The sequence below is a fragment of the Coenobita brevimanus genome, chromosome 92 (genome assembly GCF_032717465.1).
Source record: "Coenobita brevimanus isolate Jiangsu-jjx chromosome 92, ASM3271746v2, whole genome shotgun sequence".
NCBI classification, from domain to species: domain Eukaryota; kingdom Metazoa; phylum Arthropoda; class Malacostraca; order Decapoda; family Coenobitidae; genus Coenobita; species Coenobita brevimanus.
Genome location: NC_137045.1, coordinates 2,660,297 through 2,732,385, shown reverse-complemented (window position 1 = coordinate 2,732,385; position 72,089 = coordinate 2,660,297). Strand labels below are relative to the sequence as shown.

The 72,089-nt window shown below is 41.4% G+C and overlaps 1 protein-coding gene across 1 annotated transcript; it reads left to right on the top strand.

Moving 5' to 3' along the window:
• The first annotated feature begins 36,871 nt into the window (after window positions 1–36,871).
• On the top strand, window positions 36,872–60,002 carry LOC145412121 (uncharacterized). The gene is made up of 8 exons (XM_080282044.1): window positions 36,872–36,972; window positions 37,586–37,674; window positions 38,936–39,061; window positions 43,762–43,916; window positions 47,753–47,809; window positions 52,784–52,928; window positions 57,665–57,793; window positions 59,796–60,002. Exons 3-8 carry the CDS (start codon window positions 39,004–39,006, stop codon window positions 59,900–59,902), a joined length of 651 nt encoding a protein of 216 aa, XP_080138170.1. The 5' UTR covers window positions 36,872–36,972; window positions 37,586–37,674; window positions 38,936–39,003; the 3' UTR covers window positions 59,903–60,002.
• The last annotated feature ends 12,087 nt before the right edge of the window (window positions 60,003–72,089 follow it).

Below are 72,089 nucleotides of genomic sequence, written 5' to 3'. Positions count from 1 at the left end.
TTGATTGCAGAGAATGAAAGGGAAATGGAGGAAAGATTTAGGAAGTGGAGGGATGGTATGGGGCACAAGGGCTTAAGGGTAACTGCAGATAAAACAAAAGTGTATGATATCTAGGGTTGGTGGCGGTACTGTCAAAGACGAGGGAGAGTGGCCATGTGCAGTTTGCCACGAGGGCGTGGGAAGTAATTCCATCTTGTGTGGTGTTTGTGATAAATGGGGATGCAAGAGATGTAGTGCTGTCAGAGGTATACTGTGAGATACTGCTGATTTTATGTGTACGGCGTGTCGGGGAGAGCAGATGGAGATTGTCAGGCGTGAAGGGATTGATCTTGCTGGTGAATCTCTTGAGTGTGTGGAAGAGTTTTGTTATTTGGGAAACATGTTGTGTGCTGGAGGTGGGGCTGGAGCTAGCTCTGTGGCTCGGGTGAGAAGTGGTTGGAAGAAGTTCAGGGAGCTCCTGCCTCTCATGACATTGAGAGGACTCTCCCTACGTGCTAAGAGGTCTTTGTATGCAGCATGTGTTAGGAGTATCATGCTGTATGGTAGTGAGACCTGAGCAGTAAAGGAGGAGGATATTCGCAGGCTTAGACATACAGAAATGACAATGATTAGGTGGATGTGTAGTGCGTCCCTGTGTGCAAGGTCTAATGGGGCTGGGTTTACGATGGAAGAGTTGAGAGGTAGGATGGGACTGGAATGTATTGGTGTTGTGATGAGCAGAGGTAAATTGAGCTGGTTTGGGCATGTGGAGAGGATGGGGGATGATAATTGGGTGAGGATGGTGAGAAATGTTAATATTGGGGGTGGGGTTATGAGGGGTAGACCGAGAAAGACATGGGACGAGGTCATTAAGTGTGACCTCAGGGTTAAGGGACTGAACAGGGAGGCTGCAATAGATCGTGCAGCATGGAGAGCCACCATTAGGTGACCAAGGCTGACTCATGCAAGCATGTAGGAGCCTTTAAAAATGAAACGATTATTATTATTATTGCTATTATTACTATTTTTATTATTTATTAATATTATTATTACTACAGACTTCGCAAATTCTTACTGCCTTGTAATTAAACCATACTGTTCCCAGGTTATATTGTTCTTGCCGCTAACCAGATACTTTTGTTAATCAAGGTTTGGAAGGAAAGGACTAATGTGTACTATTTTTTCAGGTGTGTTAATTGACCCAGCTGTGGAAACTGCCAACAGAGACGGAGAAAGGGGAGAAGAAAGCCACAACCAGCTGCCAAATTAATACCAACCAGCTGCCCAATCACAGTAATACCAACCATCTGCCTCCACTCTCAGGTAAGCGTCCTATTGTGACTTTTTTGAATTTTGCCAAAGGGACCTGTAGTATGGGGCCTTCTGCTCTTGTCATAATATACTTGCTACCACCAGACTTTTTCATTTATATTAGGAGACGGCCATCATTGTGAAGGAATCTATCTACTACCCAGTTTCCCACTATCTATCTGTTTAAACTGCCATCTGTCCTTATTCAGTGCTGAGTTGTAACAAAAGATTAACACAGGAATAAAGGCAGTCATGAAGAGTTTGGTAAATAATGCAGAGCCGTCGGAATTTCTTGTTCTGCTGGGAATAAGGAAGTACTTGAGGGACTATAACCAAGGAATTGAGCCAGACAGATGATGTAAAATGGATTTGTTCATCTTAGGTCTTGTGTACTAGTAGTAGTTCAACCCCAGGTACAGCAGAACATTATCCCAGTGGACTGCAGGCTGAGTTACCCTTCTGTAGTCCATCTTTCTCCTCTTGCGGGATAGGTGTGGCATTGAGAAGTGTAAATATAATCAGGAACCCCTACCCCCCCATCCAGCAACAATACACTAGGGGTTAATTAAGATCCATGTTGAACTCCTCCACAGACAAAAGGATTAAGTTTGAACACACTTGAGATTATCTCCTAAAACCTTGCCATATTTTCAGGGTCCGTCTGTGTTACTCAGGCTGCTGGTCCTGTGATTGCTGAGTTGGTGCTGCCGTGCTGGCTTTGATCCTGGTGGTGCTGCCGTGCTGGCGTTGATCCTGGTGGTCTTCCGTGCTGGCGTTGATCCTGGTGGTGCTGCTGTGCTGGAGTTGATCCTGGTGGTGCTGCCTGCTGGAGCCGGCGGTGCTGGCTCAATTTTTCTCATCATGCAGTGGCTAAACCCAAGGGTGGTTGGGGCTTATCGTTAACGTAATGCCACTCGGTGATGAGTGTGGCTGGTCACTCTCATCTTGAATGTCGGGACCAACTTGCCCAGTCCTGGGCTCCTTCGCTGCTCATAGGGTGATACAAGATTGTGTGGTGAATGTTGAAAAATACTCAGTGGCCTCAAAACTCAGGAAATACCTGTGATAGATATAGAGGTTCCCAGCGCCGTTGATCCTGAAAACCTGTCTACATCTCAGTTCCTTCTACTACAACTACAACCACCCGTCTGAAATGTGAGTTAGAAGATTTTTGGTTGGTCCACCTTGACTTGGCAGAGAGTTTTGTCCTTGGCAGCCTAATTTCATCGGCCAGAAGCAGAGTAAGACAAGGCTAGCAATACTGTGGCTCTGCATCCTTTCCAGATCACTTTTAAGCCAAGTTGAGATGGACAGAGTATAACAGTTGCTCCCCTACTTATGATATTTTAATAGAGAACTCCTGACCCCATCGTTGGGTGGGAAGAGGAGTCAGGAATGATGATGATAATGCCTAATGATGATTTTAATTATGATCAGTGGCAGTGCTGGGCTGCATAACTAGATCATTCCACCACTAGGGTATACAAGACCAGTTAACTTAGTCTAGGTACTGATTTTACCTTGCCTATTGATGACGATGACGATGATTGATGATAGAATAGTTAGTGCTAGGCTCCATAACTAGATCATTCCACGACTAGGATATAGAAGGCCAGTTAACTTAGTCTAGGTGCTGATTTTACTGGCCAATCAACGACGACGATGATTGATGATAAGCTAGGATGATGCAGTGCCAGGAGTCAATCCCTGGCACTATCAGGCTGGCAACCACACAGCCGAATGAAATCTCAAGCCGGTAAGTGTTTAATCTCAACAGCAATTCTTCTTAGCTCTAGTTCGTAAGTGGGAGAGCAACTGTCTTTATTCCAACTAACACCAGATGGTTTTATTCAACTGAGAGTGATGCATTGGGGGTCTAAGGATAATAATGAGCTTTATTTTTAACTTATTTTCATCTTAAATATCAGGACCAACTTTGCCTAGCCCCGGGTTCCTACGCTCCTCTGTGGGGCGACGTGGGATTGGATGATGGCTGATTGGATGGATTTTTAACTTATTTATATTTGTCTGTGCTCAATTATCATACTTCTTGCACCGTAACATGGCCTGGGATTTGTCCATTCACCTGCTTTTTTCATATATCTCTGTGGTAGAATAACACAGTACTACATGTCTACATCCATCCCACTGCACTTCTTCATGACTAGCATTCTGCTTGATAAACTATTGCTAAGATGCTTATTTTATGCCTGGGTAGAGTAACAAGAGTACATAAGTAAATGCCCCAGGTTTACCAGTAGCAGATAGTTTTGAAACGTTTCCCCTGCACTTCATGATTAGGATGTCTCCTTGCTAAGGTGTTGCCTCAGCTCAGGAATATTTCAAGCTGATAGATAAAGTACACAGATAGGTAAACATTACACAGATACACATAGATAGTAGATATATTGCAGTAAGTGTTAGCTAGATAGATATACTGCAAGAATTTTGTGATGGAAAGGTTCCTCATGCTATTTTTGATGCCTTTGACTGCTAGTAGTGTTTCTCTCAGTTGAACAGTGTCTGGTGTTAGTTCAGTCAGAGTGGCTTGTCTTCTTTGTGGCTGGGGTGATTTCCTAACGTGATTTCTTAGCAAGCCTCCTGAGCCACCTAGAAGACACCCAAGTGAATTATGCATATGATTATTGCTTGATTATTATATTGATGTTTGTATTGTAATTGATGCACAGTGAACAGATTTTTTTATAGCCTATGGTTTGGCCAGTTGTTTGATACTTGTGTATATTGTCACTATGTTGTCCGTTTAAATCACCCACACCAATCGACCCTGCAATTGTGGCGTTACTCATTGTTTACGAACCTCGGCCCGTCGATTCCCCTGTGTGGAAGTTGGAACGCTAAGTACTGGTATGCTTTTAAAAAAAATTAGTGCCAAGTCAGACTGAGGAGATTAAAGTTTTGCGCCGGCAGTAAATGAACAAAAAGTCTGCATCGTAAAGATAAACTTTAAAAATTGTGTGCCGATTAGTTGCCATAATACTGTTGTGTAGCGTGGCCCCAAGTCCCTTTGCTACTAGTGGGGTTTTGGGGGATTGAGGATGCCTGGGGGGTTGGGTCAATACTTTTACAGCACACACAACCCACCATTGTGTGCCATGATATATATCCGTTTTGACATCGGTAATGGGGGCTGTCGGACAGTGAGAAGGAGTCCATCATTGCATATGTTCGAAGGATAAGTGGCACACAGGTGGATGATTATATAGGTAAACATGCACTCAGGCCTTGCTTGCAATAACCACGTTGTGGCCGTACAGTAAGGGAGCGGAATGCTCTATGAGGGGGTTGTGTTTGATGGCCAGTTTTTTTGTTTATTTTTTACGGCCTAGGCAATGCCTCAAGGATTGGGCATACGTTCTTAAGTGGATATTGCAAGCCTGACGTTGCACACTTTGTTCACATCTATCAGATGCTGGACCTCACATTCACAGCCACCCAGTCATTCACCAATGTTTTGTTTCCCCTGTTTTGCAAGAGACCTGGGACTAGCTACTGACTGATGTAATACCGTATAGTGCCACGTCCAGCTGGAGCGCCGTAACTCCTTACGCCACCACGTGACTGTCTAGTTGTATGCTCATTGTTTACAAACCGCGACCCTGTCGAGTCCCCTTTGTATGCAGTTAACCTTATTGTTCCATGAAAGCGTATGTGGCAGGAAAAGCGATTACAATATTCTTAACGTCAGATGGAAATTGGACATACCTGTACTTATAAATGCATGCTACAAGGTTGAGTAAGATAAGTAACGAGTATGGTGTGGGAATAACTACCATAATACATAAGGCAGCAGAGTAATGTATATATTATTAAAGTTTTATGCTGGAAGTTAGAATGCTAAGTACGGATGTAAAAATATGCGCCATGTCAGACCAAGGAGATTAAAGTTTTACGCCGGCAGTAAATGAACGAAAAGTCTGCTTCGTAAAAATAAACTTTAAAAATTTTGTGCTGAATTAGTTGCCATAATACTGTCGTGTAGCGTGGCCCCAAGTCCCTTTGCTACTAGTGGGGTTTTGGGGGATTGGGGATGCCTGGGGGGTTGGGTCAATACTTTTACAGCACACACAACCCACCATTGTGTGCCATGATATATATCTGTTTTGACATCGGTAATGGGGGCTGTCTGAGAGTGAGAAGGAGTCCATCATTGCATATGTTTGAAGGATAAGTGGCACACAGGTGGATGATTATATAGGCAAACATGCGCTCAGGCCTTGCTTGCAATAACCACGTTGTGGCCGTACAGTAAGGGAGCGGAATGCTCTATGAGGGGGTTGTGTTTGATGGCCATTTTTTTTGTTTATTTTTTATGGCCTAGGCAATGCCTCAAGGATTGAGCATACGTTCTTAAGTGGATATTGCAAGCCAGACGTTGCACACTTTGTTCACATCTATCAGATGCTGGACCTCACATTCACAGCCACCCAGTCATTCACCAATTTTTTGTTTCCCCATTTTGTGAAGAGACCTGGGACTAGCTACTGACTAATTTAATACCGGATATTGTCACATCCAGCTGGAGCGCCGTAACTCTTTACACCACCACGTGACTGTCTAGTTGTATATTACCACCAAGTGTAGTAACTTATATCCTGGGTAGCCAGAAGGCACTTGGCTTGTCACTCATGATAGTCACAAGATGTCCACTTTGATTAGTAATCGTATCAAACAACCAGTTTCTTTACCTGCTGCCGTCAGCTCTGAAAGAAGACATCTTCGCCAGATTCGAGTAAAGCCACTAAGGTTATAGACAACTGGCCAGCCGTACACAACCATTGGCTATGAAATGTTTTGCATAAATCCTGTTTTGAGCATGAGCAAAGTATGTAGACACTTCTCTGCCAGCTGTGGGAATGGAAGGTGTTGTTTGAAATATTTTATGTGGTAAGGACTGCACATCAACGTTACTATTCTTTCCTAGTCCACCATTCTCCTGTATGGGGATAGTAAAGGAACTGAAGGCTGTTATTTAATCTGACATTCAATATCTGATCATTGCCATATGAAGGTGTCTGTTCCAGGCATCAGGAAAACAGGCAACAGAAGGAATGTTACCCTCTAGTCATTTGGGGAAGAGTGGTAAATATGAAATACAAGTTAGTGCTGGCAGAGTATTGTTGGCATACTTTTGCACATGCCTGTACATCACAAACAGATGCAGTTAAGTCCTGGTTATGTGCCACAGATGCTAAAAAATACAGGGTGGTTCATACATAACATGTCTGATCCCATGTGTTTTGTTGTTGCATTTTGAACCATACCTTACCCCATCCTTAGGTGGGAAGAAGAGGCTGGGATGATGATGATGACGATGATTGCAGTGATGATTTTAATAATAATGAATGATGATTATTATATTGATTTTGATTATTTGATGATTGATATGGTGGAGGCTCAGTCGGCTTTACCATCACTACCCTGCATCATTTTCTGTTTCCCATAACCCTTTCTTACTTGATAGTGATTGCTTGTTTGCATCCATTGGTTGCATTTTTTTATCAAGTAATGTAATATCTCCTCTTGCATTTGCTTCAGTAATTGCTTAAAGTTCACTCATTTTGGTAAGAAGAGATTTTTACCCTCCACTGACTTTTATCTATTGCCAGACATCTCAATCCCATAAGGGGAGGCCACAAACAAATTAACCCCATGTCATTCTGTTATCTGCTATTTGACTGCCCTCTCTCCAACTCACACTACCCTCCCTTGTATGTCTCCACTCCAGTCTTCCGTCTCTGCCATGGTCTCTCCTCCTCTCCACATCATACACATTCCTTCTAGTCATTCTCTCATTCCCCATCCTCTACATGGCCAAACTATCTCAAAGTATTTCTCCTAATAGCACCACAGCACTTTTCCACTTCCTCATTTGTATATCTGTCTGTCCATAAAACTCCACACATTCCTCAGGTCATTTCCACTGCTCTCACTCTTGTGCCCTTCCAACAGGATCTAAGCCTCATTTCTCAACATCTTATCACAGCTTTCAGTGATCCAGCAACCTTTCTACCCTGCTGAACCCATTCAAGCACATCCTTCCATCCTCACTCATCACTCTAAAGTACTTGGATGCACCTTCATTATCTATTTCCTCACCATCCAGTCTCACTCTGTATGCTGTGATTTCCCTCAAGACCATAACTTTACCCATGCGTATATTCTCTTTAGGATTCTGTTTCTTACATCCTCAGACTCATGCACCAAGCCTTGCAGTTCACATTCATCACAATACAGTATCATCAGCAAGCAACAGCTCAGGAAATTTCCACATCTTCCCCTCCCTCACTAGATACCAATATATTCACATTCCTTCCCATTACCTCTCTTATAGCTCCATCCATATACAAATTGAACAGCCACTGAGACATGACATGCAGAAACACGACACACACAGACATGACACACAAAAGCATGGCACAAGGTATGACATAGACATGACACAAAGAGACAAGGTTTTTGTCCTTATGCAGTTTCATTTCCCTCACGTCACTGGCAGAATAAGATAGCACTGTGGCCCAACATCCTTTCCATTGCACTTCTTCATGACTAGCACCATATTAGTCGTGTTTCAACTAGCATTTATAAAGGAATGATGGTAATTTAATACCCAGTTAAATGGAGTATAATTAAGTTGTCAAAATACGTGCTTCCCCCATACCCGCAGACTGAGCTGACAACACCAGATATATATGGGCAGCCCTGTATTTGGGTTTAGTAAATTGTGGGCTGCTGTTGCTGTGGTCCTGTATTCATGGCTAAGTAGGACAGTGGCAGGTGTTTGGATATGCCTGTGTAATAGTGCTGTAACCAAACCACTTCTCTGAACCAACATAGCATCACTTTCAGCATTTTTGCCAGTACAGTATTTGCTGCCGAAGTAAAACAGTGTCAGTTGGTTGTAGCTTATCTGTGTGTGCTGATCATCTACCTTCTTGAATGAGATGTGGCTAAATGAGCTATGAAACTTTGCTAAGGATATATGCATGTCATTTTCCGGAGTAAACTCCTGAAAGATGCACACACACGTCTGAAGAATATTAGAGATAATCTTGGTTGTAAGAATTTTGGAGCTCGTATTGCCTCTTTTCTTTGATTAAATTCCAGTATTTAGTTTCTCCAGCATTGACTCTGATTCTTAGTAATTAAAGTGAGCCAGGGACCACCACAACAGCAAGTATTATCAGCCCAAAAGATCGTAAATAACTGTGGCAAATAAAAGGACTCTGCAAAAAAGCCATAGTGCTTGTTTACCCAACAATAAAAATGGGTGTTTTGTATATATTATCCCTCCTGAACTGTTGATGTTGGCTATTGTATTTGTATGCCAATTGTTATGCCCATTTTCTTGTTATACAGTATTTGCATTATTATTATTACCATGTCATTGTGATGTACTGCACAGTCAGCCACAGGAAAAAATATGTTGAAAAAAATATGTACTCTTGTCCTTCTTTGGTTGATTGTATTTGGCAACAGGTCAACTTGAATTTATTTTTCTCAATCTCTATTTCCCTCTGCCTGTGACCTCCAGTCTTGTAAATGCAATGTGTGCAGGAATTTCAGATGTAAGAGAGCTTGCATTTGGCTGTCTTGTGTATTATGTCTTGCACTCTTCAGTTTCTGCTTCTCTGCATTAAAAAGAAAAATGTATTGTCCTAAATAGCACTGAGATTTTAAAACTAACAAGCATCCTTAGTTAACGACCATTTATGTCAAAGGTTGATGAGCAACTTGAGTCGTTTCCCTTTATTTATATTCAAGAATAACAATCATTCTGAGTTTATTCCCCTCATTAAACATAGCAGTTGATTCCCTTCATTTAGGTCAGAGATTAACGAAATTTTTCCCTGCATATGTATGAACATTTATCGTTAATACGGTTTATGTATTTTATATTCTTTTTCCTGTGGCTGACTGTTTTATATACTGATGTTTTTTTTTTTTTTTTTTTTTTTTGGTGTCTTTATTTCTGTTGATTTATTCTATAGTCAGTTTGCTTCACCTGACAGAGATTCATAAGCGTTAGCTTTATGGCCAAGTGTAGTCAGACTGGAGAGTTAATTTGAGTAGTAACCAAGGAGACTCATCCGTACCCCATCACTAAGGCATACTGAATTTTATACATCAATAATTTAGTACTGAAGTGATAAAAGTTGCCTTGTTTTGTCCGATGGAAATAAACTGACTATAGCTATACGTTGAATTGGAATATGTTATACTCTTATCGGTTTGTGGGAAAATGTGCCATGAGTTTGAAATTTTATAACTATGTGGATTAGGCCGTCAGGCTATAGATAGGTAGGGAGAGATCCTAGGGTGGCCAAAGACTAAACTATTTTGATATATCTCTTCCTATCACACAGTCACTTACCATATTTTCCTAAGCATGAGCAAGAACCAATTTGCCTGTCAGGTCTCTATCGTCTTTCAACCCAGGGCATCTCAGACATCAGCAGTATTATGTGTTGAGCAGATAATTTTGTGCAGTATGCCTAGCCCTGGCTTCCTACGCTCCTTATGGGGTGACATAGGATTGGATGATGGCAGACGATGTTGTATAAAGTTGCAAGGTCTCCAACATCACAGCCAATGGTTGATACGTTTTTAGAATTACTATTGTTATGCTGATTTTTAGGCTATGCTGTTGATATTTCTCCTTCATTGTTGCGTTTTCTTGGTCTGTGTATCGTTTGGGTGTTTGTGATGGTGTTGATATCTGTTGGGTTGGGTTGTCGTGGTTTATGATTAGAGAGAGCAAGGATGTGTGATGTCCCCATGGTTTTGTGTGTGTGTGTGTGTGTGTGTGTGTGTGTGTGTGTAAGATACTATGATTTGAATGGTAAGTGAATGAGTGTAGGAGCCATTTCATTGGGCTTGCAGTTAGTTTCACTCTCTCTTGGGTTTCCTCTTTGCATTACAGGCCCTATGCATTTTATCCATGTGTAAAAAAAATAAATAAACAGGATAGGAGTGACTGCTTGAAAAAGAAAAAAAAAATGGTTACGATTGAAAAATAATTGGTTACGAAGGTGATGATGATGATGATTAGTCCACTTCACTAGGCATGGTACTGATAGTTCGCCCCTTTAATGCTTGTTTATTCTTTGTTCTTTGCTCCCACGTCAAATATTTCTGTCATGAGAGATAGACCCTGTTGTTGTAGTGCTAAAATCATTACATGCCTCTGACCCTCCTATCACCTGTATTGGCCGTCTTAACCTTCCCTTCCAGCCAATTAATTCTCATGATAAATTGAATTCTTTGTCAGTGGATGATAAACCTATTATATCAAAATTATGCTGTTTTGATGAATATTTGCTATGTATTAATAAATCTTGGCTTGTAATCCCACTTGACTGACTACAGAAACCCTGGCAGCCCCAAAGGTATATGTTGAAGGATTGTCTGTTGTGGTGTGTGGGAGGAGGCATACACTGTGGTACATGTGGTGAGTGTTTGTAGTAGTGTGTTGTGGTGAGGGGGGGAGACCTTACACTGTGGTAAATGTGTGTGTGGTGTGGTGTGGCAGGAAGCATTACACCGTGGGCATAGTGCATTGTGTATGAGTTATGTATTGTGTTGGCATTGAAGTAGAGAAAGATGATGATTGTGTTGAAGTTTGGGTATACTCATTTCACTCTAACTTGGAACAAATTTTCATCATTTTTTTTATTTTTTTTTTATTTTTTTTTATTTTTGGTGTCCCACTGGCAGAAACAAAACATTAGACATGCATTCACTCCATAGCTTTTCATTGTGACGGGCATCATATTTTAATGCCTGTTTACTGTATTCTTACAACTCAGCATTCATGAGAGAGCATAATCCATTTTTAGACCAAGTTAGAGTTGTGTTTCTCTGGGTATGGTCGAGTCTGAAGGGTGGGTGTCTCGTGATGGTTTTTGAAGGTTTCTGTTGTATATCTAGGTAGTAGCTGTGTACCATCTGAAATAGTAGAAGTAAAGTTTAAAAAGAAAGAAAAAAAAAAGTGGATGACGGCCACAGCCACTTGGCAGACTGCACTTGGGCTACTGGACTGCACTTAGGCCACTGGTATTGCAGATGGTCGGAGCTAGTGACTTGTACTGTGGAATTCCATATGCTTTTCACAGCGCAGTTCCTTTGGAATGGGGGCCATTTTAAGGGGGTAGGAAAAAATATGTATCCTGAAAAATAGTGTTGGGTATTGGATGAGAATAGGTTGTAAGTACTCTTTGTAATGTAAGTTTTAATTACATGCTTTCCATAGCTGTTCTTCATAACCAGCATCATATTTTAGTGCTTATATACTGTTTTCTTACACTACAGCATCCATGAGAGAGAGCACAAGGCATTTTTATACCAAGTTAGATTAAAAAGAGAGAGTATAGGTTGTGTTTTTCTGGATGTGGTTGTGTCTGAAGGGTGGGAGTCTCATGATGGTTTTTGAAGGCTTCTGTTTGGCTGTAGTGGCCATGTATATCTAGGTAGTTGCTATGTACCGTCTGATGTAGTACAAATAAAGTTAGAAAAGGAAAAAAAAAAGTGGATGACGGCCACAGCCACTGGCGGATCTGCACTTCGGCTACATGTATTGCAGGTGGACGGAGCCGGTGACCTGTACTGTGAAATTCCATATGTTTTTCACAGTATGGTTCTGTTGGAATGGGGGCCGTTTTAAGGGGATAGGAAAGAAAGTATGTATCTTTGTGAATTTTAGTGTTGGGTATAGGATGAGAATATCTATCTATCTGTCTGCCTACTGCCAGCTGCCAAAATCCCATAAGGGGTGGCCATTTGACTTTTATTTATGGGGAGGGGCACTAACCCTTCACCAACCCACTTGTTGACACATAGGGAGCACATATGGTTTGATTATATGGTTACCACCCAGCATTGTAAACAGTTTCTTGGCTTACAGATTTTTTAAAAGTACTTTTTGTAATGCAAGTTTTTATTACATGCCTTCCATAGCTCTTCTTCATAACCAGCATCATATTTTAGTGTTTATATACTATGCTTACAACCCAGCATCCATGAGAGAGGCGATACATTTGTGGCCATCCTGTATGGGATTAAGGCATCTGGCAATAGATAGATAGATAGATCCATGAGGGAGAGCACAAGGCATTTTTAGACAAAGAGTAAAGAGAGGGTGAGAGAGAGTAGGTGTATTCGTGTTTCTCTGGGTAGGGTTGTTTGTGAAGGGTGGGTGTCTGGTGATGGTTTTTGAAGGGTCCTGTATGACTTCAGATTTGTGGATGTCTGTAGTGGCCTTGTGTGTATAGGTAGGTAGGTACAGTGTGAAATAATAAGAATAAAGTACTGTATATATATATATATATATATATATATATATATATATATATTTATTTATTTATTTAAAAAAAAAAAAAGCTGTGTACACTCTGAAATAATAAAGTACTGGAAAAAAAAAAAAAAAAAAAAAAAAAAAGAGGTTGACGGCCACAGCCATCGGCGGATTGCGACAAGTGCAGGTGGTCGGAGCCGATGACCTGTACTGTGAAATTCCATGTATTTTCACAGCACAGTTCCTTCTGAATGGGGGCCGTTTTAGGGGCGAGAAAGAAAATATTGACTATATCTTGTGAAATGTAGTGCTGGCGTGCAGTGTTATAGGCTTTGAATGGCTGTATTGGCTAGGTAGGCATTATGTACAGGATAAATTATTAACAGAAAAAAAAAAAGGAAATAAGAAAAAAAGGAGGAAAAATAAAAATGGTTGTACATTTTATTTGGATTTAGGTAACTTTCTAATTTGGGGCAGTGGTCAAGTAATAGGTCTAGTACAACTTCCTTGGTGGTTTGAATGGCCGTAATGCTTTTATGTTCCTCTGACAATCAGAGTGGGGCCAGACTGGAGCGTCAGTTGAACTAGTAATCAAGGAGACTCATTCCTGTCTCAGTACTAAAAATTTCACTGTTTCATGGGACTAGTTATTATGAAGAGGTACATAGTGAGGTTGGGGGGAGGAGGCAGCCTTATAACTCTGTGTGGAGGTCTTGTTGGGTTGTGGTGGTGGTTTATGTGTTTGTGTTTTTCTGCATTGAGAGTCCCCTTGTTTTCCTGTGTCTGTGTGTTTAGCCACGAGTGATTTTTGGCACTGAGAACACCAGCTGGTATTGTAGTGGTGTTGGTCTGGAATAGGAAAGTCATGGAGTTGATAATTTTGATGCACTTTCGTAGGGAGAAATATGTGAGGTAGTCAGGATTCCAGGGGCTTATATGGTCAGTGAGTGAGCATCTGGCCCTTTTCACTGGACATGGCCTGGTTATATCAGTGCCACCACCTGAAGGTGTCTGCCCTGCACCGCAATTTTATAACAACTGGGTGCGTAAGGTGAGAAGTATGAATTTCGGGGTAGGGTAGTGAGGCAGACTGGAAATAAAATACGAGACAAGGTCATAGGGTGGCTGCCAGAGATTGGGCAGCATAGACATCCATCATTAGGTGACTGTGGCCAATGAATGGATGTTGGAGCCTACATGAATAGTACGATACAAATGATATAAAAATACTAAACTGTTTCTACAGGCCCATCATGTACACCTCAGTATATATATGCATAGCTTTGAAATACTGTACAGTATATATAAACACATCATCTGAGATCTAATGGCACATTTTCCACACAGTTCAAAACAGAATATGTGTAAATTGTGAGTTTTGTTTGTGTATAATACCAGCAGTAAGTAATTCCTCATTTAATAATTGATATATATTCCCATAAATTGCTGATTGCGTGAAGTTAGGGTCGGGTCCCAGCAAGAGGGACTTTTTCTCCAGCATTGAAGGATCATATGCAAAACAGAACTAACTAGCAAGATTTATTTGTGTTAAATTTTAAAAAATTATATTTTTAGATGAATTAACATTGATCTTTCACAGCACACCTTTGAGATTAATTAAGAAGTTTGTGAAAAGTGTATTTTTGAGTGACATTAAGAGAGAGACTGTGCTTGGTGAAAGTATCGTAAATGAGGAATTACTGATAGGGGTTTGCCAGTAAATTATTATTATTATTATTATTATTATTATTTGACCAACAAGCAGTTTTTGAAGCATAAACTAATGATACCCCTTGCTGGCATTAATATTACAAAGGAAAACAAAGTTGAGTGTTTATTCTCTGTGTGTTTTAGTACTTCATATAGTTAAGTATTGTATTAGGCTTCCTCTTCTCCCCCTCGTTGTTCTCTTCCTTCCTCTTCCTCCCCGTATTGTATTAGGCTTCCTCTTCTCCTCCTCGTTGTTCTTTTCCTCTTCTTCCTTCCTCTTCCCCTCCTCATTCTTCTCCTTCCTTCCTCCTCCTCCTCATTCTTTTCTTCCTTCCTCCTCCTCCTCATTCTTTTCTTCCTTCCTCCTCCTCCTCATTCTTTTCTTCCTTCCTCCTCCTCCTCATTCTTTTCTTCCTTCCTCCTCCTCCTCATTCTTTTCTTCCTTCCTCCTCCTCCTCATTCTTTTCTTCCTTCCTCCTCCTCCTCATTCTTTTCTTCCTTCCTCCTCCTCCTCATTCTTTTCTTCCTTCCTCCTCCTCCTCATTCTTTTCTTCCTTCCTCCTCCTCCTCATTCTTTTCTTCCTTCCTCCTCCTCCTCATTCTTTTCTTCCTTCCTCCTCCTCCTCATTCTTTTCTTCCTTCCTCCTCCTCCTCATTCTTTTCTTCCTTCCTCCTCCTCCTCATTCTTTTCTTCCTTCCTCCTCCTCCTCATTCTTCTCCTTCCTTCCTCCTCCTCCTCATTCTTCTTCTTCCTTCCTCCTCCTCCTCATTCTTTTCTTCCTTCCTCCTCCTCCTCATTCTTTTCTTCCTTCCTCCTCCTCCTCATTCTTTTCTTCCTTCCTCCTCCTCCTCATTCTTTTCTTCCTTCCTCCTCCTCCTCATTCTTTTCTTCCTTCCTCCTCCTCCTCATTCTTTTCTTCCTTCCTCCTCCTCCTCATTCTTTTCTTCCTTCCTCCTCCTCCTCATTCTTTTCTTCCTTCCTCCTCCTCCTCATTCTTTTCTTCCTTCCTCCTCCTCCTCATTCTTTTCTTCCTTCCTCCTCCTCCTCATTCTTTTCTTCCTTCCTCCTCCTCCTCATTCTTTTCTTCCTTCCTCCTCCTCCTCATTCTTCTTCTTCCTTCCTCCTCCTCCTCATTCTTTTCTTCCTTCCTCCTCCTCCTCATTCTTTTCTTCCCTCCTCCTGCTCCCCTTTTTGTATTGGGCTTCCTCTTCTCCTCGTTCTTCTCTCCCTTTTCTTCTTTCCTCTTCCTCCCCTCTTTCTTCCTCTTCCTCCTCCTAACCTTACCATCCTGCAACCCACCTTACCACCCCCACCCTTGCTATGCCCTACCAGGTGTCCCTTGCTATTCCTGTCATCCTTGTCCTGTCCTTCCATCCCTGTTCTGTCAACCATGTCCTGTCCTTCCACCCCTGTCCTGCCTTGCCTTGCCTTGCCACCCCTGTCCTACCCTACACCCATGCACTGTCATCTGCAATCTTGCTGTGCCCTGCCATCTGTCCTCCCCTCCTTGCTATTCTTACCCTGTGTCCTGCTGTTCTTGCCTAGGGTGTCCTGCCTTTCCATATCTGCTATTTTTTCCTGTGTGTGTCCTGCCCTTCCCTCTCTCGCTGTATCCTGCTTGTCTTGCCTTGCTATGTCCTGCCGCGTTGTGTCCTTCCATCATCAATGCTCTGTCCTGCTTTGCCCTGCCCAGTCATCTGTGCTATGTCCTTCCCTGTCATGTGCTATGTCCTGCTGTTCTTGCCCTGTCATCTGTGCTGTGTCCTTCTCTGTCTTCTGTGCTATGTCCTGTTGTTCTTGCCCTGTCATCTGTGCTGTGTCCTTCCCTGTCATTGTGCCCTGTCCTTCCCTGTCTTCTGTGCTATGTCCTGCTGTCCTTCCTCTGTCCTGCTCCATGTGTCTTGTTTTGTTTGTTTTTATATATATATTTTTTTATTCTTTAATGTCTTTATATATTGTCCTTTTAAGTTCATAATTTTTTCTAAGTACTAAAATTTGAATATAAGTTACTTATATATGTATAGTACTTTGAAAAATATCAGAAAAAGAATACCAATAGACATGAATAGTACGAAGTGATGTCTCCTTCGTACTATTCATGTCTATTGGTATTCTCTTTCTGATATTTTTCAAAGTACTATACATATATATGTACAGTACTTATATAAGTACTATACATATATATGTACAGTACTTATATAAGTACTATACATATATATGTATAGTACTTATATAAAGTACTATACATATATATGTATAGTACTTATATAAAGTACTATACATATAAGTAATATACAAAAAAGGTATATCTATATAATAAAGACATAGTAATAATACATTGGTTTTATTTCCATTAAGGTACATTTAAGTGAAGAAGGTGGAAAAAAAAAAAACATTTAAGTGAAGAAGGTGGAAAAAAAAAAAAAAAACTATCTCGATAAATCGGCCAGAGAAATAAGGACTGGCCACCCCGAGGGAGGGTTGCCAGTCCGTATTTTCGTGGCCGATTTATCGAGATAGGTTCTGCGCCCTACCCCAAGATGCTTCCAAGACCGTGCCCTTCAAATCACTGTGTAGATGCCATGTCTTGTATTGCTCTGCCCAGCTAATGCCAGGCAGAGCTATACAAGAACACATGGCATACAACAGAGTGATCAAAAGGGCTACTTAACATGCATTGCTAAACACGGTGTGCACCACGCAACGTGTGTTTGCTAAGGCATGTTAAAGCGGAAGCAATGCACCATTATTCAACATGGCATACAGTATACCAAAGACATGAGCCAAATAACCCCTTCAGTATGAGGACATTTAATTCCTGCTGATGCCACACGATTTTATCCAGCTTGGGGTGCGATCTCATACTGGAGGGGACAGTCTCCCTTCAGTATGAGACCCCCGTCCTAAGCTGAGTAAAATCGTCTGGCAGCAGCAAGAATAAAATCATCTGGGACACAGCAACAATACACAGAAAAGATGTAACTACTGAAGAGGTTCAAAAATACCAACATGGACTGGTTGTGATGCATGTTAAATATCAACAAAATCACATTCCACTGAACAATATTTACTCTTCACTAACTTGGCTTAATTTTTCAGTCTTTTCCAACTGTGTCGCATAAGAGTAACTCGAGGCACAGAAAGGCAATGCTATTACTCATAATCCTTTTCACACTGTGCCTACTATCCTGTTTTAAGAAAGTTACAACTCATAATTCAGGTTGGAAAGATTTAAAATTTTTGGCCAAGCTAAAGTTCAGAGTATAATCTCAATCAAACAAATAAAACTGTAAAAATATAATGGCCATATTACTATAACAATGTGAAAGTGTGGACATGCTCTATCTACCTACAGCCAGACACCTTGATCCTGTGAGGGTACATATCTCCTCCCTATCCACTGCCATCTACCTGCCCTCCCCCCAGATTACACCCCCTGCCTCTCCCCCCACCTCACTCACATACACCCTCCTGATGAAGTTTCCAACTCTCCATTCCACCAACTTACACCCCCTCCCCTATCCCTCCATTTTGTTCACATACACTCACCTAGTTAGTCTTTCACACCCCAACTTACCTCTCCATCTCTATCTCAACCTCAGCTCCCCCCCCCCCATCACTCACATACACACTCCTGATTATGTTTCCTACTCTCCATTCCCCCAACTTACACCCCCCTCTCATATATCTCTCCACTCCATCCCTCCAACTCATCCTCAGTCTCCACCTCACTCACATACACTCTCAGAATTAATCTTCCTACACCCCCCAACTTACACCCTACTCTCTCATTGCACCTCTCCACTCCATCCCTCCATCTCATCCTCAGTCTCCCCCTGCCACTTTCCCCACCTCCACCTCACTTACACAAACCCCTACTTAGTCTCACTCTCCATCCCCCCCTCACTTACACCTCCCTCTCATACCTCTATTCCATCCCTCCACCTCACTCTCATACTCCACCCCCAACTTACAACCTCCTCTCCTATATACCTCCACTCATCCCTCCATCTCATCCTCAGTCTCCCCCTCCCTCTAACCCCACATCCACCTTACTTACATACACTCCTAATTAGTTTCCCTCTCCATCCCATTTCAATTTAAAGCATCCTCTACTCAATCCCTCAGTTTCCCTCTCCCCCCCCCTCCACCTCACACATTGGGGCCGATTCACACTACACGGTTCGTCTCTGTACAGCTTTCGTACGTTAATTATTTTATCGAAATCAATGGGGCTGCTCACACTATATTTTCCGTTTATTGTTCATCTTTCGTGCGGCTTTCACTCGTACGGATCGCCTACGTTTGGAAGAAATCTCTAACAAACGAAACGTATACGTATGGAAACGCTCCGTACCTCCACCGATCAGTGTGAACTTCGATACGTATCAGTCACGGTGTGTTTACAGATGACAGAGGACAACTTTAGCCTGTCACTGCTTTTGGCCGTGAACAGTACATCTTTAAGCAATCATGAGTGACGAGAAATTATTGGAACTGGTCAGAGGCTACGAGGAACTATATGACATGGGCAACAGAAAATACGATAACCATGTGAAAAGAAAAAATATGGAAATTAATAGGAGAGGGATTGGAAAAATTGGTGAAGATATTTAAATATTTCACTATTTTATTATAACAGTGTGACGAATAGCATTTTATCCTTCAGCCTATTCATTACCATTCATAGGGTATCTCTTAACACCCTATCCATTACCATTCACAGGTTCTCCCAACATCCTGTTCATAACCATTGGTAGGTTCTCTCTCAACCCTCTTTACGCCCATGGAAGAGAACCAGTGGGACTTCAAGAATCTTTTAAATTTCTTTTACAAGGAATGCACCTTGTGGAGCATTTCCTCCCCGTCTAGTTATGTCTACTAAAGAGCTTGCATTGTTCGTGACAATCATGGTTGTAACATCAGTGGCATTGTCACCTAAGTAGTTGTGCAAAAATGAATGTTGCAGCAAGCTGCTTTACACTAATTTCTGAGGCTTCTTGTCGGAGCCACAGCTGCACGCAGACTGACGAGATCATGGACATATAGTGTGAACAGTGACATAGCAAATGAACCGTAACCCTACGAAGACGAACCGTATAGTGTGAATTGGCCCTTAAGTCTCTCACTCCAGCCCTCCATCTCATCCTTGGTCTCCCTTCCTACCTCACTCACATACACTCCTAGTTAATTCTCTCCCACTCCACTCCATCCCTCAGTCTCCCAGTTCTATTTTATGGAGCACACACAACCAAATGACATATGATTTCTTACTAAACTCGTGGAATGTTCCCATAACCTACCTACCAATAACAGATCTTGGGGAAAAAAAAAAAAAAAGTGATATGGCCACATATTTTTAAACGTAATGAAGTAATATTTCTCGCCTTTTAAGACTTCGTTCCCTTAAAAAACCTTGGAATAGCACTTCTAAAAAATTACAAGGTTACTTATGAACTGGCTGCTACAGTTTATATAACCCTTGTTAATTTCTTGGTCATAAACAGACACACATCTTAACCAAGACTGGCTGAAGTTTAAATCTATTGCTCATGGTCTGGTGCAAGTAGGCAACTAATAAAGTACTGTATGTATAAAATCAGTAATGCTGTTCCTGGCCTACCAAGCCATTCATACCCAGGCAACAGGTCTTTTAGTCCAACACGACAGATGAACACTACAGCAGGTAATTTTTAGGCAATGTTGTTCCCACAACAATTTAAATCAATATTTTATGCAAGGAAGAAGGAACCAAATGCTAGAAAACCTGAACGACTGTTCCCTCCAACAAAAAACTAAGTTAAGGGCCAAATTCAAGATCGTTCATCTTGAGATGCCTGGACACAGCATTAAAAAGACTGGAGGGTCACAGGCAGTAGGAAGAGTGAAAAGCAGTTCCAGAGTTGACCTATTGCGTACATGAAGGTTAACTCCTGCATTTGATAGCTGGACAGAAAAGGGATGAGAGTTTGCTGCTAGACAGGTGCTACGCACCCGCCAGGGTGGTCGAGGGATGCAAGCAGACGTTTTGGAGGGGCAGTGACCATTGACACAGCAGTACAAATGAGATAAACATGCAACAGTTGTAGTCAGATGGAATAAAAATTGGCAAGCTGCATCACTATGTGCCACTGATGCAATATGTCGAGATGTTTCAAATAATTTTTGGCCTGCACCAGGAGCATGCATTTATTTTTTTTTTTAGCTGCAGTTCTTTGGTTGTGTGTTTAGTATTTTGATTAAAAGTGGCAGCAATATTTCACTCATTGGCAAAGCAACTGACGTTAGATTTAAAAAGCACAATTAATTTTACTACCTCTCAAATATCGGAAATTATAAGACAGCCTTGTCAAAATCAAGCTGTTATTTATCAGTCTTAAAAGGCGATAAACTCTACTCCACTAGACATTTATATTAAAGATGCATTTATTGGAATAAAGAAAATATGGTCAGCACATATATATATATATATATATATATATATATATATATATATATATATATATATATATATAAGTAATGGATGTGGGATCATGAAGGGTCGCAATATATTAAAATCTACACGAGTGAAGTTCTGCTGAAAAATCATATGATCTGACTGACTGGCCAAGAGATGCTCCCACATCCACAAATACTGTACAGTGCATATACAGATGTCCTCGTTTAGCCACAGGTATGGCCTAAACTAACAGTATTCCCACCATACAACTGGTAATGGAAAATTCTGCACCCTAAGCTTTACAGAAACACTTATCAACTGACAGAACTGAGGGGGGGAGACACTGGGGAAGGAAAGGGGTTTGGAAAAAAAAAGGGGGGGGGGGGGGGAGGTTACACTGACGAAAAAAAAAAAAAAAAAAAAAAAAAAAAAAAAAAAACTGATAGGGGAGATAGGGGTTGCACAGTTTGAAATAAATAAATAAATAGATAGAGGGGTTGCACTGATTTAAAAAAAAAAAAAAAAAAAAAATGGAGAGGGGCGGGAGAAGTGTTGCATTGTTTGATGGTTCTTAACTATGAGGTATGACAGTCTCCTTGGTTACTTTGTTTATTTTCCTATCGCTTACAAAGGCTTCAACATGCCTGCATGAATGAATATCTGATCTACACAACCTCTTCCCTTCCTAAAGCCTCCCTGTTCTTCTCCAACTAATTTCTCTGTTCTTTCTCTAATTTTGTCAATAAGTATCCAACCATACACTTTTCCTATTATACTAAGAAGACAAATGCCCCTATGATTACCACACACTTCTTTTTCCCCTTTTCCTTTGTACAAGGGAATAATTATACCTGACTTCCAATCCTCCGGGACTCTACCTTCCTCCCAGGCCAATCTGCACATCTTCCACATCCATTCTACTACTATCTCTCCCCCATGCTTCAGCATTTCACCACACACTCCATCAATTCCTGGGGCTTTCCCCGATTTAACTTTCTTCATTGCTTCCACAACTTCTATCCTACTGATTTCTTCCTGTCTTCTCACCTCCCTCCTCCTCCCAGCCATTCCCCAGCCACTTATACTCGCATTACTTCCATCCTCTACGTTCAACAATTCCTTAAAGTGTTCTCTCCATCTGCTCACTATTTCTCCCTTCTCCACTAGTAATCTACCATTTTTATCTTTCACTCCCCTGCTAACTTCACTTCCACCCTGTCTTACTCTTTTCACCTCTTTCCAGAACAATTTCTTACAGTCCCTCCACTTTACACTCAAATTCCTCATCCACCCTCTTCTTACTAATCTTTTCACCTCTCTCTTCCTTTCTACATATAACTCTCTTCCGCCTCTCAAATTCTTCCACGCCCCTATTTCTCATCCAATCATTGTATGCTTTCTTCTTTTGTGCCACAGCCTGTTTCACCTCTTCAGTTCACCACGCTATTCCTTGCACCCCCCTCAGTCTTCTCTTCCTTCCACACACCACATCACATGCTGCACATATTTCTTCTGTAAATATCCTACACACACCTTCCACGTCTCCCATCTGCTCCAATTCATATTTGCCCAATCGTTCCTCCACTTCTCTCTTATACTCTGCCTTTTTCTCATCCTCTTGTAACCTTTCCACTCTCCTTGCAACTACTCCTTCCTCTCGTCTTTCCCTTCTTCTATTTCTCCATTCTAATTGGACCTTGATTCTGGCCACCACCAAGTAGTGGTCAGAAAGTCCACTCCCCCAACCTCTATAAACTCTTGCATCCATTACACATCTTCACATCCTTTCATCCACACACACATAATCAATCATTGCCTTCCCTTCATTCAGTTCACCACCCACCCTTCTCATCACTCGCCATGTATACCTGTGGATCATTTTATGCCTGAAGAGGGTATTGGCTATCACCAACCCCCTCCCAGCACAAATGTCCACTAATGCACTCCCATTCTCATCTATCTCAGCAGGCACACCCCACTCACCAACTATTCCATCCACCTTCACATTCCCAACTTTACCATTCATATCACCAATCAAAAACACTCTCATTCCTTCCAAACTTTTCCATGCACACTTCTACATTTGTCCAGAACTCTTCTCTCACTCTTCTAGCACGATCTTGCGTTGGCACATACAGTACACACACACAATCGCCCATATTTGTATTCCAACTTCCAACTTTACCCACACAATCCTTGACCCAACTGATCCATACTGTCTTATGTTCCTCTTCCATCTTTTACTCACAACTATACATACTCCATCCTTTGCCCTCTCATTCTCACCTACTCCTGCACATATACCCCATCCATACTCCCATTCTCTCACACTTTCTCCTCTCCATTTTGTTTCAGTTATTTCACATACATCAACTTTCGAACCCTCAAGCACCTGAACAATCTCTCTCAGAATGTCACGCTGCCCAATCCCCAAACTCCCTGTTGATTTTAGTGCATGGTGTGTACACATAATGGTGCACACATGCCATGCAATGCGTACACATGCACCTACAAGCACATGTGTGGCTATGACAGCCTCTTGGATTGAATAAGGTGGAGGAGGACTCTCACACCTCGTTTATTCAAGTACCTCATAGCATAAAATCAGCCTGGGGGTGCGGAGAAAGGGAGGATTGACAGGCAGAGGAGGGCTTAGGGAGGGCGAGGTGGAACAAGTACTGGGTATACGAACCTTGTGTCATGTTGGACATCATGAGTCCTCGGGGCCTCTCCGTGGAAATTGTGGGGACCCCAACTACCGCGTCAACTCCCCCATCTTAGCTGCCGCTGTCTTTGGATTGACCCCCACCTTCTCCTCCTCCGGTCGTCCGACAGGTCATACAGTTTTCTGGGAAGCCAGTCGAGGTTGGCCTTGTTGGGGGGATATCCAGCCCCGCCCCAAGGATCAACACAAGGGTGAGAGGCCCCACACCCACACCCGCCTTGGTGTGCCTCGGGACTACGCTGAAAGGGGGAAAAAAAAAAAAATCTATCACCATCATCACCACCACAAAATTGTTTAAGAAAATAGTAAATCATCTGCTTTCCCATACCTGCCTTCCTGTCTCTTGGGGAGGCACTAATAATAATAACCCCCCCTCAAATATCTCTCTACTCCATCCCTCCATCTCGTCCTCGGTCTCCCCCTCCCTCAAGTAGGATACAAAATATCCTGACTTGCCTTGCTGTCTTCTGGCTGACCTTTTATAAAATTACTGAAAATTATACTTTTATGACTCGAAGCCAAATTACCAGTGTTGGTAGCATTTATAAACGATACGATTATTGGAAGCTTTAATTGTACTACTATCACCAGAAGCCTAATTCCTTATAGCAGTGTTAAATGACATGATTATTGTAAAGTATAGTACATCATACCAAGTACTGCTGTCACTTGAAGCCAAATTCCTTATGGAGTTGGAGCTTTTATAAACAATACAATTACTGTAAACTATAACACTAGCACAAAGCCGAATCCCTCATAGCAGTGTTATATGATTATCAACTAACATTGATGTCACAGCCTAATTCCTTTTAGCTGTTATAAATAAGATTATTGTAAACCATTTTGTTATAAACGATGCGATTGTAAACTATACACGTATGACTGTCAATTAAAGCCCAATTCCTCAAAGCGGTGTTATAAATGATAACGATTATTGTAAACTGTTATAAACGATACAATTATTGTAAACTACTGTATATTTGTTATGATGGGATTACTGTAAACTATAAGCATATGGCCATCACTTGAAGCCAAATTCCTTATAGTGCTGGTGTTATAAATGACACGATTATTGTATATACACTATAAACGCACTGCTGTCATAAAGCCCACTTCCTTCTGTGTCTTATAAATACTATGATTATTGTACACTTTACTCTAAATGGTAACCTATATATGTAGGGCTGTCAATTGAAGCCCAATTTCTTAGTGGTGTTATAAACAATAGAACTGTCAACTATACTCTAAATGGTAAACTATAATTGTATGACTCACTCGATAAATTTCTAAGTATTGGAGCTTTCACAAACATGATTATTATGTCACGATGCAAAATGTCTGTCAAGTACAAATTCTGAAGTTTTCCATTAACATTTATCTGAAAATAGTGTTTGGCTGTAATGCTTTAACCCGTCACGTCCCGAGGTTTTCCGCACCTCCGACATCCCCCAGTCCCGAGGTATTTTTGAAATCTTTTTTTTTGGCTAAAACCTTCGCTTTTGGTGAGAAACATCGAAAATTCATAGAGAAATCGCTCACCTGAGGTTTAAAATACCCAATCCAGGTAGGAGTTCCTCCTTACCTGATTGGGTTTTCTAACATGCTGGCACCAAAGAAAACGAGTTCTATGGGAGGGTACCTTTTATCCACTCATAAATGGTATTTATTTATTTACCAGGTACGAATGTATATGTAGTATGAGAGTATATTGGTTTTCAAGCAGTAATAAAGGCATTAGAAGCATTGTTTCACTCACTAACTAATCACCATACCTGACCTTTTTTTGCCACATTACCTGATCATTATTTCTGGCTGTTTCTTCTTCTAATGCTATGTAAACATTGTCCTCCACATTGTCATCGACTGGGGAATCACTCTGGCCCTGAATATCTTTACTGGCCAGGTCACTGGTAACAGGTCCTTTGCCAAGACAATGGCGTGAGGGGGGGAGGGGGGAGGTTATGCGGTGTAAGGCATTGTCCCTGCTTGGCATCTTGTAGAGGAATAGAGGAAGGTGTCCCGTGTATACATACAAAAAATCACAGGCCAAAATTGAAAATTGTGCAAATTAGGGACCTTGCAATTGCACAACGTACTGGTACGTCGCCGGGACTGGCAAATGCAAATCGCTGCAATGTACCCATACATCGACGGGACGGGGAGGGTTAAGGCATTCTTTATATGGTCTCTAGGCTGTGTGGAGGGTAGCAGAGGGGGCTGTACGTTGGGGGAAGGGCAGCGAAATGGCAAGGACAGGGTAGCATGCAGATTTGTTAAAACACCTGGATAGAGGAATTATCAGCGAACTATTTTCAAGGGGATTTTGAGGTAGGATTTTGCTATATATATTTCAGGTTTAGCCACTACGATAAACCCAGTTATAGTAAAACCTCATTAATCTAAACCCAGCCAACTCTATAACGGTATCTATCTGTTGCCGGATGCCTTAATCCCATAAGGGGTGGCAATAAACAAATCTCCATGTCGCCCTGTCCCCTGCCATTTCATTGCCCTGTTCCTAGCACACCCCCCCCCACTCATATAATTCTCCACTACATCCCATCCTCGGTCTCCATCCCCCTCCACCTCACTCAGATACACTCTTCCTTAGTCTCATATACCTCTCCACTCCATCCCATCTCATCCTCAGTCTCCCCCTCCCACATGAGTAATTCCACTTTCTACCCATCAAACAGAACCGGTTATCTCTGGGAATAGAGTGACAATTTTTTGAATAGTTATTTATCCTCATACAATGGATTTTAGTGGAATTTTGAGTTAAATTAAGAGGAGCTAATGTGAATCTAATTTGCTTGGGTTTTGAGGAAATTGTCTTTCATATAGCCGCTTTTATAAAAATACGATTATTTTGAGCAACAAATTTTTAGGTTTAGGTGATTTATTGCTCTCAAACAATTAATTTTAGGGGAATTTTGAGTTAAAGTGATGCTGACGTGTGAACTTAAGAGATAAGCTAAAAAATCTCATTTTACGACATCAATTTAAGACAGCTCTTATGTCACTTTAGTCGTAAATTATTCTTAAGTCAAAGATTAGATCAGATTACCGTCGCTGATGCCTGTCCAGGATGCAACACAGCACCCCATACTCTTAAGCATATTATGGAAAACTGCATTGCACACAATCACCTACACCAACAACACAACATACACTCTTTGAAAGCTCTGTGGGAAAGCCCGGTCTCGGCCATGGCCTTCCTAAGGGACTCGGGGCTGTTCGGCCAGACTGCCTAGGGAACAACTACTACTACTACCTTCAAGTCAAAAAACTGCCAAAATCATAACCTTAAAGTTGTCTAAATACAGTATATAAAAAAAAAGGGGGGGATGGGAGGGGGACAATCTCAAATCTGACTGGTTGAAACTACCCCCCCTAAAAACTAGGGAAATAAGCTAAAATCTAACTTTCCATTTTCCCAATCATTGTCCATTACAATTTGGTAATGTACTCTCAGCCAGCCTCAAACTATACCAAAAACTAATGAAATGAGCTTAAATCTAACTCATTTTTTAATTAATGAAAAATTTATCACTGGTCTGGCCCAGGTATCCCACGTTACCGTTCTGGCTACAGGCATTATTTATAGACTCCCCCCCCAAAAAAAAAAATCCAATTAATTTCATTTTCCTAATCACTTTTCTCTGAACAGATCTCGTAATGAGGTAAATTAATGCTGCCTTGTACATTCTTTGGCTGTACGTTAACCCAGAAAACAGCAAAATATATAACTAATGGTAAAAAATCACTTTTAGACAGGGAAAAAAAATGCAAAGTTCAAAAAATCCATATAAATATAAATAAAACAGACATGAAGTGCCACTCTCAAAATCCATTAAAAAAAAAAAATGAAAAAACTGCAAATCTCAATATCCATAACATGAAAAACGTTCAAAACAAACAATCCATCAGAAAATGAAAAAATTACAACTAAAAATATCCATTCAAAAACTGAAAAACATGCAAATCTCAAAATATCCATAAAAAACACAAGAAAAGAGTGCAAATTTCAAAATATCCATAAAAACATGAAAAAATTGCAATAAAAATTCCAGACATGAAAAGTGCAAATCTCAAAATATCTACCCTAAAATAATGAAAACTGCTCATCTCAAATAATCCATCCTAAAAAAATTCAAAGTACATATAAAAAGCCACAAAAAAGGTACAAATCTAAAAATGTTAATTACAGAAAAATCTACAATGGGTACAATTAAGTACAAAAAACTGATTAAAACGTGGAAATCTCAAAAAATCCATCCTAAAAAGGCATCTCCAGAAAAATGCAATCTCAAAATGACCCTAAAAAAAAAAAAAAAATTAAAAGGCTGAAATTCGAAACATGCTATAATCTGAAAAATCCTGACGTCAAAAACTGATGGCGAGAAAGATCTCGAGCATTACGAGGTGAAAAAGCTTCCTTGCAACTACGACATTCTGCATTGCATATCCTCTTTGGGGCATAAACTTTAAACTATACAAAATATATCTAAAACTATACAAAATGGCACAAAATACAGGTCTAAAACTATACAAAAGGGCACAAAATATAGGGAAAAAATAAATTCGCTACCGACAAGAGCTACGGACCCTAAGCTAGCAGTCGATTTCACCACGATCATTTTACGTCCCTTTTCAAGCTTAAAATATTTATTAATACTAGAGGTGTTAAATATATACAGAATTAACCTCTAGACTACCATGGTGCTCTTCAAAATTCAAAAATAACTGCCAGAGGGGAAGAAAATGGAAAATCAGTAAGAATTCAATGGTATACATAGACACCATATTTGAAATCGGAGGTAAAGCTCTAATTCGCAAAAAATAACTCAAAATAACCATCCACTTCTTGAATTCTAACCAAAATACCGTTAAAAAACAACTATATTAAACTATTATTTCATGAGAATATAATAAAGAAAAAAAAAAAACTTGGAAAAACCCTTACTTAAAAGGCGAGCCACAACCCACAATCCCCCTTCGCCTGGAGTACAAGAGGGCCTGAGACGGCGGCAGCAGCGCTGGGTTGCCAACTCATGCCAACTAATTGTCGCTAGATTCAACTACAACAGTAGCTCCAAGTCGCTAAATCAATTGATCAAGGAGGAAAAGAAAGCATTCTAACAACATAATTCATAGTTATCATATGCTGATCCACATTTTCCTTAGCAAACTACAAACGAACTCTTAATACGACAAAAGAATATATTACATATGCTTAATGTGTATGTCTACTATCCTTCACACTACCTTCTAGGCAGGTAACGCTCTAACGATTTTATTATGTCGAGAGTTGTCTATTAATAGTCTAACTAATAATCCTTTAACACCTTCAAGAAATACAACACAGACGAAGATATGCTGATAAACAGTGTTTCACACAGGTACCAGTACTTACTATGAAGTGATATGATTAAAGCACAGCTAAAACATGCAAGTCTCCCTCTTCATCTCAATTACTGCTCAGTTCCTACTGGCTCAATTACTGCTTTGACTACAAAAAAATCTCTAAAAATGTCGCCAAATTCCAATAAAAGTCGCTAAAATGTCGCTGAAAAACTACAGTAAATGCTAAAAAAAAAGCTAAACCACATCGTCGCCAAATTTAGCAACAAGTGCTAAATTGGCAACCCTGCACAGTGTCTCAGTCTCCGGCACCATTGATCTGCCAGACGTAGGATTAAAATTTGAAAAGAACGCCATATTCTTCTTTTCTGCTATATAATTATCAGTTAAAAAATTATTGGTTATTTTAATCCCACCAACATGACATATAGCTAACAATAACGATGATAAATGTGAGATTCCAACTGCCAGTCGTACGATTCCAACTTGAAAACCCTATATTCTTTTTACATGCCACTTTATCTGCTTTATAATTATCAGTTAAATAATTATTGGTCATCTAATCCCACCAACATTAGATACAGCTAACAATAACGATGATAAATGAGATTCTAACTGCCAGACGTACGACTCAAATTTGAAATACCATCCATATTTTTGCTTTATGCTTTTTCAGCTTCCATTTATGCTTCCTAATTATCAGTTAAATAATAATTGGTCATATGATAGTACCAGAATGACGTATAAATGACAATAAACAACAAATTACAGCAAATTCCGATGATAAACGAGCTCTTCTCACTCACCAACCACCCCATTTCACCATTATTTCCTAAAAAAAAAAACTTTATTTTCACTCCAACCTACTTTTTCTGCCTTCTAGTTCATAAAATAAATCGCTATAAATCATTTACTTGCACCACAGGACACCATAACTAAGAAATAACGATGATAAATGTCGATAAACGAATTTCTTCCTTGTATTATCAATCGCAATTATAATCAGTAATTACTTGAAAAAATCTTACGCTTATTTTATGCTAATTATTGTCATTTATTTAAACGATAAATTATTAAGTGATTATTTACTAACACCAAGACGATATAAAAGAACAACTGTTAAAAATGAGGTTTCTATGTTGTATTTTCCAACGTTACTGTCTATCTACATAAATCTACCAGTATATATCTAGGCCTACCTATCTACCAATTAATCTACCTACCTCTCTGAAATATCGACCGTGTCAACTTAGCACCACCGGGACAGAGCGACACCCCCTCCCCAGGAGGTGACCACGGAGGGGCTCTGAGGGCGCACGCACTATCAAGGCAGTACGAACGTATGTCCCCGACTACCTTGCGCCCTTATTCCCCGAACCAGACCCAGTGGGAGTGTCGCAGTCCGCGCACATTACCTTCCGACCGGACTAGCTCTCGACAGGTTCGGGGTGGAGCTGAAAAGACAGTCCCGAGCAGCACCCCTGTGACGGCCTCTAGCCTCACCACCATGGAGATGGCCTCTAGCTGCTCCAAATTAGTGAAGGCCTCCAGCCGCACTCAAAACGTGACAGCCTCCAGTCGCACACCAAACGTGACGGCCTCTAGCTGCTCAGGTGCTGCTCGACCCCCCTCTCCTGCAGAAACCAGCGACGACCTCCAGCAGTGCTTGGGGAGAGCAAGGTACGCCCCCTCTCCTTCTGCAGCTGTCTGCTGGAGTAAGGCACCGGTGATGGCCTCCAGCCGCACCAGCAGGCAGGTGACAGCCTCCACCTGCACCTCAACTGCACGTCACTCCCCCTGCAGGACACAGGTGACGGCCTCCAGCTGCACCCGTGATCAGGTGACGGCCTCCGCCCGCACCTCGCCCACGGTCCTACTAGGAAGTCAGGCCTCGGTGACGGCCTCCAGCCGCACCGACAAGGAAGAGACGGCCTCTAGCCGCCCTCCCCCTGTTGCCTACAGGACCTCAGCGATGGCCTCTATCTGCACCAGTGAGAGGCATCACCACCAAAGCCCCTTACCCCCTGAGACTTTCTCAGCGAAGGACGACCCTTGCTCAGCTCGCCCCTCCTGTAGCCAAGCAGGGCGTTCCTCTGCCCTTCTACACCAAGGCAGCCCCCAGGAGGAACCTTCCTGCATGGAAGTGTGGCGAGGTCCTGTGCTGTCCCCGGGAGTGTGTGCCATCCAGCCGGTGCCCATGGGAGACGACTAACTGATGGACTCCTGCTGGAGGCGACGCCGCAGTCCGATCCTGACGGCGGCCCAACGGAAGGGAGACTGCAGACGCTGGACTCCTCGGGGTGCGACCTCTCCAGCTCCAGACATTCGTTCATTTAAAGATTCCCTGCACCTATAGTGCAGGCCGGGCCATCCATTAGCCCGGTCAGTGGGGTATGGGCTGGTTAAAAAAAACAGTAAGGGGGGTGGACAGGACCTGGGGATTGCCCAGCACACACGTCCTGTCTCCTGGCTAGCTTTGTGGTGTGTGTGTGCGGCTCTAGATGACGGCGCCCTCCTCCCCAGGGTAGGCGCAGACAAGTGCGCCTGCTCATGCTGTTTGGCCCGAGCCCCAATGACCAGACTACCCCCCCAGGCCCCACGAGTAAAGGGTCTCCCACCATGCCCGATCGCAGCCCCCAGCAGACAACGTCACCTTTGAGGGTCATCCCGTGGCCCTTGAGAGATGGGACACCAGACGGGATCCCTCCAACACCTGGCCGACACCTGGAGACCACCCGGCTCCTGCAGCCTAGCTGGAGTCCTCCGGCCTGCCCAGTGTAATAGTGACTGCCCAGACATATCGTGACTATAGTGCTCGTGATACATACAGTGTCGAACTAATGCTCCAGTGACTATGTAGTGTGCCTATGTGTGTACTGTGTTGTACTAGTGTTTTTACACTGTTGATATATGGCGAGACACTTTTATTCACATTGACATCTGAGCCCAAGTAACAATGTCCCTTATTGTGAAGTGTCCGACTAGTGTCCTTCTGACTGGCTAGTATCCTGCGTGATACCCACAAACCAGTCAGGACCCTTTAATCTGTCCAGCACAGCTGACAGTAAATAGTGTATCGTGTACAACTCCCATCCATATTGTACGAAAGTTGTAATTTAGATAACACACGTGTAAGGTTGTTGTCCAGAGCTTTTATGTCCTTGTCTTCTCATGTGTTCTAGCTCCGGTCTCGAAAGAGGATCCCGGCTCTATCGCTGGTGTTTCTAGGACGAGAAGTCGCCCTAAAAACACCTAGCATAACACTCTCTATCGACCTTAATCTACCTACCTCTATCTATCTACATGCCAGTGTACCTGCCTACCGTACCTACCAAACTACCAATCAACCTACCTACAGTCGTGGTCATAAATAATCATCTATCCTCCAGTATCAACCTACCTACAGTCGTGGTCATAAATAATCACCTATCCTCCGGTACCCCGTGCCTCACGATGGCTCCTTAATGCGCGGCAAGTCACATTGGAGTACGAGGTACTGAGAGGGTGGGGTCAGAGAGAGAGGGGAAGGTGGGTGGGAGGACGAGCGACGATGCAGGGGTGGGGTGAGGGAGGGGAGGTAGAGGATGGAGGATGAAATGCGAAGTGGTGGTCACATTATTTGTCTATATTCTTTCATTCAGGGCATGATATAAAGGAGTTAATATTTGGTGGATAGAGTTAATATTTGGTGGATACTGCTGCATTAAACCTCGTATAGCGGCGTCAGATAACAAGCTTTAGAGTGGCGATATCAAGGGTTATCTGAGAAAAATATACGGACGTGACAGATCAAACATTAGTGCACAGCCATCGAGACTTTTGAGATCAGATCGTCAATGCGTGGGAACCTGAGAAAGAGGATACGGACAAGCCTCCACCAGCACAACAAGGACGAGTGGGAGTTGTTCAGACGAAACCAGCAAATAATTAAAAACACTGTTTCTTCGGTACCACGAAGACAGCAAGAGGTGAGGCAGGAGGCCACTGGACTGATTACAAAGGCTTTCCTGATTGCTTTGGCTTGACCAATGTCGGTAAACACTGACACGGATAAACTTGGGGAGTTTGGGTTGGATTTTGTTCAACTTTTCTTCTAACAGACTATAAGAGATATCGTTATTATATCCACCCATGTGCACAGACATCAAATTTATTTACCTTTTATGCATAATTATTTTCAATAGCCTTTTCACATAGAGATGGCATAAGAGTTGACATTATATTAAAAGAGGGAGTGTACCGGGAGGATGATCAGATTTACTGTGGACAGAACCATGCAAAAGGTTGCATATGATATTTAGTTTGAAAAAATAATTACATGTAAGGGCAGAGGACGTTTCTTACACAAACATTACGGAAGTCAAAGCCATCCAGATTTCATTCTGCATCCGAAGTCAAAATACACGGATAAGCACAAATATCTGGTCTCCGCACTAATGTTTGATCTGTCACGTCAGTATATTTCACTCACGAGCTAGCCCTTGATATCACCACCTATCTAAAGCTTGTTATCTGACACCGCCATACAAGGTGTAATGCAGCATTATCTACCGAACATTAACTCCTTTATATCATGCCCTGAATGAAAAAATATAGACAAAAAATGTGAGCACCACTTCGCATTTCATTCTCCCTCCCCTTCCTCACCCCACCCCTGCACCATCGCTCGTCCCTCCACCCACCTTTCCTTCACTCTCAGCCCCTCTTACTCCAGTGTGACTTTCCGCGCATAAAGGAGTCAGCCTGAGGTACGGGGTCCCAGAGGATAGGTGATCATTTATGACCACGACTGTATCCCTACTGTATCTACCTTAATCTATCTACATTAATCTATCTACCTACTACCTATATCTACCTGCTATTAACCTAACAACATCTGTATCTACCTATTGCCGGTCTATCTACCTACACCCCTATCTGCCTACCTACCTACCTATCTACCAACCTATCTATCTACCTACTTAACTATCTACCAATCTACCTAGATCTACCTCCCTTATCTATTTATCTACATACCTACTTACGAGCCTATCAATCTCTCTACCTATCTACCTACCTACCTGCTAACAAAATGCGTAACCCTTTTTTGGCTAGACTGGAAGGCTAATTTGACTATACTCCGTTTTTTTTTTTTTTTTTTTGTCGAGGCGAAGATGAACTTGACAGATTGGTGATTATTGCCTGAATGCAACATTACTTCATAATCTAGCATTATTAACTGACAACAAATATCTGAGGGGGGCATTTGGGTTAGTAAATATGTTTTGCACATATTGCATTCAGTCAGTTATCATCAACCTGTCAAGTGCATCTTCGCCTCAATAAAAAGAATGGAGTATAGTAACCAAGGAGACTCATGGCCACGTGTAGTCAAACTGGAGGGATAATTTGTCTAGTACCCAAGAAGACTCATACCTCATAACTATCAAATTTCTCTTTAGCACACTAGTACCAAATATAATTTACACTGTTCTACCTAAGGATAATAATCGCCTTTATATGACGTATTATGACTGTCCACAGTTTTGAGGTGAACTGACGTGTATGGGAGGGTGTTCCCCAACCCCACCTGGAATAAGAGGGACTGGGGAGGATCCCCCACATGGAGTCGGGGAGAGGAGGGGGGGATGCTGTAAACTTCGCACATGACATGGTGAGACGAAACCACATCTGCTTCATTACTCTCAATACGGAAACTCAGCAATACTGAACAATAGTAAAATAATGATCAACTTCAAGAACTATGTTTATGTGAGGAATAAATCATGATACAAAGGGAAAACTATATGTTTCAGTTTGTGTATTAAGGAAATATTACGCTGTATAATCATAAACTGTGGGTGAAGACATGCCCATGACTTGAGAAGACACTGATTCAGACTGAAACTTGTGGATGGCAGGCTTCAGCGATCAAGGTCAACCCACTCCTGCAGTGTTAATCTTATCTTTATAATGATTACATCTTAGGCTAAAAGACTAACATGGTGATCCTAGCGTTAACACCTACACCGAGACATTTAAGATGAGAGTGACCAGTCTCACTCATCCCTTAGTGGCATTACATGAGCAATCAACCCTAACCATCCCTTGGATATAAACCTTCACCGGTTCAATCCGACTGGAGCGCAATAATTACTCACTAAACCATCAGGCGCCAAAACTTGGTAATATGGTTACCACCCAGCCTAGTACCGTACATGGTTTCCTGGTGTACAGGAAGCCATTTGGCTTGTCACTCAGTGTAAAGTCACCCACAGGCAGAAGGAAGAGGAAAGAAAGAAGGAAAGAAAGACAGAAGAGGAAGTGTATAGTTACCCGTTGGCAGAAGGACAAGGAAAGAATGAAGTAAATGAAGACAGAAGAGGATGGAAGGAAAGAAGGATGGAGGAAAGGGCAGACACCCGACAGCAGTACTACACTGAGTGACCATGGAAAAGGGGAAAAAGAAGTGTGTGGTAATCATAGGGGCATTTGTCTTCTTAGTATAATAGGAAAAGTGTATGGTAGGATACTTATAGACAGAGTTAGAGAAGGAACAGAGAAATTAGTTGGAGAAGAACAGGGAGGCTTTAGGAAGGGAAGAGGTTGTGTAGATCAGATATTCATTATTAGATCTTTAGTGGAAAAGTTTCTAGAGAAGGGAAAGAAGTTGTATGCGGCTTTCATGGATTTGGAGAAAGCATATGACAGGGTGGATAGACAAGGATTGTGGAAAGTGTTAAGAATATATGGAGTAGATGGGAAGTTGTTGAATGCTGTGAAGAGTATGTACGATGGTGCGAAGGCTGCAGTGCGTGCGGATGGTGAACTAAGTGAATTTTTCTCTTTGAAAGTTGGTTTGAAACAGGGATGTGTCATGTCTCCATGGTTGTTCAATCTGTACATGGATGGGGTAATAAAAGAGGTACAAGGTAGGGTAGTGGATGTTGGAGTGGCCCTGGTGAGAGAGGATAGTGTTTGGAAACTCCCTGTACTGTTGTTTGCAGATGATACTGTGTTGTTGAGTGAAGACGAAGGGGAGCTGCAAGGCTTGGTGGATGAGTTTAGGAGAGTGTGTAAGAAACGGAACCTAAAGGTGAATGTAGGGAAGAGTAAAGTGATGGTCTTTGAGAGAGGTGAAGTCAGTGAATGTACAGCGAGGTTGGATGGTGAGGAATTGGAAAATGTGAGTACGTTTAAGTATTTGGGTAGTGTGATGAGTAAGGATGGAGGTTTGGAGGGTGAAGTGCTTGAAAGGGTACAGCAGGGAAGAAAGGTTGCTGGTTCCTTGAAAGCAGTGATAAGAAACAGGGAAGTGAGCATGGAAGTAAAAAAGTTACTACATGACAGTATTGTGATACCAACTCTAACATACGGAAGTGAAGCTTGGACATTGTTGGAAGGACACAAGTCAAGAGTGAGAGCAGTGGAAATGAGTTATTTAAGAGGAGCCTGTGGAGTCACGTGGAGAGACAGGCTGACGAATGAGGATATAAAGGAGCGTTGTGGTGTGGATGTGGATGTGATAGGAAGCGTTGTGAGGAACACACTGAGGTGGTTTGGCCATGTGGAGAGGATGGAGGGTGAAAGACTGACAAAGAGAGTGTATATGAGTAAGGTGGAGGGTGGAAGAGGGAGGGGGAGACCGAGGATGAGATGGAGGGATGGGGTGGAGAGGTATATGAGAGAGGGGGGTGTGAGTTGGGAGCAGGGCAGTGAAATGGCGGGGGACAGGGCGACTTGGAGGCGATTTGTTTGTGGCCACCCCAAACGGGATTGAGGCGTCTGGCAATAGATAGATAGAGAGAATAAAACCACTCATACACCGCTTCGTCTACGGTTAGTTAATGATTGCATCTCGGCTCCAGTGCTTTAAAAGCATCTTAACAATGGAAAGATTAGAAGGACGTGGAAAAGAGTGGTATGCCATAAACATGATAATACTTTTTGTGCTTGATGTGGGTGAAAGTTGAGTGACTGCCGAGAGCTTATGAGTACCGAATGCGGAGACGTCATCACGTCACTTAAAATCGGATGCTGTGTTTGGTGCCGGAGCAGCCGGAGATGAGAGAATATCAGTCATGTCTTTTCCAGATAATACTATTCCATCAACTTTATTATGCATGTCAAGAATGTCTCAAGCTCGAATGGTAAGTGATACTTACATTTCACGAAGGGTTATGTCAAGAAGACTGACATGTGATACTGTTGTTTTATGTCCTGGAAGTTCCAGGAATTGTCGATCTTCTCCAGACTGGAAGTAGCCCATGAACAAATGGCATGTTGCATTCCTCCGCCGTATACGGTTGCTGGTGACAAAGATAGGTGAAATTAGTTGTGCATATTATGACGATTGTTTTCATGCCACCACTGTACAAGGCTTATAATGTATATTGTCCATTTTAATTTATTTATTGCCCGATAGGCCTAATTCTAGCACCGTAGCCAAGCTACTTCGGTTGAGCCCAAACACAGAGGCAGAATCTGTTCCCAGCTTTCCTGGAAGAATGTATGCTTCTGGCTAGCACTGGGAACATGTTGCCATATAAATATTCCAGAAGTCCTTCAGTACTATGGATAATCAAGCAGTGGTGGTTAAATATCAGTAAAGTTAGTGTGGTAAAATTTCTACTCCACTGGGAATTATGGCCATTGTATGAACTTCAAGTGCTGTACTCCTTTGCAACTGGGAAACCATGAATGGCAGGGGAGTTTTATCATTCCTGCCTCTGTCAGTGAAATAATTTCTTTGCTCTCTGTAAGGAGTGTGCTGGGGAGACAGTGTACCTGTGATACCGCCTACGACCATTGTCACTGAATCTTCAGCGGCTGAAAGAGGGGAGGAATTTGAGGTAAGAGAAAATGGGAGGCTTAATTGGTGCAAAATTCATTAAATAACAAATAATGAAAAGAAAACCTCAAAATAGGAAATCTAAGCCATTGGCAATTTGTTTTACCCAGTACTTGACTTGGTGATAAATGTGGTTTTCCCTTGCTTTTTAATGATTCATATGACTATTACCTTGACTCCCATCAGAAATTACCAGTTTGTTAGATATTCTCCCCTAATTGTGTCATTACAAACCATTTTAGGCATAACCCTTTGAGGTCAGGCATTGTTTATAAAACTGACTGTCAGGAGTGGGCATTTTTTTGGCACAAAATAGGTGATTTGTCAATAATCACTCCTATGAAAACTATTAAACCTATCATAATAATCTTTATACCCAGCAAAGTAAAGCTCTTTAGGTTTAAATTGTGATTTTCCAATGTCTTACGATTATTTATTGTAAAGCTGGGGCTGAGAATGTAAGAATGTCTGAGGAGAGGCTTTTTTGCCCCCCACTCACAGCTAGAAATAGGTCATTTTCAAAAATTTCAGTAAAAACTGTTAGATCTTCAAAATAACATTTACATATAAGAAAGTACTAACCTTTAGCTTCAAAAAGACGTGGCAGATTCCCTAGTTATGTTGTGACACATAAATGGCACTCGTGTTTAATCGCGCGAAGTGCTAAATGTTCTGGAATGAGGACCAACATCCCCATGACACATCCAGAATGGGGACTGACCTTTAGGGGGTTAAACCTACCATGACCCCACTTAACCTAACCAAGAACTTGAGCAGTTCATTCCTACTGAAAACGAACTCCAGCTTGATCACAGTTATCAACCTCACATTAGGGGGGTGGGGGACAGAAATGGGAGAGTGCCTGTTACTTACAGAGGCCATAGCAAAACCGAGTTGCCAGCCTCCAGCAACTCAGTCGGTGATTGGCTAGAGCAAATCATATGACTCATCCTGGCTGCCAACAGGCCAGAATACAAGTTATAGCTGTTATTTTTTATTTCTGACCAGTGTTATTGAAAACATGATTGCACAAATGAGCTCTGACCACAGGGCACCCCCAGAACAACCAGATCAGTTATGGTCTGAAGCAAGAATAATAGTGACTTAACTTCTCAACTTTTGAAGACAAAAGAAGAATTGAAAAACATATATTACCATGTTTTTTTAAATTGGTGAAATGAAATTGTGAAAACTGTTAACGTCATTTTACTTCATTGTACTGCATTAATGTATCATTGAGCTAATTATAATGTGTATTGCAGGAGTGGTGGCAGGCTGAGTGGTGAAAGAGGGAGAGGAAAAGAACCAGCCACACGTGACTCCTCCAATTATGGCAGTGCAGGAGCAACCAGCCTATGAGGTCTTGTTCTATGTCCCTAACATTATTGGTTAGTGTCACACAAGTAGCACTTTTTTTCTTTTTTTTTTTTCTTCCCAACTGAAAGCATGGCCAAATCCCAAAACCAGCTAATTTCTTGCCACCACTGGAAACTTCTGTGAAAAAATGATATCTCAGTTGTGTAACAGGCATTGTAACAGATCCAGTGTTTGGCCCTTGGCCTTTGATATTACTAATACCATGGGCAGGGCAGTTGACAGAATGCAGTTGGGGAAGGCTGCTGGTGTGTCTGGGTTTACTGCTCAAATAAGGCCTCTTGAGATAAAAGAGTGGGTATAGTTACTGCTTTCATAATATCTTATATATGAGTATGCTGTCCCAAGTGACTGGTTGAAAAGCATGGTTGTAAATGTGTATAAAAGGGAATAAGGGGGAAGGATGATGGCCTGAAAGGAGAATATTATATACTGTACAGTATAGAGGCGTAAAGATTTTGGACCAGATAATAAAGGTAAACGAGAGAGTCACAAAGGTATGAAAAGGGAAAGAGTGAATATTAATACGATGCACTTTGAGTTTATGCCAAGCAAAAAGACCAGTGCTGTAATATTCACTGTCTGACAGCATCAGGAAGATATACATGAGGAAGGTAATGCAAGTTATGCTTTGTTTTTGTTGATTTGGATAAGGTTTTTGACAGTACCTTGTCTATCTATGTATGTATGTATCTATCTATCTATAGCCCGACGCCCTAATCCCGCAAAGGGTGGCTGCAGACAAAACGCCTCCAAGCCGCTCTGTCACCCACCATTTGACTAAGTCGGAAATAAGAAGGCATGGGATTGAGCAATGATTGGTTAGAGTGGTTCTGACAGTGTACAGTACAAGGGTGCAAACACCCAGGTTACAGTGATTAGTTTTCTGTGAATGTTAGTGTGCATCAGAGGTTAGTTTTAAGCCCCATGTTCATGGTGCTTGAAGTTCTCTCCTGTGACTTCAGAAATGAACTCCCATGAGGTGTTGACCATGCAGAATGAGAGAGTAGCAGAGGAAGGATATAAGAAATGGCTAGATGGAACAGAATACATGGGTTCACTTGGATAAAACAAATGTGCTTAAATCTACAGCCAGTGTCAGTGTCCTGATAGCAGGATTAAGGCTGTGTGCAATTTGCCACAAGGGTGTTGGACCCCACTTTGTGCAGTGTTTGTAATAAGTGGGTGGTATGTAAAGTAGAGCATAGTAAGGAGGCAGGTTTTGCTGGAGAGTTTCTTGAATGCATGGAGGAGTTTTGTCATTTGGGGGACAGTATAGAGTTTCTTGAGTGTGTGGAGGAGTTTTGTCATTTGGGGGACAGTATGTGCTGACAGTGGGGTTGGAGCTAGCTTGGTAGCAAGGGTAAAGAGTGGTTGGAAGAAGTTACGGAGTTGTTGCCTCTCCTGATGTTGAGTTCCCTCAGTGCCAAGGAGTCCTTGTATGTAGCATGTGTTAGGAATGGAATGATGTATGGTAGTGAGTGACTTGGGCAGTACAGGAGGAGGATCTTTGTAGCCTCAAACATATAGAGATGAGACTGATCAGATAGATGTGTAGTGCATCTTTGAAGATGACAAGTCTGGTGGGGGGGGGGGGGGAGGCTAGAATCAAAAATGAAAACTTGAGAGGAAGGATGGAGCTTGAATGTATTAGTGATGTGATGAGAAGATGTAGATTGAGATGGTTTGGACATGATGAGAGATGGGGGATAGGATGGATGCAGAGGGTGAAGGGTATGAACATTGAGGGTAGAGTTGCTAAAGGCAGACTGAAAAAGACCTGGGATGTCATAGAGTGTAACCTCAGGGATAAGAAACTAAATAGAGAAGCTGTAAGAGATTGAGTAGCATGGAGAGCCACTATTAGGTGACCAAGGCCAACACAAGTAAGTATGATGGAACAACACATGCAAGTAAGGTGGAACAGTTATAACTGAAACATAATGAAACAGTTTTAGAATCTTAGCTTGGCCTTGGACTCAGGTTACCTGTTGCTGAGTTTCTTGCCTAACAATTGAATAGGTAGTTACCAAACTTGCAGCCACATTTCACTCTCAATATAGTACCATATCTCCCATGGTTGAGTGGTAACCATCTACAATGTACTTATTGTCACTACATGATCATGGAAAGACTGATTCCTAAAAACACCACCTCCCACACTCCTTTCTTTGATATCATGGATTGCAGTCCAAACACTCAACCACCACACACCTTCCTGAACTTTCTTGATTCATATTAGGTAAAAAAAAAAAAAAAAAAAAAAAAAAAAAGTGGGGATAGGGGGGAAGAAGAACTGCATTACAGGCAATACTAAAAAACAGTATCAAGTGATATCCTCATAACCAGATCTTGAGCACAAACAGAGAAGACATTGATAAGAAGTGGCTGCTCAGCTTCCCCTCAGGTAGACACTTATAAGTACCCAGTGAGATCCAAAGGTTCAAATTCAAAATACTCTCCAAGGGTACTGCACAATGCTGTTTTCTCACCCTTACTTTTTAATGTTTTTCTCCCTGACTTACCAACCTCCTCTCCTTCAGTAATAGTGCTGTGCTATGCTGATGACCTAGTAGCTTGAGAATATCAAAACTCAGTAAGCAGCATGTCAGCTCCAACAGAACCTGCACTTTCTAGATCATTGGCTAACACAAAACACAATGGCTCCTTCACCAACAAATCAGCTTATAAATGCCTTGGCCCCCAAAAGAAATAAATCTCCAACACACCCTTAAGTCACCTTCATTAACCGGTCACTCCTTTTAGAAAGGCATCCTAATATTATTGAACTTTTTCTATATACACAGATTTTTCCTTAACACAGTTACAAAGGCATCCCATAAATCAGATGCCATAAAAATCCTCTCAGGCACTACCTTTTGACAAAAGAATGAATAAATGAAAATAGTCTTTAAGCAGTTCATTCACACAATAATAAATTATCAGAGCCCGAGCTGGGTCCCCACCTTTGAGAAAAAAAAAAATAAATAAATAAATAAATAAAACAGAAAATACAATAATAATAATAATAATAATATCAACAAGGTCCACAAATAATGGTTACTGTAGCTACTTTACTCAATGACCACACGCATGTGAGAGGAATAGGCTACAATTCCTCACTTCAATAAAGAACCATCCCACCCAGTTACTTTAGGTTTCACCACCTTCCTCCACAAAGAAGCAGAAAATGAACAAATGAACAATTTCCCTACACTATGCAGAATGCCTCAACAACATCCCTCCATCTCCATCCAACACTACACTTCACAGACATATACACAAACACATAACCACCACCCACAACCATTCAAAACCTCCAGCCAAATAGCATCCTTCATGAAGCCTCTCCAAACCTTCCCAGAGAAACAGGAGTTCGCCCAAAAGGGCTCTGATGTGACAGTCACACTTGTGTGATCCAATATAAACACAAAATACAACTCAAGACAATCCATTATGCCTTCATAGTAATGCGGGCCCTCAATCAACAGCACGCCTATTAATCTCATACACCTCACTTGCACAATAGTCTTTCAACTGAAGATCTTTGGAAGCACCTGGCTGAAGTGAACAATCTCATGCATCCTGATGGGTTTACATCCATAAGCCTGGGGAAACAACAGTAACACAGAAACTGACGAGTTACCTTTCAACTACCTTTTGCTTCCACCACTCTCTCTTTCATACCTACCCCATGGCATCTTACATTTCATCGGCCCATTGTATTGCAGTCCACAAAATGATCTTACAGTTGTCTGTTTATGGATGTTTATAATATATCTGATAGATATACAGGAATCAGGAGATGTAGGGTTTTGCTTACTTCCAATTCCTAGTCTGGCTCCTTTTACAAAGTTGATTTGATTATTTACTTCCTAAAATATCAACAGACACACTGCAGCACATTTCACAAAACCTGGCCAACCCCTGTAAACATTAGGTGAAGGTGCTTATAAGGAAAAAGTAGCTTGGAAGCAGTTCTCTCCCAGCTATTCTGTGCACAGGGGTTCCCAGGAGGGAGCCTGGCATCAGAGATGATGATGGCTATTATAGTGACTGCAGCCATTATGTGATCACACTAAAGAAAAGCTTGAGTATAAAGTAAATTAGTTATCAGCAAATACCTGTAGATCGTAATATTTCACAGTACTCTTCATGCTTTAACTGATTATTATCATCTGCATTGATAATGGCTGTAATACACGTAGCTACTGTGCATCAACACTATATCTTTATTTGGACCTTCTTTGTGTAATGGTACCCTTTCACAGGGAAAGGGACACCTTCATGTGGTGGCATTAACTGGTAGTGGAACTGCATTTTTATAGAAATGCCCTTCAGTTCCTTCTGTATCTCTTGAAAGGAAAATGGTGGATTGCAGGAGCATGGCAACTTCAGCCTGTGGTCCACAGGGTTCACATCCATACGAAATGCTCCTGCTTCTTCCTTTTTTCAAAGTAACGTAATGATATTCTCAGGAGATATTTGATTTAAACCTTATGTACAAAGGTTTCCCTCTGCAGACTGAAAGTGTTTTGCAGCAATGAACTAATTCTTAAGTGTGCCTTGGCCATTGAAAGGAGTATAACTGTCTTTAATTTACTTTTCTATAGCACTGAATTATAGTGCACAATATTATGTTGTATATGAGCACTCATTGAGTATGTACAGTTCTCTGAAGATTTTGAGTTATAACTTTTTCATCCCTGGACAGGTTACTTGAGGCTATTGCTCCTGCTGTGTGCTTTCTGCATGCTAGCCTCCTCCCCTGCTGCCTTTATCTCCTTCTACTCCACCTCCATCATCCTCGATGGGTTTGACGGATATGCTGCACGCAGGCTCCATCAATGTTCCCTTTTTGGAGCCTGGGTTAGTATTCACAACCAAAGATGGCATTCTTTGTAATTCAATAGTGTAGCAGGTAAAGACTGCAGTGCTGAAGAGCAGGTAGGGATCAGTCTGCTTTATCTGAAAATCCTATATACAGGGCCTAATGTTACCTAACTTAGGCAGCTGAGGGGTTGGTGCTGCTCAGAATAAAAATTTTACCGAGTTCGATTGCCCATTTCAAAATACTGAACAGGTAGTTCATCTTAATCCCATGAGAATGTGAAAGACTAACGAAGATGAATACCGTAATATCATCAGGCAGTAGCTGCAGTTAAATGAAACAGATTTTGTATGCAGTTAGTTGAGTTGAAGCAGAGCTTTAAATTTGCATAACTGAATTTTGCTGAGAACTATTTGGCCTCTTTGAATTTGGATTTTATGTCAGTGCTGCTTCAAGATAAATATATTCACTTTACAGTAAGTCCATCCATCCATCATCCAGTCCTATGTTGCCTCATGAGGAGCGTAAGAGCGTGGGGCTACGCAAGTTGGTCTTAACATTTAAGATGAGAGTGACCAGCCTCACTCATCCCTGAGTGGCATAATGTGAGCAATAAACACCAACCATCCCTTGGATATAAACCTACACAGGCTTAATACGATTGGAGCGTCTTCATTACCCACCAAACCACCAGGCGCCATAATTTGGTTGTATGGTTACCACCCAGCACAGTAAATGGTTTCCTGGTGTACAGGAAACCATTGGCTTGTCACTCAGTGTAGAGTCGCCCATAGGCAGATGGAAGAGGAAAGAATGAAGGAAACAAAGACAGAAGAGGGAGTGTAAAGTCACCCACAGGCAGAAGGAAGAGGAAAGAATGACAGAAAAAAAGACAGAAAAAGAAGCAAGGAAGAGAGGAAGAAGCAGACACCCACAGCAGCACTACAGTGAGTGAGTGGATGGTGAGTGCCCCCACTCACCACTAGTCTTTTAAGAAAGTCATTTGATGAAAGGGTAGAAAAGTGTGTGCTTAGGGTCCACTGGGGTTACCAGTCTCTTGGGCCAAGACCAGGGTCAAGGCATTTGGTGGCTTGTTGGATGAAGGAGTTCAGTCTGTCCAAACGTGGTGAGGACGTGGAAGCCTTGGAACAATTCACAATTCTTGGTAGTGTGGCCCATAATTACTGTAGATCAAAATGAAGAGATTTCTTGCTGCACTGATCAGGCCTTCTGCATTATAAATTCACTCATCCTCAGGTATTTGGCATTGTCATTTGTACAGAAGGACAAAAATTCACATTACCAAGGCACTGGTGCTTCCTGTCTTACTGTACAGCTATGAGACATGGACCTTAAACAGTGACTTCAAGCAATGAATTGACTCCTTTGGTGGTAGGTGCCTTCACAGGATCATGGGATATCACTGGTACAACCAGGTGCCCATAGAGCTATTCCATGAAGCCGAATTATGGCATTATCCACATAATACATCAGCGCCAACTCCATTTATATGGGCACATGGTCCATTTTCCTAAGGCTGATCCTTCTCACAGGGTGAGCTCCAGTGAGTTCACCTGGGCTGGAGGAGACCAAGGGGAAGGCCATGAAACTCATGGCTATAGCAGGTCAATCATTCCTGCTGGGAGATACTCAAGGGTGAAGAGACATTGCCTGAAGGGTTGCACAGAGGGATTTCCATGGGTTGAGTGGAAGGGTGAATAAAGCTATGCATCCCACAGTGTTTGCGTCTGGATATTGATGATGAGTTAATCCCTTCAATTGAGTGAAAAAAGCGTATTCATTTTTTTTTTTTTTTTTTAATATAAAGGATAGACTTTTCAAATCAAAGAGATCAGATAGAACCTTTGGTGATTCCTTCCCTGCAAGAATTTTCCTTAAGCTCTGTAATGTTTGTGGTGGCTATATTAAAGCAAATGACAGATCAGTGGAATAAAGGGTTGAAACTTGTATGACTGTTGTACTTAACCATTTTCAGAGCACCGTAATTCTAATTTTTCATTCCATCTAATCAACTGTTTAAGTGTTTAACTCTTACCCATGAGGGCATATTTGTATATTTAATGTGTGTATTTTTGAGGTAGAATCTCTCCAGTTAAAAAAAAAAGTCTATACTGAGCTGAATAATCAGGAGATAGCAAGAACTGAATAAAGACGACATATGAATACTCTGCCTGAAGGGTTGACCATTTCAGCCCAAGTATGTCATATTTGTATTATTCTTGTTGCTGTAAGATGATTTTTCTTTAAGAACATCCCTGTCAAGAAATGTTATTCAGGGCTATATGTAACCTCTGTAGGTTGAAAAGGATTGGTCAAATGGGTTGATGTACTGTGTGACTTAAGTGTCTATTCAGTGAGAATGGATTGTGGAGCCTGCACCAGTCAAAGACCTACAACAGAACAGCTAATATGGCTGACAAAGGAACTGACTGCCAAATAAGAGGGGGAAAACACACTATCATAACCTGGGTATGATGCTTGGAATGTTAAGAGCTGAGGATGCAGTATTACATGTGTTGATTTTTTTTTTTTTTTTTTTTTTTTTTTTTTTTTTTTTTTAAAGCAAGGAAGAAGAAACGAACAGCCAGTAGCCTGCAAACTGTTCTCTTGGAAAAAATAAAAACACGATAACAGAGAGCCAACTTCAATATCCATTCATTTTGAGATGTCTAGACACACTGGGGGATTAGATGGTAGTAATATTGGCTGTTTTTAATGTTGCAGTAGACCCTCATTATGATGGACTAATTGGGGGTAAGCCATGTCTGATAAAGCCAAAAGTGTGTTAAATCTGAGGGCCACCCCCCTTCAGGTGAGAATGCAAGCATATGTTTGAAAATAAATTAGGACAATACTGTATTATACTCTAGTACTAAAAATGAGAGGAGCATGTGGAGTCACATGGAGAGACAGACTGACAAAAGAGGAAGTGAAGGAGCATTGTGGTGTGTATGTGGATGTGATATAAAAAGCATTAAGAGAAATACACTGAGGTAGTTTGGCCACATGGAGAGTGAGAGACTGACGAGGAGAGTATATGTGAGTGAGGTGGAGGAGGGGAAAGGTAAGGGGAGGCCAAGGATGAGATGGAGGGATGGAGTGGAGATGTAAATGAGAGAGCAGGGCAACGAAATGGCAAGGGACAAGGCGGCATGGAAACGATTTGTTCCTGGCCACCCCATATGGGATTACGGTGTCTGGCAATAGATAGACAGACTAAAAATGAAAACTTTACCCATTTTACACTAACTTGGCACATAATTTTGCACTTTTGCTGTGATATAGCCCTTCTTCATGACCAGTACAGTTTTACTATAATCTGTTATTACAACTTGGTAGTCATGATGCGGTGAAGGCAATTTTGGTTTGGAAGGGCTGTGTAATGGGCCCCATTTATCGACCCTAGTTTGGTATAACCAAAAAACAGTTCAGTGGGTTCAGAGGTGTTTGGAAGGGCCGCATGATGTGCCCCATTTATTGATCATTGTTTGGTATAGCCAACAAGAATCTGGTGGACTCTGAGGCATTCAGTAAATCTGAAATCCATTGTATTGAGGTTTATCATAGCAAGGGTCGACTATATTTCATGGTACATTTAGTTTAGCAGGCATGCACAGCCTGACTTTAATAAGAGTAGAATCAGAAAGGATCACTTCCACTTGGCCAGCACCATACAGGTTTGTTAGTGAAAAAAATATCAACCGGCAATGCTTCCCTCTAGCAAGATGTGTCAGCATGAGACACAGAATCCCTTTGTTGACCATGGGATGCCCATATGAATTAACTCTCGGGTGTAGGAAGTTATAGAGTAGTAAGAATCTGCATATTTTAATTATTTACTTTACATTTACAGTTTGATGTTGTACTGGATAACTTAAGCCGGGGTTTACTGTGGACACACATACACCCTGTAAGTATCTCAATAACTTTTAGTGTCCATTTATGACTGCCAGCACTCTCAAAGCAATCATATTCTGATCTAACATCAAACCACTGCTCTCATATTTCTGCCCATCCCCCTGTGTGACAAAGTATGACAATTGTGTGTGTGTGTGTGCATGTGTGTGTGCATGCATGCATGTGTTCTGATTGGGGAGTGAGAAGTGAGAAAAATAGTAGGAAGCAAGGAAAGTTTGCCACTAAACTTATAGAACTTGTACTTTCTGTTGATCAATCTCAGTCTGTCTGGCTGAGCAGACCCATCAACCACAGGCAAGCAACTGCTCATGCAGGCAACTCTGTTCTCCTGCAGCTGACAGCGCTTTGCCACAGCAAGGTGCAGGGAAAAGTGTTGAAACTTGGTTTCTGGGTGGGTGCTGCATTTACATCTTTACCCGCTAAACAGGGGACTATTGTAGGCTCCACTTCATCACGTGATCTGGTTATCTGGTTACCACCCAACATTGCAAATGGCTTCCTGGGTTACAGGAAATCATATGATGTGTCAATCAGTGTAGAGCCATCTGAAGTTGAAAGAAGAGTAATAAGTGACTAGAAGGAAAGGTAGAAGTAGAGAGAGAGAAGGGCAGACACAGAAACTGAATGAAAAAGCTGACAGGAGAAGTAGACAGCACTTCATCAAGTGGATGATGGTTGCCACCACCTACAATGCTGTAGTCAGCTGGTAACATCTCGGTTCGGAAATAACTGAAAAACATCAAGTACCCTATATTTTTGCCACCACCTACCACTGTAATACAGGGCTGAAGTCAGCTGATAACATCTCGATTAAAATAATTGAAGAACTCAAGTATTTAGTCTCCATTTCCAAAACAGTGTTTTACCCTCCATACTTTCCAGAAGTGTGCATGGAAAAGTTTGGAAGGAATGAGAGAGTGTTTTTTATTGGTGATATGAATGGTAAAGTTGGGAATGTGAAGGTGGATGGAATGGTTGGTGAGTGGGGTGTGCCTGCTGAGATAGATGAGAATGGGAGTGCGTTAGTGGACATTTGTGCTGGGAGGGGGTTGGTGATAGCCAATACCCTCTTCAGGCATAAAATGATCCACAGGTATACATGGCGAGTGATGAGAAGGGTGGGTGGTGAACTGAATGAAAGGAAGGCAATGATTGATTGTGTGTGTGTGTGGATGAAAGGATGCGAAGATGTGTAATGGATGCAAGAGTTTATAGAGGTTGGGGGAGTGGACTTTCTGACCACTACTTGGTGGTGGCCAGAATCAAGGTCCAATTAGAATGGAGAAATAGAAGAAGGGAAAGACAAGAGGAAGGAGTAGTTGCAAGGAGAGTGGAAAGGTTACAAGAGGATGAGAAAAAGGCAGAGTATAAGAGAGAAGTGGAGGAACGACTGGGCAAATATGAATTGGAGCAGATGGGAGATGTGGAAGGTGTGTGTAGGATATTTACAGAAGAAATATGTGCAGCATGTGATGTGGTGTGTGGAAGGAAGAGAAGACGGAGGGGGGTGCAAGGAACAGCGTGGTGGACTGAAGAGGTGAAACAGGCTGTGGCACAAAAGAAGAAAGCATACAATGAATGAATGAGAAATAGGGGCGTGGAAGAAGTTGAAAGGCGGAAGAGAGAGTTATATGTAAAAAGAAAGAGAGAGGTGAAAAGATTAGTAAGAGAGAGTAAGAAGAAAGTGGATGAGGAATTTGGAAGGAATTTTAGTGTAAAGTGGAGGGACTGTAAGAAAATGTTCTGGAAAGAGGTGAAACGAGCAAGACAGGGTGGAAGTGAAGTTAGCAGGGGAGTGAAAGATAAAAATGACAGATTACTAGTGGAGAAGGGAGAAAAAGTGAGCAGATGGAGAGAACACATTAAGGAATTGTTGAACATAAAGGATGGAAGTAATGCGAGTATAAGTGGCTGGGGAATGGCTGGGAGAAGGAGGGAGGTGAGAAGACAGGAAGAAATCAGTAGGATAGAAGTTGTGGAAGCAATGAAGAAAGTTAAATCGGGGAAAGCCCCAGAAATTGATGGAGTGTGTGGTGAAATGCTGAAGCATGGGGGAGAGATAGTAGTAGAATGGATGTGGAAGATGTGCAGATTGGCCTGGGAGGAAGGTAGAGTCCCGAAGGATTGGAAGTCGGGTATAATTATTCCCTTGTACAAAGGAAAAGAGGAAAAAGAAGTGTGTGGTAATCATAGGGGCATTTGTCTTCTTAGTATAATAGGAAAAGTGTATGGTAGGATACTTATTGACAGAGTTAGAGAAAGAACAGAGAAATTAGTTGGAGAAGAACAGGGAGGCTTTAGGAAGGGAAGAGGTTGTGTAGATCAGATATTCATTCTTAGACCTTTAGTGGAAAAGTTTCTAGAGAAGAGAAAGAAGTTGTATGCAGCTTTCATGGATTTGGAGAAAGCATAAGACAGGGTGGATAGACAAGGATTGTGGAAAGTGTTAAGAATATATGGAGTAGATGGGAAGTTGTTGAATGCTGTGAAGAGTATGTACGATGGTGCGAAGGCTGCAGTGCGTGTGGAAGGTGAACTAAGTGAATTTTTCTCTTTGAAAGTTGGGTTGAAACAGGGATGTGTCATGTCTCCATGGTTGTTCAATCTGTACATGGATGGGGTAATAAAAGAGGTACAAGGTAGGGTAGTGGATGTTGTAGTGGCCCTGGCGAGAGAGGATAGTGTTTGGAAACTCCCTGTACTGTTGTTTGCAGATGATACTGTGTTGTTGAGTGAAGACGAAGGGGAGCTGCAAGGCTTGGTGGATGAGTTTGGGAGAGTGTGTAAGAAACGGAATCTGAAGGTGAATGTAAGGAAGAGTAAAGTGATGGTCTTTGAGAGAGGTGAAGTCAGTGAATGTACAGCGAGGTTGGATGGTGAGGAATTGGAAAATGTGAGTACGTTTAAGTACTTGGGTAGTGTGATGAGTAAGGATGGAGGTTTGGAGGGTGAAGTCCTTGAAAGGGTACAGCAGGGAAGAAAGGTTGCTGGTTCTTTGAAAGCAGTGATAAGAAATAGGGAAGTGAGCATGGAAGTGAAAAAGTTACTACATGACAGTATTGTGATACCAACTTTAACGTACGGAAGTGAAGCTTGGACATTGTTGGAAGGACACAAGTCAAGAGTGAGAGCAGTGGAAATGAGTTATTTAAGAGGAGCCTGTGGAGTCACAGGAGAGATAGGCTGACGAATGAGGATATAAAGGAACGTTGTGGTGTTGATGTGGATGTGATAGGAAGCATTATGAGGAACACACTGAGGTGGTTTGGCCATGTGGAGAGGATGGAGGGTGAAAGACTGACGAAGAGAGTGTATGTGAGTGAGGTGGAGGGGGGAAGAGGGAGGGGGAGGCCGAGGACGAGATGGAGGGATGGGGTGGAGAGGTATATGAGAGGGGGGTGTGAGTTGGGAGCAGGGCAGTGAAATGGCGGGGGACAGGGCGACTTGGAGGCGATTTGTTTGTGGCCACCCCAAACGGGATTGAGGCGTCTGGCAATAGATAGATAGATAGAGACTTTCCAGAAAGTATGGTGTGCTGCATTCCATGATTTTGTAGTATTAAAATTTTCATAGGGTAGATAATCAGCCAGACCAAACCCACAAAGAGGTACCCTACAGTAATCAGTGCAAGATGCAATAAGCAAATGAATCAGTGTTAAAAAATGTAAGGTCTGTTTTACAGCGTACAGATTCTGAATATGAAAATTGCAAATCTTCATAAGAGAATCTACAGTTTAGGATGTAGTCATAAGTACCTACATTTCCCACACACATTCTGTACTTTGTTATAGCTCCTGCCTTTTTTTTTTTTTTTTTTTTTTTTTTTTTTTTTTTTTAAAGAACTTCGTGACTATTGGGACCTTGATTTAGTCCAGATGACTGTATAAGAATCTGTCATAGATGTCCATTCTAAGGAATAGGTTTCTGAAGACAAAGAGTGACAGGTCATACTGCTGCGTAATTTAGAGGATTGCCTGTAGTGAAGATGATATTGTGTCCATGCTCTGAGGGTGTACAGTTTTTGATGGGTGATAATTGCTATTGCTGTGTAGTTTAGAGAATTGCCTGTAGCAAAGATGCTACTGTGTTCATGACCAAATCCAAGAAGGTACAGTCGAGTTCTGTGGCATCTATATCCTCGTCATTGTCCGAGGCATGTACCTGCATTGCCGGTGGCTATTTTGTTACACTCATTAGTGGCTCTGAGGATTAGTGAAGAATGAGAATGAAGTTATTTTGGTATAGGCACTAAACACATGTAAGCAGTAGTATGATGTGACATCAGTGTCCGATTTATTATCAAATTCACATGTATTTACTGCCCTCCTCTCTTCCCATTTCTCCCATCTTTCCTGTCACTTCTTATTGCATTTCTTTCCTTTACAGATGGTTTTACATTGAGTGATGAGCCAAATGGTTTCCTGTAAGTCAAGAAACCATTTACAACGCTGGGTGGTAACCATATAACCAAACCATATGTGCTCCCTACGTGTCAACAAGTGGGTTGGTGGAGGGTTAGTGCCCCTCCCCATAAAACAAATAACTCAAAGTCAAATGGCCACCCCTTACGGGATTATGGCATCTGGCAATAGATAGATAGATAGATAGATAGACTAAATATTTACAGTTTGTATAATTTCATTAAGTGTGCATTTGATCATCACCAGGCAAGTCTTCTTGTGTTTTCTAGGAGAACAGTGCATGTCATATGGTTGCCTCTCCCTGGACTAGTTAGTGTAGTTAGGAATATCAGGTACAAGACTGGCAAGAATAACCTTAGCAGTTATCAAGAAATGTTGCCAGTGAATCCTAAAGGATACCAAGATAGAGATGTCAGATAACAGTAGGGGTAAAAACCGCTGGGGTACCATTATCCTAAAAGAATGGTAAGAGACCCAAAATTTTATTTATAACCTCTTACAGAAACTTAACTGAAATTTGATTTTGTCATTTGTACCTTTTACAGCTACTGTATCTGGTGTCAGCATTGGAATGGGTGACATTTGTATGCAATCACTGCTTAGGAGCAGAGTGGCAGCGCTCTTTAGCCCACCATCAAAGTCAGCACCATCATCATCCACCTCGTCTTGTCACTTGTGTCATGAAGAACAGTAAGGACTAACTTGCAATCACTGTACAGTACTCAGATTTAAGTAGAGTTGCATAATTTAGAGAACTATATACAGTCCCTTCTCATTTTCTATTTATTTATCAATCATGCTGACTTCTCAGCTCCCCTCCCAGGAACTCCTGTACAGGGGACGGCCATGAAAAGTTACACAATTTTAATGCATAAAGAGCAGCAAAACTGAGCTGATTTTCTGTAGACCAGCAGAGGGGGGGTGGGGGGAGTTTCAGTCTAATTGGCCTCTTAAATATTGGTATGCTTCCCATGCCACCTATTGGCCATTCTTATGGCATACAGATGTCACTCCACCAATAAGCACTGCCCATGTCTCCACCTATGCATCAGTCTCTCAGACAATGCAGAGAGTGCACATGCAGATAAAACACTCATTTGAGTTTCTGTAGGTCTGTATAGTAACTTAACTGGTCATCTATGCAAATTTGAAGTATTTTATAAAGACTGTTTACATATTCACATTCCACAAGCCAGAACCAGTAATATTACATACAAGGATGTAAAACACTGATATGATAAACCTCACTAATTAGTCAATATTTGCATTTGGGGGGGTAGCAGGGGGATAACACTGCATACTTAAGAGGTAAAGAATTACACTCCCTCTTATTTATTTGTTGGTTAATGTTTAGAAAAAGCCAGTGTGATTTCAGTAATGAAGCTATGCATATCTAATGCCTTTTTAGGTCATTCATTCATTTTTGATAGTCTTTCCATTTGGAAATACAGTAATTGGTCTTCTAGTTTTGATACCCCTTATCCTTGGAGGTGGTGGCAGTGGGAAAATGAATAGCTATTTTGCATTATGAATCTGTATTAAAATTGAACAAATGACATTAAAAAAAACGAAAAGTATAGCTATTTGGCATTTATGACAGGATGTAGCCATTAATCCTCCCAGATCCCATTCAACCTAACCAAGTCCTAAGCACTGTAAGCAGTCAAATGTGAGACCGACCTTACACAAGCCATACTGTGCAGCCTTTGCCCTCCCCCCAACTTTCCACATATGTAAATGCATGTTGTAATGCTTTTCTCCAGCATATAGAAAAACTCTTATACTGACTGGGATAGCTTAAAACTGCTATGTCGCTTGTGAAGTTGCATGGGGCTAAACAAATATTCAGATGACTGAAATATGTGTCATCATATGAGTTTGGGTTAAAAAATAACCTGCCAAAACAGATTTACCTAATTCTTCATAGAATTCAGGTAGCTCAGCCTTTATCACATCTTGGTGTAATGACACTTGGCCTGGCTCCTGCCTAGGAGTCCCGGGTCCGATTCCCGGCTAGAGTGTTAAAAACTTCCCACATACTGTGTGTGTGTATATATATATATATATATACTGTATATTCATACAGTATATATCTTCTTTCTGTCGTCTTGTCTTTCTTTCCTTCATTCTTTCCTCTTTCATCTGCCTATGGATGATGTTACACTCCCTCTTCTGTCTTTCTTTCCTTCATTCTTTCCTCTTCCTTCTGCCTATGGGCGACACTACACTGAGTGACAAGCCAAATGGTTTCCTGTACACCAGAAAACCGTTTACTACACTGGGTGGTAACCACAGAACCAAATTATGGCGCCTGGTGGTTTAGTGGGTAATTAAGGTGCTCCAGTCGGATTGAGCCAGTGTAGGTATATATCCAATGGATGGTTGGAGTTTATTGCCCACGTAATGCCACTCAGGGATGAGTGTGGCTGGTCATTCTCATCTTAAATGTCAGGACCAACCTGCCTAGCCCCAGGTTCCTATGCTTCTCATTGGGCGACACAGTACGACACAGTATTGGATGATGGATGGATATATATATATATATATATATACAGTACATACATACATACATTTTATATATCACTTATAAGGGCTCCAACATGCTTGCATGCCTCAACCTTGGTCATCCAATGGCAGCTCTCCACAGTACTCAATCTCTCGTAGCCTCCCTATTCAGTCCCTTATCCCTGAGTTCACACTCTATGCCCATGTTGCAGGTCCTCTTCAATCTGTCTCTCACAACCCTACCCCGACATGCACATTTCTCGCTTTCTGCACCCAACTGTCACCCTCCATCCTCTCCACATGCCTAAAGCATTTCAATCTACCTCTCTTCATCTCAACACTAATGCACTCTAGTTCCATCCTTCCTCTCAACTCTTCAATTGTAAACCTAGCCCCCCCTCCCCCCAAGGCCTCACATTCAAGGATGGACAACACATCCATCTAATCATTGCCGTTTCTGTACACTTCAGCCTGCGAATACAGTATCCATATATAGATATCTCTACTGTACTCATGACTGGGAATGTAATATGAGAAAATCAAACCTTTGGGCATATGATAAGCTATTTGCAGCAATAAAACAATTATCAGCACCATTTTCCTGTGAATGCCTGGTGTGTAGTCACTGTCAATCAGGCAACTAGACTATCCATTATCTAAAACTGTGGCAGGAGATGTGTACTCATCATCTGTGGCATTAACCAGCCCCACTTCAAGATATCCCATGACAAACACAAGCATGGATGTACTTCCAGCATGATGAAGAACCCCCCTGCACTTCCAGAAGAAACATGAGAATATAAGTTAGACCAAACCTTTCCTGGTTGATGGACTGGCAATAATAGCCCAATGATTTGGCACTGCAGTCACCAGATCTCATCCTACATGGGTATGATGCTGGAAAACTAGCCATATAACAAATGATTTTGAGTAGAACACATATATAATGAGTTCAATGGAGATGGTCAACCACATAACATACTGTAAGTATAAAACTATGCTTCTAACTCACCTAAAGTGGCTTTTTCCCTGATCCAAGACATTATCTTACATTTCCACCAAGGCAGGGGAAGAGGTAGTAAGAGAGTGCGGAAGGCAGCTTGGAGGCAGGTGAGGCTGATGCCACTGAGGCAAATGAGACAGAGCGATACAGAGTCGTACCATTTGTTGATGGCCCTAGTTATTGTTCCTCTGATGTGCTGCCTGCTGATGGCCTTGGCTTAAAAAAAGGTGATATATGTCTGCCTGGAGGCCCTCTTCTTTGGTGTGCACATCTCCCAGTATCAGTGAAAATCCTGTTCAATCAGGTGGACAGCATTTCCATTCCAAGCAGTACTGAAGCCATTCTCTTGGATCAGGTTGATACGCTGGTCAAAGATGCTGAGGAACTCTTGCGGTCTGGACATCAAGCATCCATACTGGAGTAAGTTTCTAGTTATTTCACTTCATTTGCTTGCTTGTAACTCCAACACCACACTATTGTTCAATCAGTGACCTGTACAGTAACGACTGCAATGATCGAGTGATGGCAAGCCATTTGAGAATTGCGGAAAAAACTGAGGCGTTTGCAGATGACTCAAAACAGGGTTCTGCACAGATACACTTTTGGTCATCCTGGAACAAGTTAATGACTGTAGACTTCTACCTGCTGAGGATTTACAGGATATCACAGTGATCATACATGCGAAAATTGTGATCGTACTTTACAAAATGGTGTTAAAGTAGATCATAGATGTGAATTATCACAATATGGTTGATCATAAAACAACAGACCCGTAAATGAAGAAACTGGTGTATGAAAAACTAGTATGTTCATGAGATGAACTAAATTCATCATATACTTGATTCAGAAGGGCAAGTCAATGAACCTGATGTTCTATGTACAGTTACAGGGTCAATGTTACACCATGTTAGAATGTGTTTTAGACTTTTAGATGTATTGAAGCTGATGGTGGCCATTTTGAACATGTATTATGGTAAACACAAATTTCAAACCCTACACTCACAGAACACTTGTTACAATAAACCATTTGGTGTTATTTATCTGCATTTGCTGTACAGTATGTGTCTTGACAGTTCTACATCTTGCAGTACTATAGCTCATAAGCAAATGAGATTCAGATCAATGGTTTTACCATATAGAATGCCTGAGTTGTAGGAAGCCCCACGAATCAGCCTCTACAGGTATGACATAACATAGCATTACAACAACAACACCCAGTACAGTATATCACAGTTCATGTACATCAACCATACTGCAGTACTTAATGTATTCTGCAGTCCCTCATCTTTCGTGGAGGTTACATTGCATCAGTTTTCTCAGTGAGCACCACATAGGCCTCTAGTGAGCAATGTCAAAATTCTCATGGTCCACATGGTAAAAATGGAACACTGGGGGACCTCCCAAACTTAGCAATCAGGTATACAATTAATTTTTCATAATATTCACACTTCATTCTCTTTGGTATTTTCAGCAGCATAACTGCTGCAAATTATTACTGTATAATTTACAATACATATCTCAATGAAAAAAGCAATTTGTGTTAAAATAACTTTACGTTCATGAAAATCAAACCATAATGTAATAAATGCTTTGAGGTGGCACAACCTGTCTACTCATTACACATTCATGCAATGTAAGGTTTGTCACTAAACTGCCTTCAACTTGAAACACTCCAAGTGCATTTGAGTACAGTACTCTTTTCTCCCAACACAGGGTATGAATTTGAATGTAAAGGGCTTATCGAAATTTGGACAGTATTGTACGGTAATCATTTTACTTTGGTCAGGTGTATGAATTACATGAATACAGTACTGTACCCAGTTGTGTGGCTGTCCATTGTATATTTTTTCTGAATGGATGGAGCACAAGATACAACTCGGCTCCTGCACTGAACTGACAATTGCTTTTAACTGTCTAGATTTTAGAAACCCTTGGGGCATTTGGGCCATTGCCGGACTACATGTGCTGCCACTGTGGTTGTTTGGCATGAAGTATGGGGTGTTCTCTTCACACCTCTGGTTCTTGCCTACCCTTCTTCAACCCTATGGTCAGTATTGTCAACACTGGTAAACATGTACACTTGTGAACATTACATAATACCAATTCACTTCACTGTGATAATAATTTATCAGTTCATTCACTATCATAAATTATAAGATAGTGAGAAATGACTTGAGCTCAGCATACTTTTCAAAATATGTAAAAGCATAAAAACTGCACAACTAAAAGGTGATGTTATATTATTGTCTGTGATTGTACCATACTATCTTTCCAGTAAAAAAAAAAATAATAATAATAACTGTAATAAAAAAAAAAAAAATTATGAGTAGGTTAATGGTGACCTCTTGTGACTGATAGTCCCCTGTGGTAAGCAGAGTGTGACAACAGTTATTAAGAAATAATACGTTGTCCTTAAGAGTAATGGTGTTATGGATTTACTGTATTACTGTACAGTGCATGTACCCCATGAACAATATAATTTAACTAAGTTTCATGCTGCTAGGGTGCCAGTCATTGCCCCGTAATTACCAACCTGGACACAGTACAGTACAGTATGTCTAATAAAGTTGCTTATTTTACTATCTGCTATTGTTGAGGCTTTATAAGTTCATCATGGAATTTTTGGTGGCTCTCTGTCTGTATTTCCTGCTAGCTATGATCTCCAGACTTTAAAACGCAATGTGTCCAGGCATCTCGAAATGATCGGATCTTGAATTTGGCTCTCTCTTGTATTTTGTTTTTTTCTTGGAAGGAACAGTTTGTGGGCTCGTGGCCTTTGGTTCCTCCTTCCTAGCATTAAAAAAAAAAAAAAAAAAAAAAAAAAAAATTTGCCCATTGCATCATTTGATGTGGCAGTGAATGGCTGAACAGTATCTGACTGTTCTAGTTTGAAAGGTCTTGGATAAAGCAAATAAAATCATCTGCAGATAGCAGGAATAAAGTGTTTCATTTTGAAAATTCTACAATGGATAGGATAAATAAAATCACCTGCAGATAGCAGGAATAAAGTTTCATTTTGAAAATGCTACAATAAAGTGCTGTAAATATAATAATCTGCAGATAGCACGAATGAAACTTTAAAAAATACTGTATGTAGAAAGTTCTTGTTATTACCTGCCATTATAATCATGTTCACCTTGACTTTCAAGCCATCTGTGAAAAAAAAAAGAAGTACAGGTACCAGGTACTTTCACTATTACTGTACTGTACTTACAAAGCTGATTTGCAGGTCTCATCTGGTTTACAGTGTGAATGGTATGTAAAAAGCTGAAATATTTTGGAACACATCCCTTACATATGAGGACTGACTGTACAATGAAAGACAACTATCTTCCCAGTTCCATCCAAAGATAATTTACACCTGGCAAAAAACAGTGAAAACCCTATCTGTACTAGTGTGTGTTGCAAATTGTTCGATTTTTCCACTATATGTCTGTCAACTTTGGGAAGACAGTTGTTTTTTTGTACATCATCAAATTGATGGAATAAAAAAATGCTTGATGAAGAAATACATGTACTATACGGTAGTAGTAAAGTAACCTATTTATTTCTGATACCATAACAGGATTTCTGTATTTGGTGGGTCTAAACTGTTTACATAAGGGGTGCCCAGTACCAGTTAGGATAAATCCCATAGGTTTTGTGCTTTTGTTATTACACACAGGTGCAGTACCAATTATGCACAATAACCAAGGGATCACTGTGCTGAGCTTAAACACTCATGTACAGTAGTTCTCGTCCAGCTTCTCTTCTCAGTTTCTGTTCAGTATCAAAGGCTTTGTAATGCTGGTCACTTGGTTGTACGTCTAGATCTAGCTTTACGCACATTTGTACCAATTAGTCTCACTGAAACCGTACCAACATGACAGCAAGTAACTCTAGTACAGTGTACTCTATTTATACTTGGCTGAGAAACCTACATTGTCAGTTGAATTCATCTTTACTCACAACAGCACAGAATTAATTATGGAAACATGTTTTTAGACGTGTCAGTAAATTGTGGTAATTTGTTAATGATGAATCTCATACCTTCACTCTTTTCTTAACAGGTTTAATTGTCTTCGGATCAGGCCGGTTGCTGTGTGGCTTTGTTGAATTGTGGAGCATCATTAATCACATCTCTGACTTGCTTGTAAATACTTCATCTTGCACTTAAGTATCGGTACTACATTGTGAAGGTATTTCATGTGATGTCTTAGTGTATGTACAATGTTTTACAATAAATGAACAGCACATGAATTTTAAATGTCCCTTGTCTGAGTGTGCCAAAATCGAAATAGAGCAAATGGAGGACAAAATAATAAATTTTGGAAGCATGGTGCCTTCAGAGTTCCTCCATTTTTATTTTTATGATGCTGCTCCGTGGAGGAACTTGAAAGGCATCTTGAGTAAAAAAAAAATATATTGCCTAACCTCCATTCCTTGGTTTATTGACTTTCGCACATTCAGAGTTATCCTACAGAGATCCTCATATAATAATACAGTATTCTCCTTCATTAGCAGATTAAATTCGTTTGGTTTTACCCACAATATACAATATGCAGTAGACCTAAGTAGTGTATCATTTAATTATGCCTTCAATCTGATGTGATCTTTATCTCATTGGCCACTGCCAGATGATTTTGTTCTGCTTGGAAAAGACCTCAGTCTGAATTATTTCGAATTAGTCTCATGACTCCTCTCATTCCCAAGAGTCATTCCAAAGCTGAATAATGTGCCTGGCCATAGCCAGTATGATACACAAAAGTGAAAGAGAACGGTGTGTGATCAGTGGAAGCTGTGTAGCGAGGACGTGTAAGAGAAGTGGGAGGTATGAAATGGAGGCACGAAAAGCGAGAGTGGCCGGTGTGAGAGAGAAGCGGAAGGTGTTATAGGATGCTCTGGGGGTGATAACTGAGGCGAAAAACGAGCATCTGAAGTGTGGTAATAGCTGTGAATGTGGTGTGCTGGAGCTTTGGTCCCTCCAGCATTTCTCAGTTCCCAGGCAATCATTCTCAAAACTTCTGCCAGTGATTTTGTTTGTGTTCACGATAGCTGCTCCTGGAGAAGGGAAAGGATGATTGGCGCACGGGGAGAGGAAAGAGAATATGTGAGCAGAGGAACTACAAAGAGAGAATGGAGAGGAAAGATTAAACTGAAGAGGAATGATGAAATAGAATGGGAAAGATGAAACAGGGGAGGAAAGTTAATCAGGAGAGACATACAAAAGAGAACGAGTACATAGACGGATGTAGATTCGGAGAAGATGCCAGAGGACGATGGGTACAAAGGTACAAAAAAATGTATTTGGGCGATGGGAATAGCATGCAAAATGAAAAATTATGAAACATGGGCAAAATAAATAAAAGGAACGGATAGACGGATGAGTTTGAGACTATGGTGGAGGACAATGGGAACAACTGCAGAGGGGGGGAAAAGGAAGTCATGTGATCAACAGAACAAAAAGTACAGAAAAAAAGAAAAAGGTAAAAGAAACATACAGGATGGATAGGCTGATGGAAGTACTGCATAAGATCGCGAGAGGATAACCCAGGACGACGTGTACTAACTACAAACGAAGTGGAAAAAGGATATAAGAGAGAGGACAAAAAAGATGGAAGATAGACAAAAGGAGGTGCTGTTAAGGGAATGGAGAAAGATGGTAGTATATGATGTGGAATGGACAATGAGTATAAACAAAAATGCGAGGGAAAAGAAGATATATGAGCAACAGAACACTAGGCAGAGAAAGGAAAAGGAAAGATGAAACCTGGGAGGGGAAACACGCTTAACCCGCAGCGTCCCGTCGACGTTCTTTAACGTCCGCACGTTTTGTCACTGCCAATCCCGTCGACATACATAAACGCGAAAAAATTGCAAGGTCCCTAATTTGCACAATTTTCAATTTTCGTGAGTCATTTTTGGTACGTATACACATGACACCTTCCTCAATAAGATACCAGGCAGGGACAATGCCTTACCCAGCATGACCTCCTCCCCCCCCTGCATGCCATTGTCTCAGCAATTCACCTGTTATCAGTGACCTGGCCAGTATAGCCATGTCATGCCACGGTACGAAATTCAGGGCCGGAGTGATTCCCCAATGACAATGTGGAGGACAAACTTTACATAGCATCGGAGGAAGAAACAGAAATGATGATCAGGTAATGTGGCAAAAAAAGGTCAGGTATTAGTGAGTGAAACAATGCTTATAATGCCTATATTACCGCTTGAAAACCAATATACTCTTGTACTACATATAAATTCGTACCAAGTAAATAAATAAATACCGTTTTTGAGTGGTGTGAAATAGTTATCCTCCCATAGAACTCGTTTTCTTTGGTGCCAGCCTGATAGAAAACCCAGTAAGGTAAGGAGGTACTCCTACCTGTAATGAGTATTTTAAACCTCAGGTGAGCGATTTCTCTATGAATTTTCGATGTTTCTCACCAAAAGCGAAGGTTTGAGCAAAAAAAAAAAAAAAAAAAAAAAAAAAATCCTAAAATGGTCGGGATTGCGGGGAGTCAGTGGTGGAAAAGTGGTCGGGATGGGGCGGGTTAACGAATGAACAAATGGGAATGCAAGATATGGAAAAGCTGCCTGACGAGGGGGGGGGGGGGGAAGGGTACTGAGATCCAGACAGTATAATCAATAGTCACAAAATGAACCAAACACCGTGATTTTTCTCAGCACTCCGGATGCTGATTCGTGACCTTGACTTATCTATCAGCACAAAACCCGAGTCACTTCTCTGCTGACCCCATACTCAATGGATGTGTCAATTACGATTCATACTGGACCAGGCTTTCATGAGATACTTTCTTGACACAGACATAAGCAGATATTGTACGCAGAAATCGACTATCGCAACAGATACTCGACGCCACAAGAAAGATCAAAGATTTGGGAAGTGGGGAGGAGAGAATGAAAGGGAGCAATGGACTTGCTGGAGCAACTTAACTGTTGTTTTACACTTTCATACCCCTACATGCTCTATATGGACACATGACAAGTGGAGGGAAAAAAAAAAAAAAAACGATATATCAAATGCTTGACGATTATTGACAGATGAGGCAACTGACCACTTGCAAGTTTGGGGTTACAAAAAAGCCGAAAATATCTGTCTATCTATAGCTCGCCGCCCTAATCCCACAAAGGGTGGCTGCAGACAAAACGACTCCAAGTCGCTGTCACCCACCATTTGACCGAAAATATCGATACTGATAATTTTTGAAGTACTGTTTTAGCACGTCAAGTTTAAAATAAAGGAGTCACATGAAAATAGCTTCGACGTAATATCAAGTCCTTGCTTAACTGTTTTGCATCGATTTACCTGTAAATAAGGAAAAATAAGCAATTTTTCAAACACTGAAAAGATGGACGGTCTTCGATATCGTACTTATTTAAGCCAAAATGGAAGCATAACATTGTTCTGCAAATAACAGATACAATGCCAATGGTGTTTTCACAAATTACTTGTTTTAAACACGATTTCTGCTAATACGACAAAAAGTATCAATGTCGATACTGTATTTGCAACTTCCTTGTAGGTCAAAACTCGCAAGTGGTTAATCGACTACTGCGATTATCATGGTAATCACCAAGCCTTATAAAACCCAGCACTTCCAGTAAATACATCACTAATAAACTCGCATTTTTTAATCGTTCAAATTTAGCCCTTTAACGGCAGGAATTTCGCAAGTAAAATATCCGGGAGAAGCCAAAATAAAGTCGTATGGCGGCAGCCATAAAATTTAAGGGAGATTATGCTCTCTATGAGTTAAACGAGATAGGTTCTAAAAGATGGTGGAAAACGTACCCTACAGGGGAAGGGAGGTGAAGTTTGCACGGAAATGACTGTGGACTTGAGTTAGGTAGTCCGAAAGGTTAACAAAGAACAGGTATAGGACTGAGGATATATGGCAAGGTGAAACATGCGAAGTGAGGGTAGCACGGAATGCCATCTGGTACATAGTGTAGGGTACACTGTGATCTGGTAGGTACGGTAAGGTCAAGGTAAGGTGACAAGCTATGTTAAGACTGTTAGAAAGTTGGTGATAAGTAAGGCTATGATCAATAAGCACAAATCTAAGACCAATGACTGTGTGTGTGTGTGTGTGTGTGTGTGTGTGTGTGTGTGTGTGTGTGTGTGTGTGTGTGTGTGTGTGTTTTGACAGACTTTTCGATGATTTCAAAACATGAATTCAATTCCTGTTTGTTTTGTGACCACTGAAAATAGTATTACATCTTACCATTCCATCACGACCAGCTGAAATGACTACATGGGTACCTGTACGACGACTACAATATACTTCAATATCATTAACGATGCACACCTTAGATATTACCGGCGAAAGGATCTTAAAAAAAAAAAAAAAAAAAAAAAAAATCAATAGGCTGTTTACACTGTACTTACTAGGGAACTCGTCGCCAAAATACATATATATTTGCTCGTTACACTTAAAAAAGCTGATTTATACACACATCTATATGATTGTCTCAATATGACGCAGGGATAAATCCGTGCTCTAAAAACAAAATGATACGAGGGCCAGCTGTGGTAACACTTTTGAAACCCAGAGATAAAGTGAACTAAAGCAGACAGGTCGAAATGGTGAAAATAGGGAGACCATGAAATAGTAAATAATAAAACAATTTTATCAATGCACACAAACCCCACCATGCCTATACTTCCATCATCCCTAGGCGGACCACTCGTAATCATTCGAAATACAAAATACTAATATACTGTACCTACAAAGCACGAGCAACCTCGGAACACGAACCAAACAAGCACGCATGCATGTGTGTGTGCGCGCGCGCGCACGCACGCACACACACACACACACACACACACACACACACACACACACACACACACACACACACACACACACACAAGCTGTGTATATGCAAGTATGAGAAAGATAATGGTCTAGCAAAATAAGCAGCTTTACCCTTTCAGTACGATGACGCATTTTATTATTTTTGCTCCCCTTAGACGATTTGTCAGCTTGAGGGACTTTTCGAAGAGATAAGGTTAAACATATTCTTTAATCCTTTCAGTATAAGAGGCCTTTAAGTCGAATAAAATCTTCAGGATATAACATGATCCATGGCCGATGTACTCTACTGAGGCCCTGGCAAGAGTACCGGTAAACGAGAGAAGCCATCGAAGAATAAACTACAGATGCCATTGTATTCAGTTTGTTACCTTCGTTTTAATTATTGGCTCAAAAGATTACGAAAACAAGATAAAAACAACTATATATCAGCATTATTACCACTTCCGCCCCCAGAGTCGTGATCTCGAAGTCCAAAATCATGGCGAACCCCTGGTATTCGGTGATGATTTCTGGCTTACTCTGTCACCAGACGATTTTATTCAGTTTGAGAGACCACTCAGTATGAGGGTTAGAAATAAATCCCACTAATAATACTCCTACCAGTGGCCTGCCCTAAACTACAATCGTCTGGAGGTAACTTGAACAAAATGAATAAAGACGCCAATGGACTGGAGGGATTAAAATGGGTGAGTGTAAAGTATGTCCTCTCGCATATTCGTGCCCTGACAGTTCCAATGATATATAGATGACACACAAACATGGCCAATACATCAATTCGCCCGCCACATGCACTACCCTCATTACAGATAACCAGTCATGATTCGTGCTTCGTCAGAATCGGCAAAGGTTAATTCTGGTTATCCTCCCTCCAGAAAATATGTCAGGGTCTGCACACTCACTACTCACTACTACAACTACTACTACTACGCATACCACCACCACCACTTCCCGTCTCTTCAAGCTTCCCTCCCTCATATACTCATCGTTCCATATAAATCTGATATGCAATTTAAATCTCCATATTAACCAGTTTACTTTTATCCTTAATCCCCTGATAACGCTGACGTTTCCTGTATTTTATGCTTTCTATCTCAGGGTGATTTTATTCATCCCAGGAGAAATATTTCAAACTGGAGGAGTTCGGATGAACCTTCATTAATCCCTTCATTACTAGGGTTCTCCTATGCTGGACAAAATCGCCTGACAGTAACAAGGAAATATAACATCCTTGATGTGAGGGGGTTAACCGGCTTATCTAAAAACCTTTCAATACGATTACTCTTTTCAACGTATTCTTGCTGCCACCATAAATTAATCACTCGGGTTAGGAGAGCACCCACTATAATGGGGTTAGTGAACGCTATACGGTATACTGTCCTTCCAGCTCTAAAAGCCTCCACAGCTGAATGAAAGCGTCAGGAGGTAGCAAGTTGAAGATAAAAGTGACCTCCTCGAGCCGAAGGAACTGAAACATGAGTGAATAAAACCAAAAACGAATATAACTTTCCCCCGTCCCGGCCCCATTACCCTGAGAGGCGCAAGTTTGGTGTCAGTTCCCGAACTCCCAGGCCTTTCTCTTTTTTCCTCTCCCACTCTTTCTCTTTTCTTTATTAGCCTCCTTCCCTCGCATTCACGCTCTATCTGTCTCCTGTTTCCTTCTCTTACAGTCAAACTTTTCTGTCTCCTGTTCCCCTTTTTCGCCCTCTCTTCAACTCGAATTTCTATGCCTCTCTTCCCTCTTTCTGACTCATCCCCTCACTCTGTTTTACGTCATTTCCTTTATTGTTCGCGCTATACCTCTTTTCTTTCATATATGATCCAATCAAAGTTTACAGATTCCATTTAAACAAGCTCTTCATACTTCAACCCAATTCCATGCATTAATGTCAAACGAGTATACATATCAGTTTTTAGACGCGGGAGCATCTCTAGCAACGACCCGGCCAGTCAAGTCACTCCCTAGGTTTCTTCGTACGCAAAGTGCTTCAATTTAGCGACGTCCCATATGCTTCTGTATCTGTGTATTTCAGTACATGTTCTGCTCGACTGAAGTAATGTAACAGTGACGGCCAACTGTTTCCTGTCTGCTAACAGTAACGGCTGATTTCAACTGTGGAGACAACCAGTAACTTTTTACACCTAATGATAAGCATCGAATATTTTGTCTTTAATCTTATTCTAATGTGAACATAAAAATATCAGTTACCAAACATATACCTCAAAGTAAATCAATAAAGAAAAACATCTGGTAACACAATACTAACCTACACTGTGTCAGCCTCAGCAAAGACTTCGACATCCGTTCTCAACCTTATCAATCACAGAGGTCTCTTCCAAGCTGAATAAAATCCCCTGGAGGTGCCCTTAAAGTCAAGAGAGCCGTTATTGTATTTTACGCAGCCCTCCATTCTCTTCCACCTTAAACCGCTCTTCATACAGCCTTCCATTCTCTCTCCTCCTCATCTTCGATCATCCCTCACCTTCCCAACATCATCACACTTCCCACCCTTCATCTCTTCCCCTCGTAAGCGTTCATCACTATCCCTTTCACTCCTACGCAAATTAATTCTTCTTACTGCACATCTACATTTAGCACTTAGTTAATTAAAAATTCAACCCACCAACGTACAGTCTTGGGGCAAGTTTGACTAATATTCCAGTGAGTCTACTGCACACCTAAGCCAGATCCGTTACTTTCCTCTCTGACGCATCGTATGGAAAAGCAGCATTTGGGAGGAGGGGGGGGGGATATCATCTCGGGAATACCGGTCGGCAGAGGAAAGCGAGAAGCATAAGAGGTTAATTAGGCAAACTTTTGTCCCCAACTGTCAAAAAATAAATGGAAGCTCAAAGCCCAATGATATTGTGGAAGTAAGTGAAAAGACAGGGACGTTGCTGATGCTGCTGTGGCTCCTCATGTACACTTGCCAACAATAACATCGCTGTATTTATCACCTTTACTGCCCATTACGACGCTAACCACAAGCCTACACGCGGTAGCTGTGTAGTCTGAGTGGAGCAACTGCGTCGTCCACCCAGGAGTTAAGCCTTATAATTATTTCCTTGCACCTCACACTGGAATGGACCCTGGTGAGGAGCTGTCTATCACAAGGGGTCGCCTGATCGGTTTAATCCCACTAAGACGATTCGAATATTTTTTTAGATGCAATACAGAAGCAACTAAAGGCTGGAAGCCCACAAGATTGTTCCCGCCACCTAGTTTATTATTACTGTCATCTTCCATACACACAGTTAATTATTCTCACCATATTTCATACAACCAGTTGATTACCTTTCCCATCTTCCCTCCACCTACTTCATTATTCTTCCCAACTTCCATTCATCTCGTTGATTATTCTTCTCATCTTACCTCCACATAATTTATTATTCTTCCCATCTTCCCTCCACCTCTTTCATTTCTCCTCCCCTCCACCCCGCCTCCGCACCTTTCCTCACTCCACATCTCCTCTTCCCCATTATTGGAAAACTCCTTAAGTTCCTGCAGCGAAAATTGCGGGGTCCAATTATGAATCTGGAAATTAGCCAAGTTGGTATTATCCGTCCCCCTGCCTCTCCCTCTCAGCGGCGTCTTCATCACAGCAGAGCCTTTATCTTTAGCCTGGCTCCTACCTTCTTTATATTCAGCCCTTTATACCCTTGAACCTGAGGATCTGTTTTTGTATTATATTCTTGCTATCTGTGGATGATTTTGTTTAACCTAGGAATAAGCAAAAGGACTACTTACGCCTACATCTATTCCCCCCCCCCCACAGAACAGTATCACCTACGCTGAATAAAATCGTCTGGATATTGCAAAAATTAATTCGTTCTCGGATTGACATGGTTAATGCTGTGCAATTTATCAATATAATAAACCACTATCCCATATTCTTCCTTTCCTTTGTCCTCAGTCATTATATGAATATTCTTTCGCAGTTAATTTAGATAAATTTAATCTTATCCTCTGCGAACTCCCTGTCCCACCTCGCTTCACTCATGGCCTCTTCGTTTGTTCATCGCTATATATTCACTTATTCTCATCCCTATCCTTGTCCACATCATCATAATCCTCCTCCTCCTCATCATCATCATCATCATCCTCAGTCTATTAGTTTGTCATCACACTTCCTCATCTTTTTGTCTTGGTACCTATTTCCCTCAAATATTATTGCCCATTTTTCACTCCAAATAATGATAACGTTTTTTTTGCCTCTCCACATTTCACTTGATACTGTCTCTTCATTCTTCAATTCCTCTTTCCACTCTTTTTAACTCCACTCTTCATTCTCCTTTCCTCCCTTCATTCCTTTTTACTTCTCTCCCATTTCTTTTTATGCTCTTTATTCTTTGTAACCACGGTCTTCTGTCTTTCATACTCCACATTTTTTTTCTAACTCCACAATATTTTCCAACAATACAACTTATTAAATCCCAATTATCTTTCCTTCCACAAATACTCCATTCTTCATTTTTCACTCCACTTCATCTTTCAATCCAATTTCATCCTTCACTTCACTCTTCATTATTCCATTCTTCATCTTTCACACCACACCACACTTCATCTTGTACTACTCCATGTCTTTATAACTCTTTCTCACTCCAAATTTCTTTCGCACTACCACAATCTGCTCACTCCATACCTCATCCTGACTTAACAACTCTTTTCTTTCCCACTCTAAGCATCTTATTCTCTCACTCAACACAATTCTTCCTCATTCCGCATCTCTTTCTTGCTTATTCCATGTCCTTCTCACTTCACATTATTCTTTTTCACGCCACACTTTCTCACCCCTGGGTTTTCTTTCTCATACCACACATCTTTCTCCACTCTCTCTCTCTCTCTCTCTCTCTCTCTCTCTCTCTCCACACTTCGTTCTTTCTCATGCACTTCTCTCTCACTCCACTTTTCTTGCTTGCTCACTCTTTCTTGTTTGCTCACTCTTTCTTGCTTACTCCTCCTCCTCCTCGCTCCACACCTCTTTCTCTCACTCTGTATCTCTCTCTCTCAATGTACACCTCTTCATCTTTCATTCTCACTCCACACCTCCCTTTCTCACTCCACAACTTTCTCACTCTCTTTACGTCAATCTACACCTCTTATAATTATTTTTTCACTGCACACATTTTTCATTGCACACTTCTTTCCACTCACTCCTCACCTCTTTTTATTCTTTACTCTCCATCTTTTATAGTTAATTCCGCCTTACTCTTCCCGCTACTAAAGCGCTCTATCATCATCATCATGACGACGATAGTGGTGGTGGTGGTGATGAGGATGATAACTGGTGGACGACGACGACGACGACAATGATGATGATGATACTCCTTGTTTAAATTCATTCATCTGTGCAGCTGTACCAATCCATTTACAACACGAATAAATATATGTTTATTTCCATTAAGTACCTATCACTCTGTATATCTGGAGTAAATATTTAGGCAGCATGGAGTATAGAAAAGCTCTGCCGTCCATGTTTCCTTTCCCCTACTATCCCCTTCCTCGACCCGACACTGCCCGCCTCTCCCTCACCCCAGCCACCACCTCTCAGACAGAGGTATGGGTGGATCAGACAGGGCAGTGGTATGCGGGTTTGGTCACCACAAAGGTATGCATGTGACGCTGGGAATGTGGAAGGAAATCTGTTATCTGACAAATCTCGATAGAAAAATGGCCAATGTTTTAACAGGAAATCTGTTGAGGAATACTGATGGAAAAGAAGCCATTGCTGTAATTATTTCATGACACTATAATAATAGACTAATCACTCTCTCCGAACAGATGGTTCGGTCCTGCAGTGAACCCCCTCCGAGCCGATAATAAAAAAAATAAATAAATAAATAAAAAGCGGGGGGGGGGGGGGACCTTTTCACTCAATCCACAGTGCAAAATAAATCACGAAATGAATTTGCCAGTACTCTATGCATTTTCAAAACTTACAGTTTCTTCTTGCAAATCGTCTCACAAATATGCAGTATGTGTAAGAAGCCGGATTACCCAACGTCACAGGTGAAGAATACAAAAGCAGCATTACAGAGACAATGGAACAATCACCCCGAATGGAATGCGCATTTAAAACGCATACATAAAAACATATCTGCAAGGTTCGTATCGAATGGAAAATAAGAAATGAAAGAAAGCCAAACCACAAACATAATATTCAGGTAATTATTATCCACCCAGTCTTCTCCTTATGCACTCACTACGACAAATCTTCCCTAAGCTACACAGCACCTTTAGGTGGTGACCAAAAAAAAAAAAAAAAAAAATCATCGTACTGACTTAATCGAGACACACTATGTAACATGGCAGTGCAAAATTAATCCTTTCGACATACAGTGCAATCTCAGATCTCCAATACCTTCCGTTACTATCCTTGTCTTATTCTGTTAGTCAAGTCGCATACTAACAAAGGAGCTGCCTATCAAGTTTTTAGTTTGGTGCCCCTTAAGATACACAACATGAGATTACACGGATTCTCAGGATGCCAGATAAATATACAATAAAACACACAAACAATCAATCATCATCAGTAGACTATAACAACAGCCGAACCACAAGTCATTCAAAAATAATAACTGCGGAACTGACACAACATAATAACACGCAGACTCTTACAACACGCACACCTACAAACACTCTCAGCTAAATAAAATCATCTGACGTTAGAGTACTCGAATTATTATGACCATGAGAAGGCCAATGGTGACACTATTATTATCCAGACTCTTACGAAACAACAAAGGCTAAAAGAAACAGAGATAAATAATTGAATGAAGACGCACAAAGCAATGCGGCGTGGAAACAGGCGGCATAAAAAAAAAAAAAAAAGCTAAACAAAGCCACGACCAAACAAAGCAGAAGGAGGTAGGGATGAAGTTAAGGTGAATAAGGTGAGAGCAAGCGAAGATGAGGTGTGATGGCTGGTGATCCCTCAGGTGTACGGAAAGATTAATGACTAGAGAGACCACATCTTACCACACCAACCGCCAGAAACACCATATCTGACCACTGTACTCTACTTCACCCCACTTTATGCTCTACCTCCTCCTCTCTTTCCTTTCTTTATCTTTTTCCTTCTCTCCTCCTTTCCCTGCCTTTTTACTTCTTTCCCTGCCTCTCTCCTTTCTTCGCTCCCTCCCTCCTCTCCGTGCCTCTTCTTTCCTCCCTCCCGCTCTTCCCACTATCTGTATGCCTGTCACTGTGGTCAAGTGTGTGATGTCAATGCTGAAAGAATGATGAGGTCTTGTTAGCCGTCCGGTCAGGTAGGTACGGCAAGAGTTGGATCGGTGCCGAGGAAGACTGAGGACTGTCCCCAGAGAAAGAAATGAGAGAACGGCAAGAGAGGGTATAAAGGGACAGAAGGGGAGTGAATCAGGAAAGAGAGAAGGATAAGCGAAGAATAGATCAGACAGACGTGGGACGGAAAGATAGATAGAGTACTCGAGGGATACAGAGGGATAGATGGCGTAATCGAGGAATAGACAGATGGACACAGGGATAAGGAGAGATTAGCCAGA

What these genes read in the sequence shown, in the direction of transcription:
- LOC145412121 (XM_080282044.1), top strand. Translation starts at nt 39,004, where the DNA reads ATGGCAGTGCAGGAGCAACCAGCCTATGAGGTCTTGTTCTATGTCCCT. An exon ending in CTATGTCCCTAACATTATTG is followed by an intron (nt 39,062 to 43,761) that starts GTTAGTGTCACA and finishes ATCCCTGGACAG; the next exon opens with GTTACTTGAGGCTATTGCTC. An exon ending in TGTGGACACACATACACCCT is followed by an intron (nt 47,810 to 52,783) that starts GTAAGTATCTCA and finishes TACCTTTTACAG; the next exon opens with CTACTGTATCTGGTGTCAGC.